Source organism: Sorghum bicolor, chromosome 9 (assembly GCF_000003195.3).
Source record: "Sorghum bicolor cultivar BTx623 chromosome 9, Sorghum_bicolor_NCBIv3, whole genome shotgun sequence".
Lineage (NCBI taxonomy): Eukaryota > Viridiplantae > Streptophyta > Magnoliopsida > Poales > Poaceae > Sorghum > Sorghum bicolor.
The window spans coordinates 35,988,279-36,060,367 of record NC_012878.2 but is presented as its reverse complement, the minus strand read 5'-3'; positions in this window follow the sequence as shown (position 1 = coordinate 36,060,367).

Here is a 72,089-nt window from a genome sequence, read left to right as displayed (position 1 = left end):
GTGCCAGTCGATTTGACCAATTAATTGACAAGGATAATAACTTGAATACTTTGGTCCTGACAACAGTGATGCGCTTAGATGTCATGACCAAGAGGTATTCACACGGAACTGGATGATCTTCGAGAATTACTCTAGATCAGTGCAACTCGCCGAATCGATGAGAACTCGTAAGAAAGAAAATATGCGAATTGACGAAGTCGTCGAAAAGTAGATGCAAAAATAGGAGTAAACTTGTGTTTGATATTGATTGATATCTCATTACATCGCCCTATGGTCTATATTTATACCCTGGTGTTGGCATTTCTTAGCGTCACTACTAAAGATAGACTATAAATCCATCATTAGCAATGGCACCAGAAATGTCGGGTGTTGGTATACCATAACTATCGTTATGTCAGAGAGATAACCCAAGGCCTTTAACGGCGCCGGCCTTAGCAGTGCAGTCTGGTAACAATAATTAGGAATGCCAGATTGGCCATCCTAACCATCTTTACTTACGATATGCAAAGCTGTACCATGGTTCCAGATAAATGCATAGAGTTTACAATCTTAAGTAACACGGTACTTAGGTACGCCAATCAAAGAATAAGACTGCAAGCGAATAGAACTATCATTGTAGCATTTCAACCCGTGAGTATTCAAGGGTTATCATATTTAATCCCGTAGGAGGGCGTAACAAATGCGTCTAGCTTGGTTTGTAGCATGATCACTTATTGAGATGCATAGGTAGACATAGTCTAATCAGGGGTCACGACAGGCTCTTAAAATATGGATAATGGACACACTCATCGGGGTAACCTCAAGGAATAAAGAGAAAATAAGGAAATAAAAGAAATAAAGAACAACTACTTGAGCCGGCATTGATCTTATACAACTATGCAAAGAATTGTTAGTAGAACATCTAATCAATATAACTAGAGTTAGAACTAAGTCTGAGGCTCTGGGGAGATCCCCGCAGCTGGACATCTAGCCGATAGGGACTTTACAGAACTCCTACCGAAATACATGATCGTGGGGGAATACCAGGGATGACAAGGCTATCACTACCCTGCCACCTACCCCTCTACCTAAAAGATAACCGTGCATCCGCTGATCTCCGCATACCCGAGCACCTCACCCATGTAATTGGAAACGCCTCCTAGCCTCCCGGGACCCCAACCCTTCGGATTAACAGGCTCGGCTAAGAGGGGCCATCACAGCCCAACGAACCGTTACCCCAATCTGAATCCTTTGTCTATTCATACTAATTCGATGAATGATGAAGAACAAGGATGAACACATCAATAACATAGCATAAGAACTAAGAACTAGTTCATATACTATGAACAAGATATGAACACAACTATACTCTAATTCAATTGCATAATCATATAAATAAGATAAGAACTTGTGTTGACGCCGTTTTTGGACACGTATCTTTAGACGCGTATCTAGGAGTTAATGAAATATAGATCGGCAGATGAAAGAGTGGTGACTGGTTATCAAAAGAGTTGCCGATGGGATTGATGCCGATGGAGAAACAACAGAATGTAGCTAAGTCCTAGGGTGGTGGTCGATCTATGCTGATGACTGATGCTGGTGATTGCCGATGCCGACAGAAGGTGGTTTGCGGACGATAAGCAAGGGAAAGCGTAGGATTGGTAACGACGATGATGACGATGTGCCGATCGGTTGTGGTGGATAAGTTAATGTTTTCCATATTTGTTAGAGTTTGTTTTGCATACGGATTCCGTTCAATTTGGAATTCGAGTCCTAGTCATGTCTGATAATAACTCTTTTGAACCGGGTATAAATGTAGACCCCATGGCAATGTAATGAATATACATAATCAATCAAACACAAGTTTTTACATCTATTCCAGCATCTACTTTTTCGATGACTTCGTCAAATCACATATTTTCTTTTTACCTACGAGTTCTTAGGGATTCATCGAATCAACCTCGGCGAGTTCTCAAGATCCACATGAAGACCTCTTGGCCATGACATGAGGGCGCATCGCTGTTGTCAGGACCAAAGTATTCGAGTTATCACCTTTGTCGATTGAAAGGTCAAATCGGCTGGCACGCCATAACGTTGAATTGGGTATTAGCCCTTTGTGTTCGCAGATCTACTTTTGCACCAACACATCTTTTGGCACGCCTGGTGGGACACATATTCATCATCAAGATCAACATGTCGAACACTGATTTCGACTTGGAGAACGTTATCCACGTGATGGAAGCCAATCTCAGAGATGAGCAAAAGCAAGCTATGGCAAAAGCTATGGAGGACTACAAGCAGCTATGCTTGAAATCCTTCAGTATCAACAGGAGCGGCGAGGTGATCCAAAAGGAAGCATTGCCGATGCCTCGGCAAATCACTTTTGAAGCTAATCCTGGTAAATTACAAGAGATGGTTGATAGTGCTATCAATCATGCTCTAATCAACCAATCTAGTGTGTTGTCCAATACAGTTTTCAATGCTGTCGCTAGAACTTTCAAAGAAGGACAAGTACCACCAGCTTATGTGGGCCTAGCCTATCATCTGCTAGGATCGTCATCGGTTACGGCTCCATCGGCTACTACAGTCGTTGCGGGTACATAAGTTACTTCTCCTCCAAGCACATTGGGGATGACTAATGCGCAATCTACACCGATGATGACTAATCCATCAATATCAGAGGGACAAGTCCAACTTGCTACAGATCTATTAGCATCGGCAATGTCTGGGTCTGTGTTTAAAAGCTCTCAAGTTCCTCCCAATAGGTGGGGATATGGTATGCCCCCAGAATTCATGGCAAATAGCTCTGGGACATCTCAAGTGGCTGACGCGACAGGCAAGGCTCCTATGGCATCAGCACCCTAGTATCGCCGATGACTCAGAATCCACAGTATTCTACAACTACCACTGCAAGACCTTTTACTGGGAATTCTCAAATACCAACGTTCTAGATGCCTAACGCATCGGCAGCTCCAATGCCGACGCATCAAAGGTTTATGACACAGCCAGGGTATGTTAGTTCAATGATGATGCCCAATTATCAACCATCGGCAGGGCCTACGCCGATGAATGTTAACAATGGATGGATGTTGGGTATTTTAAACGCAAACAGAAAAATCCGCAAGCGCATGGATACCGATGTAGCCTTCACATAGGAGTATTCCAGAGTATCGATTTTCCACAGGGAACGTGAGTGTACTAATTAAGATTCAAGATCACCCAAGGATAACTATATAATTATTTTTGGTGGGAAGAGAGGAAGTTTCCTGAGAGTTCTCTAGTTGATCTAAGAATCAAGAATTACTTCAAAGATTATTTATTTCGAGACATCAGAACACTAACCACAGAAAAAGATGAGAAGGGGGCTAGGAAATTCTGACTACGGTCCTACAAACTCTGATCCGGACGAGGTGGAATACGTCGACCGTTAGGGCTGTCACTACCCTAGGGCCACAACAATCCGCAGGATTGGGTGCAATTCCAGGTAATTGCAAGACTAAACACTACGTCTAATCTATTAATTACTACTCTAATGTTGCCAAGATTAGAGCACTTGATGCAAGCGGGAATCCAATAAATAACTAGAATGTAAATAAAAGTAATTAAAGAACTCAGGAATTATGAATTGAAGAACCTGGAGAACGATGAAGAACGAACCAGTTGCTGCAAAAGTACAATGTTGAGGAAGATCCGACAGATCCGGCTCCTCCTCCTCCGCTCTCCTCTTCTCTCTCCCTATTTTCTAGATTACAACTAGAACTAACTAGAACTAGAACTAGAGGAACTAGAACTAGAACTAGATGAACTAGAACTAGAACTAGATGAACTAGAGGTAGAACTAGATGAACTAGAGGGATCCTCTCTACTTGGATGAAGAATTGAAACCCTAGCTTAGATTCTGTAGAAGAGGTATGATCTCCAGGGGCTAGGGGACCTTGGTTATATAGTATTTTCAGATGAATCTGGGCCGTCGGATCAAACCGACATTAATCGCACGGTTTTCCCTGACCCCTTAGGTCGGTGGAGCATGATCCGCGAAAAGGACTCTGATTGGGCACTGTAGCAGGGTGGGCGCCCAGGAGAGTAGGGCGGGCGCCCTGACTCCGAGCCCGATTGCCTTCCCGTTCGTTCCTGTGGCTTCTGGAGTCTTCTAGATGGTAGAAAATTGCGCGGCATGTTTATATCTCTATGTAATCCCGACATGTGGGCCTTTCTTCTATATTCCCTAATAACCCCCTGCAGAAATAGACAAACACCAAAACTCGTGGAATTCTGTCAGATAAAATCCTAAGTCTAGGTGTTGGTTGCATATAAGTCCTTTTCCATGATTAGTTGATGGTTAAATGTGAGCATTAAGGACCGTCAACAAGCTCCCCCAAGCTTAACCTTTGCTCGTCCTGAGCAAAGCTAAAATCAGCAAGAAAACATGGGTTACTTTTATGCCTCTTACTACAGGGTTTTTAAATTATCACAAAGGTCTTAAGTGATTGAAAAACAGAACGATCAAGTCAAGCACTATGTCTCAAGTTCTTCTGTGTTACCTTTGTTCTGGAGTATTTTTGTAAGTTTCCAAAATAAAACTGAGGAATTTGCCTTCTTCTCGAAAGATATATAAGTAGAGCTTTAAAAGTTTTAGCATACTTTGCATTTTGCTATGTCAATGCTCCGAGCAAGGGAGAGGAATGTCATACTCCTAGATCAAGACCTTTGACCTTTTTGAAAAGTTTGTCATCTCTTACTGGCATATTGCTTATTAGAGGGACCATGGGCTATCAATTTTTTTTCTTTCTTTTCTTTAAGTGGGCACCAAGTACCCCTAATTCTACTATCGGACACGTGTCCATTTTTTTTCACTCAGGTGGGTATCTTTGTACCCCTAATTCTACTTTGGACACTTGTCCATTTTTACGTCTCGTCTCACTCTTTCTTTTGAATCAAATTTTTGCATAGTCCCATGCCTCTAACGCAATAATACTTCGGAAGAGTGAATCTTTTATATTTTTAAAACAAAAAGATCTTGATCTTTGGAGCATGATAATTCTCTCAACCAAAACTACAAGAATTAACAATGGCTTCTCTTATATATATATATATATGAACTTTTAGATTTTCAAAAGATAAAATCTCCAAAACTCTAGCAAAACTTGGAACAAGTTAAATAGTAGCTCAGACCTTCTCATATCATGTTTGTCAATTACCTAGACTTGGATCAAACTTTCTTTTTATTTTATTTAAAACTTAGGATTACACAAAACTATTGTATATTGCTCAAAATAAAAACTTTGTTTGGTTTAATGGTTATGCATTTTTTATTTATTTCCGAATACTAGTAAATAAAACTAAGAAAGAAAAATAATACTTATCTAGATACACGTGGAGGTGCCTCCCCCAAGCTGGATGTTGACATAGTCGTTCACTCTTGTGGCCTGCATGTTCGATCTCACTCTTCTTAAGCCTCAAAATCCTGCACAACCGAAATAGACAACAAAACTCGTGGAGTATGTCAAGGATTGGGTATTTGTCTAGAGCTTATGAGAGCTTAATGTGAGAATTCTATGAACTCAATCACATCAAGTTCCTCTACCAGGTTGTTTTGTGGCTTGAGATAGATTTTCAAGCATTGACCATTTACCTTAAAAGTGTTACCTATGTCGTCTTGAATGGTAATGGCTCCATGAGTTGAAGTGTCAATAACCTTGTATGGTCCATCCCATTTACTTTGTAGCTTACCATGACCAAAGAGCTTAACTCTTGAATTGAATAGTAGAACCTTATCTCCAGGCTTAAACTCCTTGTGCTTGATTCACTTATCATGCCATCGTTTTGTTCTCTCTTTATAGATATGTTGATATTTGGGAACGCAATAAGGAATTGATCCGCAAGCGCACGGATATCGGTGAGCACTTCACCAGGGAGGTTATCCAAAGTATCGTATTTATTTTTTACCACTAGGAGAAAGAGTGCATCTGACTAACCTGGTCTATTACTACTAACCCTTTAGGCAACAAAGAATGTTTCTCGATGTGAGTGATAAATAGAGAAGACTACAACCGTAATCTCCTTCTAACCTTGGTAAGGATGGTCCACTGCTCTATTGGGGAGGCTAACGGAATCCAGACACCACAAAGGATGTTCAACCTGCACCTATAAAACCTATCCTTCCTGCTAACGAGATATGGTCTGCAAAGGTAACTCGGAATTGTCACGTTCCTCACTACTACCACGGTCCAGCTAGTCAGGGCATATCTATGAGTACCCTAGCCTAAACACCACGTTTATGCTAGCAATGATTACTCTAAACTCTGCGTGAATAGATTAAAGTAAACTCATAAACCAAAAGAACAATAAAACAAAAACTTACTAGAATTTAGAAGTCGAAATACTGAAGAATCCTAGGAGCAAGCCTCGGGTTAGGAGAACTTGATCCCGCAGGTACAAGCTCGGAGTAGACACCGACAGGCCGAGCTTCCTCCGATCTACACCTCCACTCTATCTCTCTCAATCTAGTAGAAACTAGAAGATCTATTTCTACTTACATTGGTTGCTAAGCCTAAAAAGAAGTTTTGTTTAGAGAAGAGGTTTTCCTTCGAGGGCACCCCTCAACTCTATGATAAACTTCGTCTCCTCCAGGGGCCAGGGGGTCTGTTTATATAGTCCTCCACCTCTATGCATTTTTGGTCCAGCAGGCGATGTGGTACTACGTTATCCTTGATCCTTTAGGTCGGTGGAACGTCGTGTGCGAAGAGAGTCCTGATTGACATCCAGAGGGGGGCGGGCGCCCAGGTCCTTAGGGCGGGCGCCCTGGGCCTGGCCCATTTCGGCCTCCGCTTTCTTCCCGTGGCTTCTGGAGTCTTCTAGATGGTAGAAAATTGCGCGGTGCGTTGATATCTCTATGTAATCCTGACATGTGGGCCTTTCTTCCTTATTTCCTGATAACCCCCTGCAGAAATAGATAAACAACAAAACTCATGGAATTCTGTCAGATCAAACCCTAATTCTAGGTGTTGTTTGTATATTGGTCCTTTCTCTTGTTTATTTGATAATTAAAATTGATACTTAAGAACCGTCAACAAATACCCCCATACTTAGGCTTTTACTCGTCCTCGAGAAAAGGATGGTTAAGAACAATATCTGGGGTAAAACATTTTAAAACATTCTTGTCATAACTGCGGGGTGTTAAAATCCACTGTGTACTATAGTCAGGGAAGTATATGGTTAAGAGTAAAGATCCTTTGTTCTCAATCCTGTCACTTGGAGTTTTTTGTATATTTTTGAAAGAAAGTTAGCATACCTTTTATCCTCATAGGTTCTCTCAGATCACTCATTATCTTTTATATATCTCACTAAGGCTCATTTAATTTGCAAAAATTCTCAAGCATACTCACTTTGCATTTACTGCCTGATCAAAACGGGATCCGAGGAGGGGAATGTCATACTCTTAGATCAAAGACTTTGGAAATTAAAAACTTGTCAACTCTTACTGGCATATTGCTTATTAGAGGGACCATGGGCTATCATTTTCTTTTTCTTTCTCTCTTTTTTTAAGTGGATACCGAGGTACCCCTAATTCTACTGCCGGACACTTGTCCATTTTTTCTGCGAGGTTGTCGAGCACTTGCTCCTTTTTATTTCCTCAAAATATCTTTATTTTTGCATAGCTCATGCCTCTAATACAATAATACTTCGGAAGAGTGAATCTTTCTGAATAAATGTCTTGATCTTAGGAGCATGATAAATCTCTCAACAAGGGTTTAACTCATTTTGAACAAACTCAATATAGAGTAGATAGCTTTTATAATCATAATTAATAATTTCAGTTTTATTAGGCATATAAAACACTGAGGATGGTAGCTAGAATTTTAAAGATTTTGAAATAAATTCTCCAAGCAACAATGATATCAAGAATAAGAGACTCATACTTTACCATCTCATATTCCACAATGACTTAAGTAACACAGGGTTTTAAAATGATTTTTCAATAATTGCATGTTTCAGGAAATATCACAGAGTGAGATTAATCATGATTAGAAATAATTTAATCTTTTTAATTTATCATGTCGGAAACAATATTCTGCATAATCCAAGATATGTGTATGTGTAAAGTAAAGTGTGCAGAGTGTGTACCTGCCTCGTGGAGTGGTGTAGTCAAAGTTGTGTTTGGCGTGTTTAGGGATCTCCCCCATACTTGTTTTCTGCTTTCTTGCACAAAAATAAAATAGAGACACACGAGACATAATAATAATAATAATACTCTTTATTAATCTTGAAGCATTTATTACAAATAACTAGCAGCAAACTGACGATAGTAGCAAACTGATGATAAACTGACAATAATAGTAAACCTAAACCGAATTTAAAGATTGATAACTAAGATGCATTGCCTCAAGATCTAATCTAGATAACTTAGCGGCGCTCTAATTCCTTAATCTTCTTATTGGCACTAGCAAGATCATGCCTAAGGCCTAGTATAACGGTGTTGTGGTTAGAGAGCTGCCTAGTGAGGGAATTAATCGAGGACTGGAGGTCTATGATAACTCTGTCTAGCCTGCGAACATCCTCATCAATGTCTACTATAGTCTTGCGACGCTTGGGAGGTGTCTCAAAAGCATTGAGAGCGTGCTTCGGGGCTGCCTTTGGAGGGATGAAACAGACTTTGGCTGCTCTAATTCCTTCGAAGTAAGGCCTTTCCTCCACCGTAGTGTAGCGTATGCTGCTGATCTCGCCGCTCCGGTTGGTCTTGACTCCAACGACCCTCTCATCGGGTCTAGGTGGAAGGATCCTCATGCCGGTTGGCACCTTGATGGTGGTCTTCGTCTTGGATGATGATCCCTTGAGGAGTAGGGGTTGTGGTGGCGCGGTGAGAACTGGTTGAGCATGGTAGGATTGGGCAGAGCTGTGTTGGCGTAATGACATGGCTTCTAGCTGTCGCTCTGTGTTGGCCGGGACGAGAGCACGGGCGTCGGGGTCTTCCACAGGCTCCATGTTGAGGTTGAAGGGGACGACTTCCCAATCATCGTGGAACTTCTCGGCCATTGGAGCAGCAAGGAACTAATCAAGCTCTAATTGAAGAAGAACAGAAGGCTTGGTGGTTTGGTGTTTGAAAATTGATGTTAGGGGTCTGTTTATATAGGGGTCAAAAAGTGCCTCTAGGGGTTGTTCGGCTTGCTCCCGTCGATGTGCGTGCGAAACTTTCCATCTGAGGGATTATTCGGATTACCATAAGTGCATTTTCCATAACATAGAAAATCGGGACCGAGGGGGAACAGGAGCTGGGCGCCTGCCCTCTCTCTGGCCCCTCTGTGGGCCCATTTTCTTTAGCGCATTTTTAGATGCAAAACTATTTAGGAAAAAATATATATATGACCCAAAAACATCATATTAAAAAGGTCGGGCTCTAATTCTCCATGGGAAGGTAAAAATGGACTACGTCTATTTCTTCTAATTCTTTATTGGGCTCTAAAAATAATTTAAGACGTTGACCATTTACCTTGAATAACGTACGTTCATCATTTTGAAGTGTGATAGCTCCGTGGGATGATGAATTGATTACCTTGAATGGTCCTTCCCATTTGCTCCGGAGTTTTCCATGCCCGAAAAGCTTCACCCAGGAATTAAAAAGTAATACCTTATCTCCGGGTGTGAACTCCTTCTTCTTGATTCTCTTGTCATGCCACCTTTTGACTCTTTCTTTGTAGATCTTTGAATTGTGATATGCTTTCTCTCGCCATTCTTCCAATTCTGATAGTTGCATTCTTCTATAATCTCTAGCAACATCTAGGTCCATATTCCATCTCTTTATGGCCCAGTGTGCTTTGAACTCTAGTTCAACAGGTAGGTGGCAAGTCTTCCCTACACCAATTGGTATGGAGACATTCCAATTAGGGTCTTGTATGTTGTTCGGTATGCCCAGAGTGCATCGGGTAACTTGTCTTTCTATGCCGTTCCCATTTCATTTACTGTCTTCTGAAGAATATTCTCGATTTGTTTGTTGGAAGTCTCTGCTTGGCCACTTGTCTGGGGATGATAGGGGGTAGCGACGTTGTGACAGATTCCATGTTTTGATAGATATTGCTTGAAGCATTTATCGATGAAGTGTGCTCCTCCATCACTTATCACTACTCTGGGGACTCCGAATCTTGGAAATATAATTTCTTCAAACATCCTCTTTGAACTGATGTTGTCGGCATGCTTGCAAGGTAATGCCTCTACCCACTTGGAGACGTAGTCTACTGCCACCAAGATGTACTCACATTTCTTTGATGGAGGAAATGGACCCATATAGTCTATTCCCTAGACATCAAAGAGCTCAATCTGAAGGTTGTTGCTGAGTGGCATGGCATCCCTTGTATTTATGTTTCCGTGCCTTTGACATGGCCCACATCTTCTGATATATTGCTTCGTGTCTTCATACATTGTAGGCCAGTAGAATCCACACTGCCAGATCTTTGAATGTGTACGGAATGCTCCATAATGACCTCCATATGGTGATGAATGACATCTGTCGATGATCTTCCATCCTTCCTCAGTGGTCACACATCTCCTGAGTAAGCCATCAGAGCATACTCGGAAGAGGTATGGCTCATCCCATATATGTGAACGACTTTCTTGAATAAGCTTCTTCTTGTTTGCTCCTGGTGGTACATACCCTGAAACCATAAAATTAACAATATCTGCGTACCAGGGGTCAGACCTGTTAATCCCGTAGAGCATGTCGTCCCGGAGTGAATCATTGATGGGGGTTTCCTGTGGATTCTTAAAATACATTCTAGACAAGTGATCAGCAACAGAATTTTCTACTCCCTTTTTATCTTTTATTTCTAAGTCAAATTCTTGGAGTAATAAGATCCATCTAATTATGCGAGGTTTAGCATCTTTTTTAGTGAGCAAATATTTTAGTGCAGCATGATCAGTGTAAACCATTATTTTAGCTCCAACTAAATAAGATCTAAATTTATCAATGGCAAAGACAACAGCCAGAAGCTCTTTTTCAGTGGTTGCATAATTAAGTTGAGCTCCTGTCAAAGTTTTACTGGTATAAGCAATTGCATGTTGCTTCTTATTTTTAGTTTGTCCCAATACTGCCCCCACAGCATAATCACTAGCATCACACATAATTTCAAAAGGCAACGACCAATCAGGGGGTTGAATGATAGGTGCAGAGATGAGTGCTTTCCTTAATAAATTGAAAGATGTTAGACACGCATCATCAAATTCGAAAGGAGCATCCTTGGCTAGCAAAAGAGTAAGTGGTCTAGCAATAAATGAAAAATCTTTTATGAATCTACGATAAAAACCAGCATGACCAAGAAAGCTTCGAATTCCTTTTATATTCACAGGTGGAGGTAGTTGTTCAATTACTTCAATTTTAGCTTTGTCTACCTCAATAGCTCTTTCAGACACTAGGTGTCCCAGCACTATTCCTTCTCTAACCATAAAATGACATTTTTCCCAATTAAGGACTAAGTGCTTTTCTTCACATCTTTGCAAAACCTTGTCTAAGTTTTCAAGACAACTATCAAAAGTTTTTCCATAAACAGAGAAATCATCCATGAAAACTTCCGTAATCTCTTCAATCATATCAGAAAATATAGACATCATGCATCTTTGAAAAGAAGCTGGTGCATTACATAACCCAAAAGACATTCTTCGGTAAGCATAAGTTCCATACGGGCATGTAAAAGTGGTTTTGCTTTGATCATCAGGATGGATCGGGATTTGGTGATACCCTGAATGTCCATCTAAGAAACAGAAGAACGAATGGTTCGCTAATCGCTCTAGCATCTCATCTATGAAAGGTAAAGGAAAGTGATCCTTTCCCGTGGCTTTGTTTAGTTTTCTATAGTCTATGCACATCCGCCATCCTGTGACGGTGCGTTGCGGAATTAGCTCATTCTTTTCATTCATAATAACAGTCATGCCACCCTTTTTAGGCACAACTTGAACTGGGCTTACCCACTCACTATGCGGCACAGGATATATAATCCCTGCATGCAGCAACTTTATAACTTCCTTTTTAACTACCTCTCTCATAGTGTTATTAAGTCTACGTTGGGGTTCTCGAGAAGGTGAAACAGAAGGATCTGTTGGAATACGATGGGTACAAATCATAGGACTGATTCTTGTAAGATCTTGGAGTGAGTAGCCGAAAACTGAGTGATGTTTCTCAAGAATGGTCATTAATCGCAGAGTTTGCTCCTCAGTGATTTTATCGCTAATGATTACAGGAAACTCTGGATTATTGTTTAGGAAAGCATAGATAAGACCGGGTGGTAAAGTTTTAAGCTCTATGGGGGGTCTAGGCGTTTCTGCAAACTCATCTAAGGGTTCAGGTTCAGAAGGCTCAGCTTCTTCTTCTATGAAGAAAGGAGTTTCGTCTTCTAAGTCTGATTCTTCTAAAAGTTCAAGAGATGCAGCCTTTACCTCCTCCATAGGATCAGGCAAAAGATATGACTCGGCCTTATTGTTTAAGGAGTTTGAAATTGTTATTAGGAATAGCTTTCCAGAATGACATTCATAAAGGAGTCTTCTAAAAGGTTGTCCTATCAACAGGTCGAAGTCCCATGTATCAAAGATATAGAAGTTCAAATAAACCATGGAGCCTTCTACCGTAAGAGGTAGGACATTAATAATTCCAAGACTGGGGACTAATCGTCCTGAAGGTTCCTTTATGACCTTTGTTGTGGGGGTTAAAACAAGATTTTTAAATAGTTTAAGTGCAAAAGATTCAGACATGATGTTGATCCCCACAACAGGATTATAGAGAGCATTAAATCGATCAGAATTATAAGCACAGCGTATAGTTATAGAGGGTGTGTCCAAACGGATCACATCAGAGGAAAGCTCTGATTCCTCCAACCATTCGCTACTCATGATTGAGATAAGCTCTCTCAATTGATATTCACTTAGTAAATAAATGCTAAACTGGCCGTTTTGGGGTTTGTCAATAGAATGGTAGTTTGAAATGTTTCCAAAATCGGCAAAAAGATCATATTCTATATCCAACATGAAGTCCGGTGGTGGAATTTGTTCCTCTTGTGGCTCAGAACCTAGGATAGCTAAAGTAGATGAAGAATTTGGCAGAGTGTCTACTTCGACTTCGTAGGTTTCATCATGAAGGGTATTATCCATCTCAGCTTCTAGGATTCTATCTAGGATCACTCTAGCTTCATCAGTAGGGATGCGAAAGAAAGAACCTCTAGACATTGTGTGTAGCATTTGTTTGTGATTTTTCTGAAGACCTCGAAAAAAGTGAAACAAAAAAACAGGGTCTTCAAGATTAAGGTTTGGACCAGATTCAAAAAGATCAGAAAAATGTTTCCAGGATTTTCCCAAAGTTTCATTATCTTTTTGTTTAAAAGATAGGACGTCGAGTCTAAGGTCGGCTATACGGTCGAGGGAATAGAAATCTAGATAAAAAGTTGGCTCGTAAAACTCCCCATTCATCTTGTTATTGACTTACCTTCTGACTGTACCATTGTCTAGCTTCTCCCCTTAAGGAAAAAGGAAAAAGCTTCCAACGTAAAGTTTTATCAGAAATGCCTTCAATGCGAAGACAATCACATGTTTGCTCAAAATCTCTAATATGAAGGTAAGGGTTTTCGTCTTCCTTTCCCGAAAAAGATAGGTTTTGGATCATGGTAATCAACCTAGAACTTAACTTATACTGGGATGTTTGGATAGGCTGTGATGATTCCCATGGTAAAAGGCCAGTTACTGAAGGGATTGCAGATTCATGGATCGATTTAGAATTTTGGTTTTCCATAAGGTAAGAGTAAAGAAAATAAAGAAAGAATATAAAAGATAAGAAAAGATAAAAGTATAGATACAAGCTAGTAGTAAGACTCAAGGTTATCTCAGCAAACCGTCTTTCTCCCCGGCAACGGCGCCAGAAATGCTTGTTGATAGTTGGGAACGCAATAAGGAATTGATCCGCAAGTGCACGGATATCGGTGAGCACTTCACCCAGGAGGTTATCTAGAGTATCGTATTTATTTTTACCACTAGGAGAAAGAGTGCATCTGACTAACCTAGTCTATTACTACTAACCCTTTAGGCAACAGAGAATGTTTCTCGATGTGAGTGATAAATAGAGAAGACTACAACCGTAATCTCCTTCTAACCTTGGTAAGGATGATCTACTGCTCTATTGGGGAGGCTAACGGAATCTAGACACCACAAAGGATGTTCAACCCGCACCTATAAACCCTATCCTTCCTGCTAACGAGATATGGTCCGCAAAGGTAACTCAGAATTGTCACGTTCCTCACTACTACCACGGTCCAGCTAGTCAGGGAATATCTATGAGTACCCTAGCCTAAACACCACGTTTATGCTAGCAATGATTACTCCAAACTCTACGCGAAGAGATTAAAGTAAACTCATAAACCAAAAGAACAATAAAACAAGAACTTACTAGAATTTAGAAGTCGAAATACTGAAGAATCCTAGGAGCAAGCCTCGGGTTAGGAGAACTTGATCCCGCAGGTACAAGCTCGGAGTAGGCACCGACAGGACGGGCTTCCTCCGATCTACACCTCCACTCTATCTCTCTCAATCTAGTAGAAACTAGAAGATCTATTTCTACTTACATTGGTTGCTAAGCCTAAAAAGAAATTTTGTTTAGAGAATAGGTTTTCCTTCGAGGGCACCCCTCAACTCTATGATAAACTTCGTCTCCTCCAGGGGCTAGGGGGTCTGTTTATATAGTCCTCCTCCTCTATGCATTTTTGGTCCAGCAGGCGATGTGGTACTACGTTATCCTTGATCCTTTAGGTCGGTGGAACGTCGTGTGCGAAGAGAGTCCTGATTGACACCCAAATGGGGGCGGGCGCCCAGGTCCTCAGGGCGGGCGCCCTGGGCCTGGCCCCTTTCGGCCTTCGCTTTCTTCCCGTGGCTTCTGGAGTCTTCTAGATGGTAGAAAATTACGCGGTGCATTGATATCTCTATGTAATCCCGACATGTGGGCCTTTCTTCCTTATTTCCTGATAACCCCCTGCAGAAACAGATAAACAACAAAACTCGTGGAATTCTGTCAGATCAAACCCTAATTCTAGGTGTTGTTTGTATATTTGTCCTTTCTCTTGTTTATTTGATAATTAAAATTGATACTTAAGAACCGTCAACAAGATCCTTGAATTGTGGTAGGCTTTCTCTCTCCACTCTTCTAGCTCAGATAGTTGCATCAGACGATCCTCGCTAGCAAGGTGGAGATCCATGTTCCATTTCTTGAGTGCCCAATGAGCCTTAAACTCTACTTCCATAGGCAAGTGACAAGTTTTTCCATATACAAGTTGATAAGGTGACATTCCTATGGGTGTTTTGAATGCAGTTCTATATGCCCAAAGTGCATCAGGAAGTTTGTCCTTCCACCCTTTACCCATCTCATCTACGGTCTTTTGTAAAATATTTTTGATTTGTTTATTAGATCTTTCGGCTTGACCGCTAGTCTGAGGATGGTATGGTGTTGCGACATTGTGTCGAACTCCATGATCGGCTAGGTACTTCCGTAAGATTTTGTCGATGAAGTGGGAAACTCCATCGCTTATAACTATCCGGGGTATACCAAAGCGAGGAAAGATTACTTCATGGAACATTCTCTTGGCATGTTTTGAATCATCTCATCGACAAGGTAGGGCTTCTACCCATTTGGACACGTAGTCCACAGCTACTAAGATATACTCAAAATTCCCAGACATAGGGAACGGCCCCATGAAATCAATGCCCCATACATCGAAAAGTTCTACTTGAAGATTATTTGTGAGAGGCATTTCATTTCGTGAGTTGATATTCCCATGTTTTTGACATCGGTGGCATCTCCTGACAAAGTCCTTTGTATCTTCATACATCGTTGGCCAGAAAAAACCACTTTGCCAAATTTTAGTATGTGTCCGTAATGCTCCATAGTGTCGTCCATATGGCGAGGCATGGCATCTTTCCATAATTTGAGTAGCCTCAGCCATAGGAACACACATTCTCAAGAGTCCATCAGCGCAGACTCAGAAAAGATATGGTTCATCCCAAAGGTGGAAACGACTATCGTGAAGCAACTTCCTTTTGTTTGTACCAGGTGGGACATAGCCTTTTACTATAAAGTTTACGATGTCTGCGTACCATGGATCTGCATGTGTTATCTTAAGCAGGGTGTCATCCCTTAGGTAGTCATTTATGGGAAGCTCATCATGTGTTTCCTTATATTGAAGCCTAGACAAATGGTCGGCTATGGAATTCTCTACTCCCTTCCTATCTCGGATTTCTATGTCAAAGTCTTGGAGTAGAAGAATCCATCGAATTAGACGAGGCTTAGCATCTTCCTTAGTGAGGAGGTACTTGAGAGCAGCATGGTCTGAATAGATGATTATCTTTGCCCCCACTAAGTAAGATCTAAACTTGTCTATAGCAAAGACAACAGCTAAAAGCTCTTTTTCAGTTGTAGTGTAATTGAGTTGTGGTCCAGACAAGGTTTTGCTAGCGTAGGATATGGCATAATGATTATTATCCTTGGTTTGTCCTAAAACGGCACCAACCGCAAAATCGCTAGCATCACACATGATCTCAAAATGAAGATTCCAATCAGGTGGTTGGATGATTGGGGCTGAGATGAGTGCTTTCTTAAGAGTTTGAAAAGATTCATGACACTCATCACTAAAGATGAAAGGTGCATCCTTAGCTAGGAGACTAGTTAGGGGTCTAGCAATTTGAGAGAAGTTCTTGATAAAGCGTCTATAGAACCCTGCATGTCCCAAAAAGCTACAGATTCCTTTCACATTTGTGGGAGGTGGAAGTTTTTCAATAACTTCAATCTTTGCTTTGTCCACCTCTATACCACGTTTGGACACTTTATGTCCTAGCACTATTCCTTCCTGAACCATAAAATGGCATTTCTCCCAGTTCAGGATTAAGTGCTTTTCTTCACATCGCTGCAAGACTCTATCTAAATTCTCCAAAGATTGATCGAAGGTTTTGCCATAGACGGTAAAATCATCCATGAAAACCTCCATGATCTTCTCAATCATGTCCGAGAAAATAGACATCATGCACCGTTGGAAAGAAGCTGGAGCACTGCACAATCCGAACGACATTCGTCGATATGCATAAGTTCGATAGGGGCATGTAAAGGTAGTCTTTTCTTGGTCATCTGGGAGGATTGGGATTTGGTGATATCCAGAATAACCATCAAGGAAACAAAAGAAAGAGTGGTTTGCAAGCCATTCCAACATTTCATCAATGAAGGGTAACAAAAAGTGATCTTTCTATGTAGCCTTATTGAGTTTTCGATAGTCAACACACATACGCCACCCAGTGACAATTCGTTGAGGGATGACTTCATTCTTCTCATTCCTAACGACCGTCATTCCTCCTTTCTTTGGCACTACTTGGACAGGGCTAACCCACTCACTATGTGGCTGTTGGGTATTTTAAACGCAAACAGAAAAATCCGCAAGCGCACGGATATCGATGTAGCTTTCACCCGGGACTATTCCAGAGTATCGATTTTCCACAGGGAACGTGAGTGTACTAATTAAGACTCAAGATCGCCCAAGGATAACTATATAATTATTTTTGGTGGGAAGAGAGGAAGTTTCTTGAGAGTTCTCTAGTTGATCTAAGAATCAATAATTACTTCAAGATTATCTATTTCGGGACATCAGAACACTAACCATAGAAAGAGATGAGAAGGGGGCTAGGAAGGTCTGACTACGGTCCTACAAAAACCGATCCGAATGAGGTGGAATACATCGACCGTTAGGGCTGTCACTACCCTAGGGCTACCACAACAATCCGCATGATTGGGTGCAATTCCAGGTAATTGCAAGACTAAACACCACGTCTAATCTATTAATTACTACTCTAATGTTTCAAAGATTAGAGCACTTGATGTAAGCGGGAATCCAATAAATAACTTGAATGTAAATAAAAGTAATTAAAGAACTCAGGAATTATGAATTGAATAACCTGGAGAACGACGAAGAACGAACCAGTTACTGCAAAAGTACAATGTTAAGGAAGATCCGACAGACCCGGCTCCTCTTCCTCCACTCTCCTCTTCTCTCTCCCTATTTTCTAGATTATAACTAGAACTAACTAGAACTAGAACTAGAGGAACTAGAACTAGAACTAGATGAACTAGAACTAGAACTAGATGAACTAGAGGTAGAACTAGAAGAACTAGAGGGATCCTCTCTACTTGGATGAAGAATTGAAACCCTAACTTTGATTTTGTAGAAGAGGTATGATCTCCAGGGGCCAGGGGGCCTTGCTTATATAGTCTTTTCAAATGAATCTGGGCCGTCGGATCAAACCGACATTAATCGCATGGTTTTCCTTGATCCTTTAGGTCGGTGGAGCGTGATTCGTGAAACGGGTCCGAATTGGACACTGTAGCTGGGCGGGCGCCCTAAGGACATGGGCGAGCGCCCTGTCCCTGTGCCCTCTCGGCCTCTGCTTCGTTCTCGTGGCTTCTGGAGTCTTCTAGATGATAGAAAATTGCGCGGCATGTTAATATCTCTATGTAAACCCGACGTGTGGGCCTTTCTTCCATATTTCCTGATAACCCCCTGCAGAAATAGACAAACACCAAAACTTGTGGAATTCTGTTAGATAATACCCTAAGTCTGGGTGTTGGTTGCATTTGGATCCTTTTCTATGATTAGTTGATGGTTAAATGTGAGCATTAAGGACCGTCAACAAGCTCCCCCCAGCTTAACCTTTGCTCGTCCCTGAGCAAAGATAAACTCAAAAGTTTCTACAGTGGTTTCATGCCTTAAAGATATACATGCGTTCAAACAAGATCTCATCTCTGGGTTAGGGTAACTGCTAAGATTTAAACTTACTCATATTACCTTCCACCATGGGGCTTGCAACCGTCACTTGTGTCTTGAGTAGTTAAAAGATAGAACGGTTTAGTCAAGCGCCATGTCTCTTGTTCTTCGATTAACTATAGCTCTGGAGTTTTTGCAGATTTTCAAATAAAACTCAGAGATTCCTTGTATGACTCTCTCTAGTCTCTCTTTTGTGGTATTTCTGGATCCTTACCAAGGCAGTAAATGTGTATGCCTTCTCTCAAAGTATGTGGTATTTTTGGTATGAGGCATAGTGACATTGCCTTCTGTCTCATCCTACTCTAATAAGGCTTTTGATATCTGGAGCTCATAGGTGGGAGACAGATAATACATATTTACAAGACATTTATTGCATAGTCAAACCATGGATCTAGAAGAACAAGTCAATAAGTCAAATCAAGATGTGCATGTGTGGCGAATGGATGGTGCATGGTAATGATGGTGATAACAATGGTGAAAGTCTAATTCTACTTGTGATCTTTTGAGGGGATACATACCTTTCTTGCTCTTTTGAAACTTTTTGAGGAGAATGAGATGCTCTGTATTTTCTTTTTCTTTCCTCTCAGGTGGGTATCTTGTACCCCTAATTCTACTATCGGACACTTGTCCATTTTTACCTCTCATCTCACTTTTTCTTTTCTTTCGAGGTTTCAGGCACTTGCCCCTTTTTATTTCCTCGTATCTCTTTTCTTTAGAGCACTCATCTCTTGAAATAATGTAGCAAGTGGTAGTAACCAAGATAACTTGAGCATTTATTTCACAGGGAAAAATAGAAATGTTTTTGGCTATTCTCTCCCGGATTAGGAGTAGAATACTTTTGGGTGGTTGTGGAGATGGAAATGGGTGGATATATGTGGATGCGTACTTCCGGAGTAGAAGCAGCATGTATGAGTGAACGTGCAAGTGAATCTTGATTTAACCACATGACAAAATCCTAAGGGTCTACACAGCTTAACCACACTCAATGCTCATAAGCAGTAAGAAGTAAATGTGTGGCTCAAAGTCTAGCAAGCATGTATATATGGCTGTGGTAGGAATTTAAACTCTCATCATACAGGAACTCATCATGTGTTATTTTAAAGATTTTCAAAGATAAAATTCTCCAGAATTCAAGCATCTCTAGGAACAGATAAACAGCAGCTCAACTTTTCCATATCATATCCGTTAACGACTTAGACTTTAGATCAAGTACTCTTCCCACAAGTTCAGGTTTAGAGCAAATCTTAATTAATACCAGTCATGCCTAAACTTGAGAGAGATACCAATTTTGAGAACTAGTCATGGCAGAGCAACTATTCATCATTTCCATGTGAGAGCTTATCATGAGGGTTCATAGCAAACTTTATTTATTTATTTAGCAAACTAAGCAAAGATATATATAAGCACAAAATCTTTATTTGGGTTTTTATGATTATGCATCTTTTTATTATTTGAGTAAAATATAAACGTGAGTAGAACACTTAGATGGATAAATGGGGGTGCTCTCCCCCAAGCTGGATTTTGACGTAATTCCTTTTGATGTAGCAGGTGGCGGAGGTGTATTTGAATGTCGGCAGCACCCTGACAGTGATTAGGATGTCCTCTGTCTGCTAGTCTTCTTTGATCCTTGAATTCTGTGGAGCTCAAATAGACAACAAAGCTTTGTGGAACTAGTTAAGTGTTAGCATAAGTATGTAGCCTTTATCATGTTGAGCCTCCTCTAATAAATATTACTCTCTTTAGTAGGATCACAATCTTATTTTTTTATTTTTATTTTTATAGAACAGAAAAATATTTATTTTATTTTTATGCCACCATAGTGAATGTACTTATGGGTTTTATGCCACTTGTATACTCACATGGGGCTTACTGTTTTTAACATTTTTATTTTCTTTTCAAGATAGCATGAACTTGATTAACTAAGCAAACTATTTTCAATAATTGAAAGGAAAAAGATAACTACCAAGTTTATCTCTTGGTAAGGCATTCGGTGCTTTTAAGTCCTTCGAACGAGACTCTCTATTTTCTCAGTCGTCCTGGGATTCGCTGGATGGTGTAGTCGGTGGTTCCGGCGGCGCCTCCTCTTCATGTATAACTATCTTCTCTCTCCACACCTGACTCGGTGCTACGGTCTCCTCAGGACAGTTCTGTTCAAGTTGTATGTCTTCAGACCTTACCACTTCTCCTTCATAATCCGCCCATCCGTCCTTGATAATTTGCCTCCTCTAGTTGCGGTTGCGTCGTCTTCTTCTTATCCTGACCTGCTTAGAGTCTTCAACTATATGGTTAGGATCAGTAAAATAGCAGCGTACCTTCTCATAGGGGAAATGCATGTGGACTCCGCCGGTTCCATTGTAGATGATTGCTTTAACGGTGCTGAGGAACAGTCTCCCAATGGTGATGGGTGGATTCTACTCGTCTTCTCCCATGTCAATAACCTTAAAATCATCTGGAGCTGAATGTATGTTGGTTGTAGGGGCATGGTTCCATGCAGGAGCTGATAAGTGACTGCGGCCATTACGTTGACGTCAGATCCGGTGTCGTAGAGTGTCTTCTAAAAAGAATATCCGTTGATTGTGCACTCGATGCTTGGAACACCAGGGTCGTCCTTCTTGATAAAGAAAGGTGACTTGAGTTGATGATCTTGACCTCCTTGAACTGCAGTGACCATCTTAGCTCACTCGGTCCACATTTTCTTGTTCCTGTTCCTCCTGTTGGTCCTCTACCTTGGTTCATGTCGGGATTGCTCTGAGATTTGTGTAGTCTTGTTCTTCAAGGAAAACGTCTCCTCCCTCCCCTTGATGTAGAAACTGATCTTGGCAGCACTAGCGTAGATGACAGCTCCTAAGGTGTTTAGGAATGGCCTCCCTAGGATGATGGGTGCCCTCTCATCAGTACCAGTCTCTGTCACCATGAAGTCTGCTGGAGCATACAAGGTACCAACTAGGATGCAGAGGTTCTTCAATATTCCCTTTGGGAAACTTAGTGCCCGATCTGCAAGCTGCAAACACATGGTTGTTTCTAATAAAGGATGTGTAAAGAATTTTTCATAGAGTACCCTGGGCATAATGTTGACGCTGGAGCCAAAGTCGCAGAGTGCTTCTGGGAAGTTCACCATGCCGATAGAGATTGGGATAACGGGGCGTCCTGGATCGCCTCTCTTGACCGGCAGAAGGTCAGTAATTACTTCCACAACAGGGTTACTCTAGTAGTTACGTCCTTAAGCATTTCAGGGCAGTGATTGCCTGAGTGTCCAGTATCTCCAGTGTGTTTGTGCTCGTAGATCTAGGTTCTTCACTTGCTGGAGTCTAGGAGTTGTAAAACTCAGTGTACCTGCTCATAGAGATAAGGCAAAGATCAAATGCATGGGCCCTGTTGGTGGAAAACACCAACAAAACCAAAAGTGTGTTTGTTCTTCTCTAACCTTAAGCATAGTGAGCAAGACAAAGTTGATGGATAATAAGATCATGAGTGTAGCATTTAAAACATTTGTGAGATCAGATCACTCAACCTAATAGAAAGATAATCTATCTATACTTATGTTTATATATATATATATCTTCCAAAGATTGAGTGTGCAACATTTTAGCTCATAAGATTAGGAGTGTGAGATCACAAAGGTGGAAGGACTAAACATGTTGAATCGACTGTGTTGGTTAATCTAGAGTTGTAAATCATACATGTTTGTCTCTTTTATTCATGTGAACGCCAGAACCGAGAAGCTTATAAAAGTGATAGTCAAGTACCTTAATATGTTACTTTACTTGAAGAGTGATGGTGCAGTATCACCTTGTGGAAGCATTCCTTTCTTAGCGGTTGTGCATCGTGTTTGTGGCACCTTCCATGGATCATCTCTTGTGAGCTATGTATTCATTGTGTAAATTGTTAAACTTCATGTGCCTCTCTCTTTGTCTCCAATGTGAGTTTATCTCAGGACGTCCCAGGTCGATAGTGAAAGTTTTCTTGCAGGGTTTAGTCCAACAAAATATCCAATATCTACTATAGCATACTATCGTCTCAAAAAGCAACCTAGACACCATGTCTAATTTGATTTAGGAGGGTATTTTAACCTAAGCACCATGCTTAATTTAAAATCCCTTGGAAGTAAGATCATCATTCCTAAACTAAGCACCATGCTTAATTAAGAGATAAATGAAACTACTAGAAACCTAGACATATACTAAAGCAAATAAAGGTGGTATGAGAGCATTTATAGAGATCTACTCAAGTGGAGATGAAGTAGTGTGATTAGTATTTAACAAATTGAGCATGTCTCAAAGGTGGGACAACCAACATAGCAACATGGCAAAGGATGTTTTTATGTAAAGTACTCTCCCAAGCTTGAATTTTGCAAAATTCAAGTTTGGATGAATTTAATTCAATGTTGTATGATGATTGGTTGGACATACCTTGTGCTTGTCATTCATCCGATCTTCTTGCTCCAATCCTGGAAAGGTTAGTGACAAGAATACCCGAAGGAATTTTTTACAATTATCCTTATATGCTCAATACACAAGGTAATGTTGCAAATAATTAAAAGCTCATTTTACAATCTGATCAGTGCTTGTTTTAGGACACTAAGCTTGTCCTTGGGAAACCATCAATTTATGTCGGCGAAGTGGTTTCCCCTCCAACGATGACCCATATCAAGATCAACTCAACGAGATCTGCAATATTTAATATAGACATATGCATCGACAACCTCCCTTTTAAAGTTTTTATAAATAGAAAGGATGAGGGGGTTGGAGATCTCGAATGTGGTGATGTTGGAAAAACCAATGGATTGGAAAGATGTTGCATATGAGCATGGAGTAAATGAAGTGGCTTTGAAATAAATTCCATGCTCATTAATGCTTAGAGTGAAATCCATGTGGTAGGTGAAAATGATAAGGTGATTGTGGTAGAAAAAGGATACACGGACAACTTGGTTCGAAACTAGCACAGCTACCGTTCCCCGGCAACGGCGCCAGAAAGCTTGTTGAGTATTTTAAACGCAAACAGAAAAATCCGCAAGTGCACGGATACCGATGTAGCTTTCACCCGGGAGTATTCCAGAGTATCGATTTTCCACAAGGAACGTGAGTGTACTAATTAAGACTCAACATCGCCCAAGGATAACTATATAATTATTTTTGGTGGGAAGAGAGGAAGTTTCTTGAGAGTTCTCTAGTTGATCTAAGAATCAAGAATTACTTCAAGATTACCTATTTCGGGACATCAGAACACTAACCACAGAAAGAGATGAGAAGGGGGCTAGGAAGGTCTGACTACGGTCCTACAAACACCGATCCGAACGAGGTGGAATACGTCGACCGTTAGGGCTGTCACTACCCTAGGGCTACCACAACAATCCGCTGGATTGGGTGCAATTCCAGGTAATTGCAAGACTAAATACCACGTCTAATCTATTAATTACTACTCTAATGTTTCAAAGATTAGAGCACTTGATGCAAGCGGGAATCCAATAAGTAACTTGAATGTAAATAAAAGTAATTAAAGAACTCAGAAATTATGAATTGAAGAACCTAGAGAACGACGCAGAACGAACCAGTTGCTGCAAAAGTACAATGTTGAGGAAGATCCGACAGACCCAGCTCCTCTTCCTCCGCTCTCCTCTTCTCTCTCCCTATTTTCTATATTACAACTAGAACTAACTAGAACTATAACTAGAGGAACTAGAACTAGAACTAGATGAACTAGAACTAGAACTAGATGAACTAGAGGTAGAACTAGAAGAACTAGAGGGATCCTCTCTACTTGGATGAAGAATTGAAACCGTAACTTTGATTCTGTAGAAGAGGTATGATCTCCAGGGTCTAGGGGGCCTTGCTTATATAGTCTTTTCAGATGAATCTGGGCCGTCGGATCAAACCGACATTAATCGCATGGTTTTCCTTGATCCTTTAGGTCGGTGGAGCGTGATCCGCGAAACGGGTCCGAATTGGACACTGTAGCTGGGCGGGCGCCCTAAGGACTAGGGCGGGCGCCCTGTCCCTGAGCCCTCTCAGCCTCTGCTTCGTTCCCATGGCTTCTGGAGTCTTCTAGATTGCTCGGCACGTTAATATCTCTGTGTAAACCCGACGTGTGGGCCTTTCTTCTGTATTTCCTGATAACCCCCTGCAGAAATAGACAAACACCAAAACTTGTGGAATTCTGTCAGATAAAACCCTAAGTCTGGGTGTTGGTTGCATTTGGATCCTTTTCTATGATTAGTTGGTGGTTAAATGTGAGCATTAAGGACCGTCAATAGTGGCACAGGATAAATAATCCTAGCATTATAGAGTTTGAGGACCTCTTTGTTAACAACCTCTCGCATAGCATTGTTAAGTCTCCGTTGTGGTTCCCTTGAAGGTGTAAAATTGGGATCAATAGGGATACAATGAGTGCAGATAATGGGACTAATGCCCATGAGATCTTCGAGAGAGTAGCCAAATGCTCATCTATGCCTTTCAAGAACAGTGACAAGTTGTTGTGTTTCATAATCGGAATGCTTGTCACTGATAATTACTGGAGTTTTAGGTTGTTGTGCAAAAAGACATATCTAAGGCCAGAAGGAAGAGGTTTTAATTCTATCAAAGGAGGTGAAGGTTGTTCATTTTTGTCCAGCTCAGTGGGTTCTACCAACTCTTCTTCTTCTTGAACAAAGTGTTCATGATTAAAGAATGGTTGGGCCATCTCCTCTTGAGTCAGCATTAAGATCTCCTCAATAGGATCTGCCTCAAGTTTGGGTTCCACTATCGTGTTAATTGATCTAGCAAGAGGAACAATAATAGTGGAATTCCCAACCTTGAAGTCTAAATGACCTCATTGTGGTTGTTCTTCTAGAAGTTTTATGATTGGTCTACCAATCAAGAGAGGAATCTCTGGTTTGTCAAAAATGTGAAAATCTAGACATATTCCAGAGTCCTTGTTTCTAACAGGAACTGCCCTTAAAACCCCATGGCTTTCTAGAATTAATCTAGATGGACTTTGTAAAAGTTTTTGAGATGGGGTTATGGACTCGTTGGGATAAAGAGTGTCAGCTAACTCCTTGGAAATAACATTTATCCCAACATATGGATTGTAGTGGACCTTCCTAGCAGACCTTCTAATTTGGCACAGAAGAATGGTTGAAGGAGTGATGATCCAAGCTACCTCAGGAGACAGCTCTGCTTCTATTAGCCATTCATAACTCCGAATAGCCGAAAGGCTTTTGATATGTTCTATATCAACAGATTCTACTCTTAGAACGGATTGAGTGGTCCCTGCTAGAGGTCGTGTTTGGATAGGAAAATTTGAGGCGTTTCCATAATCTTCAAAAAGATCTTCCTCAAATTCAAAGGGATGCTCTAAAGGTGGTGGTTCATCATCCCTTAGTTGGTTTTGCATTCCCTTATCAAGAGGTTTCTCTACAACCAAATTAATGGATGGGTCAGGTGGAATTTCTAACTCGGTTGCAAGTTCCTCTTCTTTTGGTTTAGGTTCAGGCTCGACTTCTTTTTCTTCTTCAGGAGACTCATCATAAATGCCTGTGTAAGGGGTATTTTCAAGGATTCTCTCTAGGATAGCTCTCCCCTCATATGTGAGTTTGTGTGTGAATGAGCCACCTAAAGCAACGTCGAGGTGAAGAGTAGCTTCCTTGTTTAGACCACGATAAAAGTGGTAGTACAGTACATGGTTAGGCAGGGCAAGGTTTGGACCGAAATTGGTAAGGCTTGTGAACCTAGCCCAAGCTGCTCCTAAAGTTTCCTTCTCTCTTTGTTTGAATGTAAGAATTTCGATTCTAAGGTCAGCGATGTTGACACTAGCTAACACCACTTAGATACTAGGTTGTCATCCCCAGCATGGTGCCAGAGTGTACAAAGGTATTTATGAATGCAAAGGCTCTCTAGAAAATAATCTATTCTATCCACAAGTGCACAGATAAAACACCTCATTGTAGCATTTCACCAGGATAAGTATTCCAGGTATCGTTATTTATAATTTTGCTTAAGCGAACGGTGGAGATAAATAAAATCTATCAAGGCATAGACTAGAGATAAACTTGCAAGAACATGATTACTAATGAGAAACTCGTCACACAGTCACTTACTTTGGCAGGGGGTAAACCATAAAGATTATGATATTGAATTATAAGTGCATGGGTAAATAACACAGCGATTAGAAAATAGACTACTCCTCATATATGTAGGTGACGTCGGATTAGCTAGAGAATGGATTCTAAGTTATCTACTATCTACTAAGTCACAATCTACTCTAGTTATCTACAAGATCATATATAGCATAAAAGACTCTTCATTCATGTATACGGAACATTGTTAAAGTAAATCAAAGCATCGCAAGACTTACTCCGCAATAAAAGTTCTGCCTATCCTATCAACGGAGGGTGGACTATATAAGAATCAACGAAGCTGTCACTATCGCGAACTACCACACAATCCGGCCAATAGGATACATTTGCAGGTAAATAACATCTAAGCACCACACCCACATGTGATCTACCAGTTAACTCCCTCACGTCAAGAGCTAAGCGCTTTGCAAACTTATACATAAACTCATTATCAATCATAACTATATCAAATATAGAACTAGAGCAAACTAAGAACATAATAAATAAAGACATAATGCAATTAGAACAAAGTATTAGAGAAAGATATGAACAATACCAATCTTTATTACCGAAGATCCGAATCCAGAGCGTAGTGCTCTACTTCTCTAATTGCTATCTAATCAAACCTCTAAACTTGAAGGATTACGGAGTAGCTAATTCTAATTCTCTGTGGGAGAGAAGCTCTAAACCCTAACTTTGATGGCTACCTCTGATAATGATTTCTCCTCTTCTCTTCTCTCCCCCAAGGGTGGCGAGGCCTTGGTTATATAGTCATTTCAAGTGAATTTGGGCCGTCGGATCAAACCGACCTTGATTGCATGGTTTAGATTCATCCTCAAAGGCGGTGGAGCACGATCCAAGAGTTTGGTTTGGACTGGCTGTTGACGGTCCTTAAGTATCAAACTTAATTAACAAATAAACAAAGAAAAGGATCCAAATGAAATCAACATCTAGACTTAGGGTTTTATTTGACAGAATTCCACGAGTTTTGGTGTTTGTCTATTTCTGCAGGGGGTTATCAGGAAATATGGAAGAAAGGCTCACACGTCGGGATTACATAGAGATATTAACGTGCCGCGCAATTATCTTACATCTAGAAGACTCCGGAAGCCACGGGAAGGAAGCGGAGGCCGAACGGGGCCAGGCACTAGGCGCCCGCCTAGTTGCCCTGGGTGGCCACCACCTCTCTGAGTCCAATCTGGACTCTCTCTCGGGAAAGATCTCCACCGACCTAAAGGATCAAGGATAACCGTTCAATCAATGTCGGTTTGATCCAACGGCCCATATTCACTTGGAGCGACTATAAAACCAGACCCCCAGGCCCCTGGAGGAGAGAGCCTCTCAACCCTAATTCATTGTCCCTCAAGGGAGAATAAGCCTCTGATCAAGATTAGAGCCACCACATCAATTAGATATCTAGATTAGCATAGCTACATAGGATTAGAACTAGAAGGAGTCAATCTTCGATTGGTTTCCAGATCTGTCAAGAGGATTCTTGGTAATTCTCTAATTGTTCTTCTAATTATCTTTGTTCTTCAATATTATGAATATGACTTTGTTCTACTTCAATATATTGCTTATGACTTTCTAGAGTATCTAATTGAGGTGCTTATCATATTTATATGTGGCTAAGTTATGCTGATCAGATTAATTATCTTTGTCACTATTCATTACTTCATATATCCTTCATATATTCCTGTATGAAAGAGTTTGATAAATGTTCTCAATTATACATGCAATGATAGATACTCAATCTCATATTCTATTATGTAATCAATATTCATGATTGCTAATCCCTTCCCAGTGGTAAAAATATAAATAACGATACCTGGAATACTTCCCGGTTAAAATGTTGCATCGGTATTAATCTGTGCGCTTGCAGATCCCATTCATTATTTATTTAGAAGAGCAATTGCATATTTCAATACCGCGTCTCTCATATCATGCTGGGGATGACAATTTGGCTTAAGTGGTGTGAGGGATAGGTTTGGCATTTTTGGCACCGTTATCAGAATTAGAAAACTAAGTCTACTTTTGGTAATGATGTTAAGAATACCCAACAAGCATTTTTGGCGCCATTGCCGGGGAAGGTTGATTACTAATCAGGAATGGATATAGATTTTCGAGTCATCATTTGCATCACTAATATGATTGAGCTTATCTATTCTCTCATATAGTTTTACCCCGATATTTTTCTATTTTATCTTATGCAAGGTAATGTATGAATAGAAGACACCTTCCAGGAAATTTTGTTGACAATCCCGAAGCATTATTTAGAAAAACAAGAGCCAAGCTCAAGAAGAGATCATCAACACTACAGCAAGAAGCTTCATCCAATCAAGAAGATCACCGGAATTTGTCTTCAGAGTTCGAAGCCATGGCGAACAAATCAATCCGCGAGTTCTCAACTACCACTACGGACAACATCCGCACTGGACCTGCTGCAGAGATCGACGGCAACTTTGAGCTCAAGCCTGGACTTATCAACATGGTGCAATCCAACCAGTTCTGTGGGAAGGCACACGAAGATGCCAGTGCTCATCTCCAACACTTCCTGGAGATTTGCAACAGATTCACCATATCAGGAGTCCCTAGAGATGCTATACTACTTCGCCTCTTCCATTCTCACTGTTAGGAAGAACGAAGCAGTGGTTCTACGCTATAAAGGAGAAGAATACTACGTGGGCAATCTGCTCAATAAACTTCCTAGCTAAGTTCTTTCCCATGGGCAAGACCAATGCTCTTCGTGGGAAGATTACAAGTTTTCAGCAACAACATGATCAATCTGTTCCACAAGCATGGGAGCGCTTCCAAGACTACATCCTAGAATGTCCCCATCATGGAATGGAGAGCTGGCTACTGATGCAGTCGTTTTATCATGGGCTCGGCAACAGTGCCCAAGAAACCATGGATGCTGCAGCTGGAGGAGCATTCCTATCACTTACTATACCACAAGCCATAGCTCTTGTGGAGAAGATGGCGTCCAACCAAAGCTAGAATGAAGAGAGGACCCAGACACACAAGAAAGGTGGAGGTATGCATCAGCTCAAGGAGGTAGACATGCTGTCTGCAAAGCTAGACCTGCTCATGAAGAAGCTCGACGCTAGAGCTGGAGATAAGAAAGAAGTTATGCACATCTACGACACTCACATGACATGTGAGGAGTGTGGAGATACTGGACACTCTGGCAATCACTACCTTGAGATGCTTGAGGATGTAAACTACATCAACAACAACAATTACTACTACAACCGTCCTCAACAAAATCAAGGTTGGAATCAACAGAGGCCTAACTACTCAGGTAATTATCAAGGTAACAATTCTTACAACAATAATAATAATTTTCCACCTCTGAGAGAGTTAGTGTCTAATCAAGGAAAGCTAATGGATAACCTATCTAAGAAATTGGCATCTAAAGATAAAATGCTAGAAAATATAAATAATAGAATGGATAATTTCTCTAATGCAATCAAGAATCAAATTAGCTTTAGCTAGTAAAATGATTGAATCTCAGTTAAATCAAATAGCTGCTGCTGTTCCTGCTACTAACCCCGGTATACCATCACAACCAGAAGGATTAGAATCTGCAAATCTTGTAGACATGTTTGATGCAGGTAATTGGAGTAACCCCTTCACTGAATTCACTACTGACCTTCTGCCGGTCAAGAGAGGCGATCCAGGACGCCCCGTCATCCCGATCTCCATCGGCATGGTGGACTTCCTAGAAGCACTCTGCGACTTTGGCTCCAGTGTCAACATTATACCCGGGGTACTCTATGAAAAATTCTTTACATATCCTTTATTAGAAACAACCATGTGTTTGCAGTTTGTAGATCAGACGATAAGTTTTCCAAAAGGAATATTGAGGAACCTTTGTGTCCGAGTTGGTACCTTGTATGCCCTAGCAGACTTCGTGGTGATAGAGACCGGTAATGATGAGAGAGCACCCATCATGTTAGGGAGGCCATTCATAAACACCTCGGGAGCTGTCATCTACGCTAGTGCTGCCAAGATCAGTTTCTACATCAAAGGGAGGAAGGAGACATTTTCCTTCAAGAACAAGACTACACAAATCCCAGAGCAATCCAGACGTGAATCAAGGAAGAGGACCAACAGGAGGAACAGGAACAAGCAAGTGTGGACCGAGTCAGCTAAGATGGTCATTGGAGTTCATGGAGGTCAAGATCATCAACTTAAGTCACCATTTTTTGACCAAGAAGGATGACCCAGGAATGCCAAGCATCTATTGCTCCATAAATGGATACAACTTGTACAAGACGACTTGCGACACCGGATCGGGCGTCAACATAATGGCCGCAGTCACCTATCAGCTCTTGTTCAGAACCATGACCCTAAGACCAACATACATTTAGCTCCAGATGGTAGATCAGATGTTTCGAGAAGTTAAAGGAACAGTAACTGATGTCCCTGTCAAAATAGACGATCATTTTGTCTACACAGACTTTCAGGTTATTGACATGGGAGAAGACGAATACGATCCACCCATCATCCTTGGAAGACCGTTCCTCAGCACAGTTAAAGCAATCATCTACATTGGAACTGGAGAAGTCCACATGCACTTCCCCTCAGAGAAGGTACGCCGATATTTTACTCACCCTAACTACATCTTTGAAGACTCTAAGCAGGTCAGAAAACGACGCAACCGCAACTAGAGGAGGCAGATCATCAAGGACGGATGGGCAAACTATGAAGGAGAAGTGGTAAGGTCAGAAGACGTACAGTTTAAACAAAATTATCTAGAGGAGACCGTAGCACCGAGTCAGGTATGGAAAGAGAAGATAACTATACATGAAGAAGAGGCGCCGCCGGAAGTACCGACTACGCCACCCAACGAATCCCAGGACAATTGAGAAAACGGAGAGTCCCGTTCGGAGGACTTAAAAACACCGAACGCCTTGAGGTAAACTTGGTAGTTATCCTTTCCCTTTCAATTATTTAAATAGTTTACTTAATTAGTTATATTTATACTATCCTAAAAAGAAAATAAAAATGTTAAAAAATAGTAAGCCCCATGTGAGTATACGAGTGGCATAAAACCCATAAGTACATTCACTGTGGTGGCATAAAAATAAAATAAATATTTTTCTGCTCTATAAAAATGAAAATATAAAAATAGGGAGTAATATTTACTAAGGAGTCTCAACATGATAAAGGCTAGATATTTGTGCTAACACTTAATCAGTTCCACAAAGCTTTGTTGTCTACTTGAGCTCCACGGAATTTAAGAATCAAGAAGACTAGCAGATGGAGGACATTCTAATCGCCGTCAGGATACTACCGACTGTTGATGCAAAAGCTGATCTGCAAACACAAAGGGCTAATACCCGATTTAAACGTTAAGGCGTGCCAGCCGATTTGACCTTACTATCGGCAAAGGTGGTAACTCGAATACTTTGGTCCCAACAACAGCGATGCGCTCGGATGTCACGGCCAAGAGGTATTCACGCGGAACTTGAGAACACGCCGAGCTTAAGTCGACGAATTCCTAAGAACTCGTAGTAAAAAGGAAAAAGTATGACGGAGTCGTCGAAAAAGTAGATGCTTGGAATATGAGTAAAAACGTGTGTTTGATTGATTGATAGATAGATTACAACGCCCTGGGGTCCATATTTATACCCTGCCCAAAGAGGTACAACCAGACACGACTAAAACTCAAATTCCAAATTACACAAAATCCGTATACAAAACGATTTAAATAACTAAGGAAAACATAAAACTATCCCCCCATGACAAACTGGAACACCTCCACAAACCGATCGGCAACTTCCAGACTCTCCCTCCATATCATCGGCAGACTCCCTTGTCGTAGCCATCGGCGCAGACACATCATCACCTACAGACTTGGTCACGTTCAACCATCCCTCCAACGGCAACCATCCTCATCGGCAACTCATCCTGTAGATCAAGCACTGCCGTCTTATCTTACTTTACCAATATGGACATGTGCCCAAAAACGGTGTCAACACATGCCCCCCAATTTCGGAGTATGAAATCATTAATGCTCCGAAATTCTCTGCAGTAATGATGCCTTTCCACAATTAATGCTCCCAATCTGGTAACCGACAGCCTTAATCTGAACAACTCTGATTTGATTCTTCTACAGATTCCTCGAAATCCTCAACTTCCCAAACGGACATTTCCATTTTAGTCGCGCATCGGCAATATTACCGTTACAGAGACTTGCCGATGGACTGACCAGGACGTCCATATCTTATCCTCCCAAACGGCTATCTCCACTTTATTCGCTCATCGACAATATGACCGTTACAAGGCGCTGCCGATGGGCCGACCAGGAGATCCCCCAGAGTAAAATATCTTTGGATAATGACCGCTTCCTGTCAAATCACCTGCACAATCCCTTTGATTACCGTGCAAACAGTTACCATATCTACCTGAGTACCCTCGGATTTCACGGATACGGCGAAGAGATAAGTCAAATTTGCCCTTGCCCATTTTGTCCTATAAATAGTTCCTTCTCGGGTGCTCTTTCTCGATCACATCATTCCACAACTCCAACTTCACTTTCCCGGCGGCGGCGCTGTTCAAGAGCTCCAAGATCTCCGATGAAGTCCCTTCTTCACCAACTCCGAAGCCCTCGATCACCCTCCTCGTGACAAGATGGCCATCAACTTCATCGTTCCTGAGGTCAGATCTTAACTCCATCTCTTGTACTTTTTCTCGCACCCCTATTCATCCGCAATCCATTTTACTGAACATTTTTTTTCTTCTTTATTCTTTTTCTTTTACCTTCAAAACCATTAGGATTTGTCCAACAAAATTGTCATCCCCACCGATCAACCACACCTCCAATGCATTGGCCCGTTAGGGGATCCAGATCCAACCAACCTCATTAACGCAGAAACCAACAGGATCCCTTTTAGAGCCGAGAACTTTTCTTTGGATCTGTGGAAGGATACTTTCCATTCTTGGCCCAGTCCTACCGTGGGATGGACGGATTGGTTTTTGAGGGTCAGCAACTCAAATAAAGTCCAGTGGGGTGAGAGAAAGCTAGACCAATGCATTAGGTTGTCTATTGCCGATATGCATAGGAATGAATCACTGCTGATAGCTGCATCATATTTCTGGTCAGACACGCTCAATGCCTTTGTCTTTGGCCATGGCCCTGCTTCCCCTACACTTGCCGATGTAGTTATGCTCACTGGCCTAGATGTATCTTCTGCCGATAGCACACATTTCTTTGATACTAAACCCAAGGCCAAGGTAGAAACTCGTGCCATCGGTGGTTGGTTAGAGTATATCCAAAAATACAGCCGACCCTATCAACATAAAAGAGGAGACCTGCTTTCTGACCATGTGGCTAGATAAGTTCGTGTTTTGCGGCCGATCGGCAGGACCAACTTCCGTCTACCTAGCAGCAGCAGAAAATTTGGCTAACGGTGGCCGGTTTCCCCTCGGCCGATACCTACTCGGTGCAGCCTATCACCTCCTTCACCAAGTGACCAGAAAACTCCTACTCGGCCAGCCCATCGGCAACTTAGGAGGTCCCTAGTGGTTCATCAACATGTGGCTCAGCCTCCATATGCACAGGCGTCTTGAGTTTGACCTTTTTGCACAACATTTTCCAAGGGACATAGCCGAGGACTATGAACTGGATGAAGAAGAATCGGCAACACGCCCTCCCCTGAACTTCGGTGAGGCTATTATAGCTCTGCCTGGTACAGGAGGTAATCCAGATCAAGTCAGCCGATTCTTCCAAACCTTGTACGAAGGTTTGTCCAGAGAGGAGCGAGCATGGTTGCATAATGACGATCCAAACACCATGTTTCCTCTGGTCTTCAACCCGTTCAATGATGCCCTCAACAAGGATCATGAGGTGATGATGGCACAGATCACTCCCAGAGCTATACCAGTGAATTTCTTCGGTAGTGGGAAAACCTCCATCCAGACCTATGAGTTTTACAATCCATCGGCACTAGCTCGTCAATTAGCTTTCGGCCAGCTGCCGATTGCACTCTGTTATGCCGATGTGATAAAACCCAGGGAAACCATCACCAGCCTCCTTGAATGGATCCAAGTAGCCCAACTACCATCAAGTGCCGATACAGATGCAGATTTGTCAGAGTGGGTTCCAGCCGCCTTCATCACTCAGGCGTACAAGCAATGGTGGGCAGAATGGAAGGAGCATCTGTTCTGTAGATCGGCTCTTACGTATCGCGGCATGATCGATCCCGAGTACGAAGTCCCCGATAATACTGTAAGTATCTTCAAACCGATGTTTCAATTTTTTCAATTTTATTTCCATCGGTGATTCACCTCTGTATCATCTTGCAGGTTGACAACACCCCTCCATCGGTCAGCAGGAGTGGCAAGCCGATTGACCAGTTTCCATCAGGCCCAATCTCTTCAATCGGCCACAACTCTCCTACCCTGGCTGCCATCGTGCATCGAAGTATACGCCTCAAGAAAGTTACCACCAGAAGAACTCAGACATCTCCATCGGTGGCTGCCTCCGCCTTGGCACAGGCGTTCAAGGTATACTTTCAATTTTTATACCAATTTCATTCTTATATCTGTTGCACTTGCACTCACAAATCTTCCTTTCTGTATCAGCAAACCAGCGCATCGGCAAGGACCAAAAGCAAAGGTGCCGATGCCCCCCAGTCCAGCCAGCAGAAGAGAAAGGGCGCTAAAGGTACCAGAGCACAGGCAAAGCGCCAGAAAGTAGCAACTCCCCTCCTCTTCCGGTATCTCCAATTCCGGTGGAATCTTCTCCTTCTTCTCCAGAAGCCCAGACGCAACAAGTGTCATCTCCCCCTCCAATGCAAGAAGCACCACAAGTGGAAGAACCCCAACCAGAAGAGCCTCAACCAGAAATACCTCAACCAGAAGACACATCGGCTGATGTGCATGAACAAACTACCGATCCAGCAGGTCCCATTATAGCATCGGTGGTCTCTTCCATCCAGACAAGCACTGTTCTTCCTCAAGGTAACACACTTTTATAATATTACTGCCAATGAACTTTATTTTTTTGGCCTTATAACCCCTTCCATTAATGTTTCAGCTGACATAGTTCCATCGGCAACTCTGACTGATCAACCCGTGGCTCCATCGACATCTTCGAGTCAGAGACGGGAGATTGCCCTGAAGCAGGTAAGTTATCTAACCCCTGTTTGCACCATTTATCAATACCTGGCCATAGAATAACCCGTTTTATTTCCTTTTCAGGAGCAGGACTCTCCTGACAGCTTATTCTCTTTCGCCATCGACATCTCCGAATATGAGGGTGAAGAAGCAAGCTCTTCTCAGGCTGTTGTGATCACATCAGCAGAAGTCAGGGCAAAGCTGGAAGAATTATCAGCTCTCTTCCACCAAGACACAGCCCAGCTAGTCGATGATTCTGATCCGGCCAAGGCTTTATTCAAGACTCTGAGAGGCCACATCCCCGCCGATGCCGAAGAAGTTCTCTTTCAAGCAGCACACCTGGAGAGCCGTCAACTACAGTACCAGAGGGCGGCCCGGTGCCTTGCCGATAGAGCTGCTCGAACTCGTCTTTCCGAGGAGATGATGAAGGAAAAACTTCTTACCGATGAAAAGCATAAAACCATCGGCACCCTAAAGTCCTCGGGAGATGCTCCGAAGCACAAAATTTCTGATCTGTCGGCAAAATGGGAAGCTCTGTTGGCAGAACTTAAACAAGTAGAGGATGCCCTGTCCCAAGCCAGATAGGAAGAAAGCCAACTGCCGGAGACAATCAAGCTTCTTGAGCAAGAACAAAATGTCCGTGGTCACAAAGCACTGCAGTTGAAGAAGAAGTTGAAGCCAGTAGAAGGTTCTGCCGATGAAGACGCCAAAGAGATAGAAGCAGTCAATCAAATCCGCCTGCGTGCTATATCGGCCATCCAAGCGCTCCTAAACTTGTGAGCCCTTCATCGGCAACATACTCGCCTTTCCCTGCTTTCCAGCCTTCTTGATGTTTAGTCTTGCCGATAGGACTGTTATCGGCATCTTTTGAAACACTAAGTCTGGCCCCAAACACATTTCAATCCAGCCGATAGGAGTGTTATCGGCATTTAAACTTTTATGCATCGACCCATACGCTTGGGTAGTACTTCTTCAGATATTTGCCATTTAATGCTCTGGGAAATTCAACTCCTTCGAGAGTTTCTAAAATGTAGGCATTACCAGGAGCCGATCGACTTATCCGATAGGGACCCTCCCAATTGGGAGACCACTTCCCAAACTTTGGACATTTAGTCCCGATCGGTAAGATTAACTTCCATACTAAGTCCCCATCGGCAAACTCCTTAGCTTTTACCTTCTTATCATACCATCTGGCAACTCTTTTCCTATTCTCTTCTATACTCATCAAAGCCCTCAGCCGATGCCCTGCTAGATCATCCAACTCGTCTGTCATCAAAGTAGCATAATCATCGGCAGCCAATTGATCTTGAAAAGATAATCACCTAGACCCAGCCTTAATTTCCCAAGGTAATACTGCATCATGCCCATACACCAATTGATAGGGTGAAACCTTGGTCGACCCATGACAAGCCATTCGGTATGACCATAAAGCCTCGTTTAACAACGTGTGCCACCTTCTAGGATTTTCTTCAACCTTTCGTTTAATAAGCTTAATAATTCCTTTGTTAGACGCCTCGGCCTGCCCATTAGCTTGAGCATAGTAAGGAGAAGAATTTAACACCTTAATCCCCATGCCGATTGCGAATTCATCAAACTCCCCTGATGTAAACATAGTGCCCTGATCGGTAGTAATTGTTTGAGGAATCCCAAATCGGTAAATAATATGCTCTTTCACAAAATCAATCATATTGGCCGATGTGACTTCCTTCAAAGGAATAGCTTCAACCCATTTGGTGAAATAATCGGTGGCAACTAGAATAAACTTACGCCCTTTGCTAGATGGTGGATAAATCTGGCCGATCAAATCAATAGCCCATCCTCGGAACGGCCAAGGCTTTATAATAGGATTCATAGCCGATGCAGTCGCCCTTTGAACATTACCAAACTTTTGACACCCTTGACACCCTTTGAAATACTTAAAGCAATCCTCAAGTATAGTCGGCCAATAATATCCGTTCCTCCTAATCATCCACTTCATCTTAAAAGCCGACTGATGTGCTCCACATACCCCTTCATGGATTTCTCCCATCAAACTCTTAGCTTCATCATCACCTAAGCACCGGAGAAGAATCCCATCAATAGTTCGATAATACAATTCATCTTCGAGGAGCACATACTTGGTGGCTTGAAACCGAACTCGTCTTTCGACTTTCTTAGATGGATCTTTCAAATAATCAATGATTTCTTTTCTCCAATCATCGGCACCAATTGCCGATATTGCATTAATCATAGGCTGATATCCCGAGGCATGCTGAGCCAACCGATTGGCCTCTTCATTATGCAATCGAGGAACATGCTCTAATCGGAAATCTTTGAATTCCTTTAACAATCGCATACTCCTTTCGTAATAAGTTATGAGGACTTCACTTCGGCATTCATAGCTCCCAGCCAATTGATTTATAACCAGCATAGAATCCCCGAAGACTTCAACAACATCAGCATAAACTTCTCTCAATAACTCTAATCCCTTTATCAAAGCTTGATACTCAGCCTGATTATTCGTCGACGTGGCAACAATTGGCAAGGAAAACTCATACTTCCTTCCCCGAGGGGAAATCAATACTATGCCGATCCCTGCCCCACGGTCACATGTGGATCCATCAAAGAAGAGCGTCCAAGGTACAATTTCCAAAGCCTCCACTTCACCGCAATGTTGAGTTACAAAATCGGCCATAACCTGTCGCTTAACTGCCTTAGCCGATTCGTAACGCAGATCAAATTCCGACAGTGCGAAAATCCATTTACCGATCCTGCCACTCATAATCGGCATAGATAGCATGTACCAGACCACATCATCCTTGCAAATAACAGTGCATTCGGCCGATAGCAAGTAGTGTCTTAACTTGATACAAGAGAAATACAGGCACAAGCATAGTTTCTAAATAGCCGAATACCTAGTCTCAGCATCAATCAACCTCCTGCTTAAGTAATAAATTACATGCTCTTTCCCTTCAAATTCTTGAATTAAAGCCGAACCGATGACCATCCCATCGGTAGACAAGTACAATCTGAAGGGTTTCCCTTGGTGAGGTGGAATTAGAACTGGAGGATTTACTAAATAATTCTTGATTTCATCTAGAGCCAACTGTTGTTCTTTCCCCCAAACAAATTCTTGATCGGCCTTTAACTTAAGAAGAGGACTGAAAGCACGAATTTTACCACACAAATTAGATATAAATCTTCTGATAAAATTTACCTTGCCGATCAAAGATTGGAGCTCAGTCTTATTGGTAGGGGCAACTATTTTGTTGATGGCTTCAATAGATCTTTGACTAATTTCAATTCCCCTTTGATGCACCATAAAACCAAGAAACTGCCCTGCCGATACACCAAATGCACACTTATTGGGATTCATTTTCAAACCATGTTTCCTTGTGCATTCCAACACCTTCCGTAGATCGGCAAGATGCTTTATGAAGTCTCTAGACTTAACCACCACATCATCGATATAAATCTCTACCAGCTTGCCGATGAACTCATAAAAGATAAAATTCATGGCCCTCTGATAAGTGGCACCAGCATTCTTTAAGCCAAAGGTCATGACTATCCATTCAAACAACCCGACATGACCATGACATCTAAATGTGGTCTTTGGAATATCTTCTTCCACCATGAATATTTGATTGTATCCTGCATTGCCATCCATAAAGCTAATAATCCGATGCCCAGCCGCAGCATCAACTAGCAGATCGGCAACTGGCATTGGGTAGCCATCCATCGGTGTAGCTTTGTTGAGATTCCTGAAATCAATGCAGACTCGAAGCTTCCCGTTCTTCTTGTAGACCGGAACAACATTAGAAATCCATTCGGCATACCGACACTGCCGAATAAACTTGGCTTCAATAAGTTTGGTTATCTTGGCCTTAATATCAGGGAGAATATTAGGATTACATCGGCGAGCCGGCTACTGATGTGGCCGAAATCCAGACTTGATAGGTAACCAATGTTCAACAATTGATCGGTCCAAACCAGGCATCTCAGTATAATCCCAAGCAAAGCAATCTTTATATTCCTTTAACAAATCAGTCAACTGCTGCTTACACTCAGGACTTAACTTAGCACTAATAAAAGTAGGTCTAGGTTTATCACCACTACCTATATCTACTTCTATCAAATCATCGGCCGATGTGAACCCCTGGCCTAATTTTCCATCATCGGCGAACCTATCCATTAAAAACCATCTAAAGGTCCTTAGTTGGGCATAGAGGAATGACCACTGGCATACTTAGATTAAAAGTTTAGATTTGAACACACCTATATATAGCTATAAGTTGTCAAAACTGATTTTTATAAGGAAAAGCTTTGTTTCAAATACACATGTGACATGTTTACTGTTGAACCTTGCTCCGATGCCAGCTGTCACGGAACCGTCCAAATTATAAGAGCACAAGTACAAAAACAGTCACCGAAGCGATCAATTTATCATACTTGAGCCCATATAACTCCGGTAGTCCAATAAAATCACAAGGGATTTCAAACCAACTAACATACAAGCCAAGATCGTAGTGATTCAACATAACAAGTCACACGTTACATACATTTCGCAAGTAGTTCAAATACATCAGAGTTCGATAAGGTTATTACAACTCAAGTTTACAAATAGCGGAAGCAAAGTAATTTGAAACCAATATCACTATTATTTCAAATACATGCCAGTACCATGGTCCATTCCAACAAAAGCATCATAGATGAGGTAAGTAGGAAGGATCATGCCCACGATCTTACTCCTTCCCTATAGCAGGAGTCATCCAAATCTTGCCGTAGCTATGATACATCACAACCAGCAACAAGTGGGAATAAACCCTGAGTACGAGAATGTACTCAGCTAGACTTACCCGTCATAAACCAGAAATAAATGACACCAAGGAGTATGCAAGGCTGTTATATAAGTGGAGCTTGTTGGACAACATTTTGCATAAAAAGCTTAAGTATAAATAGTTAAACCTTTCTTATTTAGCATCCATTTAATTCTCATTAACCTATCAACTAGATTAGCACCTGTACTATAGCAATCACTTGATTAATATCAATCAATAATAACCATATCAGGTTTATCAAGGCTGTGATCATCATCATCATCATCATAGAACCATTAAGTTATTTAGTGAATGCTACATTTGCCGCTGCTCTGTCAAGTTCTCACTATCCGGGAGAGACGGCGATTCGAATCGATTCCTATCCAGCTGGAGGGGTATTCCTAGCACTCACCCAAGCATCCCCCGTCGGAGAGCCAACGGGTCACCTTTGGTACGACTCAGGAATCGCGGTTCCGATCAGCGCCGCACTCCCAGGGCAACCACTCTGCCAGGGAGGTCAGGAATTTTAACTCACCTGCCTTTGGACTTACGCCAATGGTCCCCCGCACACCGCACTTGCTCCGGTAGTGCGCACTTTATACTTGCCGGTCTTCCGGCCTGAGTCATACTACCAGGATTCGCGGTCGGAACGAGTTATCTGGCCAACTAAGTGTTAGGCATGCGTTCAACATGACAAGAGGACGTACAACGATCGGTCCTTAACCGACACAGACGGGGATAGATCCACACCCAAGACCTCCATGCCTTGTTGCGTCACTATCATCATCCCGCCCGGTCTCCTTTCATATTATTAACACATGGTTCTTTTCCATGATAGCAAATATAGCCAACCGTGATCCGGAATCCACCTATATCCTACAGGTGACAGGAAATCACTTGGCTTCTACCGAGCTAAGCATGGCTAAGCATAGACGTGATCCTGACTAATTAGGATTCAGGTTATATATATAGTGGACAAGGAAGGGTATATATATGCAGCAAGGGTTTCATCCAACTCCTATACTTAATGCAACAATACATATATAACATATATATAATCATTCACTTTCAAAAAGTAGGAGGCTGATAATGCTCCGGGGCTTGCCTGGAATGTGACAACGAGTCAGATTAGTTAGCTTGCTCCGTCTTGGTGACATCTAAGATCATAACACTTGCTTAATCATTCCATCTTCGGGACGATCCACCATCACGTCCTTCACGTGGTTCATCTAGCGTACCTAGATGACATGCAAGATGCAGTGCATGAACACATGGAAGTGCAATAGACAAAGCATTAAACACAAGAAGCATGTCAAGAGCATGGTTACACTAAACACACTTAAGCACATCTCATTGCTCAACTTAATGATCACACAACGAATATACTAAGCCAACAAGGAATGTAACACTAAACATATTAGACATGGCATGCATGTTTCACTAGGTCTCAGGTATATTAACTTGGCCACTACTAAAGACATGAGTCATACATAGCAATATACCAAGCAACAACAATACAAGGAATCTGCCATTTTTAGGACTGTTAATAGCAGCTGAGAAAATAAATCATAACTGGAGTTACACAACTCGAAAAGACATGAACTAAGACATTCTGGAAAGCTTAATAAATTATCTGCATTCATATTTATACATCAAAGCATGATTCTCAACTTAATCTGGTCGAAATTATAAAGTTCCAGAATCTGTCCCTGACAAACAGAGAGCAGCCATTTCTGGAATTCAACTTTGAACGGACATAACTCACAAACCACAAGGCCAAATACTACCAAATTTTAACAGCAGCTAGATAGGTGAATTATCTACAACTTTGCTATAAACAAGATTCCCAGAAAACATTATTTACATATTGTAATCCAAACAGTTCCACAAACTGTCCAGAAACAACAATTGCAAACAATTAATTATTAACTTATGTTTCAAACATGCATTTGAGCAAAACCATTGTTACCGACAGTTTGCACATATCTATAGAACACCAGAAAACATAGTGGTCATTACCAAATAAATTTATTTAATGCCTTTCTTAATTTATTTGGATAATAAGGTGAATTAAAGGACATAAACCAAACTTGCACAGTAAATTCCACCAAAATTACAGTAGCTTCTACATACTGTCCATAGTCTACTGTACAAATTTCATTGCATTTGGATAAACATAGCAATATCTATGAAAAAGACAAACTGCTATTGCAATTAACCATGTGAGAGCAAGATAAATCTAAAACTCACAATTCCTTCAAACACATGACCATAATATATATCAACATGATACAAAAATATCACAGAATTGTACTGGAACAACATTTTCCATTTTTAGATTTTATTTATAATTATAAAACATTTATCAAGCCCCATGAAGACATCTCTGTTCAAAACATGGACAGAATTTATCATGCCACATTAAACAGCCATAACTTGAGTTTTACATGTCCATAATTTATGGTTGTGTACTTTCTTGAAAGCTTACGAAATTGTGAACAACTTTGTTATAAACATCTAGAGCTAAATCTACCACTAACAAGGTCTTACATTACAAACAATGCAATCCAGTCTGGGTTTAGACAGAAACTGGAACAATACTTTAAACTACTATAACTAAATATATGCTCGACCAAAAATTGTGCTATTTATCTTTTTGGAAAGCTTATGAAAAGTACTACAACTCATATATTTTCATCCAGGCATGATTCACAACCTAACTGAGCCAAACAATATAAACATGCAGATCCACTCAGAATAGGAGCAAAGCAACACCGAGCATTTGTTATTTTTATACCTCCTAATCTGTCATGTCTAAATTCATGAAACATTTACCAGACATCAAATATCATATGAAACGCTTGTCACAATATTTTCACATTTATTTCAGCAATAATACAGTGGTTATGAAAAAGACAAATATAGCAAGCAATTAAAATCGAACTGCACAAATCTATTTTTACCGTTTAAACTTCAAACTAAAACATGCAATAATATAGATCTACTGCATATAGAATTTCATAAGGATTCCAAAACGTCCACATTTGCTATTTTACGACTTTTCTACGAATTTCTATGCATTTCCAAAGTTCATCCATGAAATCTGCAAAAACAAAAGAAAAGGAAAACAGATCTTGCACCGGGAACCCTAGCATTTCCAAGAATCACGCCACAGCCCAGTAACACTATTCATATGAGTCTTGGCTTCGCATCTGGAACCCTGAGTTGTTTCTTATTCTAACCAGAGGTCCTCTGTCTTCTGCTACACTGGAGGCAAGGATAGCACCGGCGCATATAGAGGAGGGAGTAGAGCTCGGCGACACTGCTGAAGGCTTCTGAGAGAGGTGAGTATAAGCAGGGCAGCAGCACCACCTCTGTGCTCGACCATCCATGGACATGGATGGCCATGGCGAGGAACTAGACAAGCAAGGGCGACGAGAGCGAGAGAGGACGACTGGGGGAGATAGAGGACGGTCTGCCATCCACATTTGGGGCGTGGGAGAGGCAGAGAGGAAGGTGAAGGTGGCAGCAATGGAGGAGATGCTCTGTGCATGGTTGCCACGTCCAGAGCAGGTGTCACTCATTGAAGCCTTTCGTCGAGCACGTGGCGGGTGAAGGTGTGGGAGCGGTGGAGCGCGATTTTGGGCCAGCTACGTGCTGAATTTTGACATGGGCCGAAAATGAAGTTTGCTCAACTCGTTATGTTCTCCAACTTTGATTAAGAGTGCAAAGCCATTAGAGTAACAGATTAAGAGATAACATGATGCCAATCCTTAAGTGTCAATGAATTGATAGTGATTAGCAAAACTCAAAATTGATGACCAAAACGAAGTCAAACTGGTGTCATCTTTTTGTATACTCTTGTCCACAATATATACTCCAACTTTTATTAAGGGATCAACTCAAGTTGTTTAACAAAATTTGGAGAACGCGGAATGCCAACGCGATGAACTGCAATCCCAGAATTAGAGATTCTAAGTGCTGGAAACTATAACAGATTCAAACTTGTGACCATTATTTGACATACTTAGAAGATGATTCAGACTTGGGCACTTTAACAAAGTTTGTAGTATACAAACTATAACACAACCTTTACTAAAGGACTTTGTATTGATTCGGCTTGTGCTGGAAGATAAAAAGCTCCCAACATGGATACCCAAAACTGAACACCTTGAGGACTTAGCCAAAATTCTGGAGTTCCAAAACAGCACTGCGTTGAATTTTGTGAGCTTAATTTGACTAGGATAGGTACCAAACTAGCTCTTGACCTTTAAATAAAGTTTGTTCTACAGAAGCAAAACTACAACTTTTATGTAAAGTCAAACCTCATAACTGGTACCAAAGTCAAACTTTCACTTTGGTCAAAGCAGCAACTTGATAAAGCTTGAGTTAAGGTTTTAGGCCAATTGAAGCATTTTCTAGGCACAAGCTCAACATGAACCCTTCATGACCTTTGTTGTAGAGTTCATCTAGAGTCACTTGGTCAAGATTGCAAGATTAGGTTAGTAACCCAAGGTTCCATTCACTTAATAAGGTCATTCCAACAAGCATGTAACTTATCCTTTCATTTGACCTTTTGAATCCAAACTTCATGAAACTTTTTGAGTGATCAACCTAGGTAGAGATGGAGGTGATACATGTGAAAGAAGCACCATCAACACCCACAAGCTCTATTATGCAGGATCATCAAGCATTCACTTGTCACAACATCAAAGTATGTTTCATACTATCATATATGAACAAATGATGCTTATGCTCATGAAATGTAAGTGCCAAAACGCAAGACAAACACCTGGGGTGTTACAACCCTCCCCCCTTAAAAAGAATCTCGTCCCGAGATTTGGTGCGAAAGACTTTCAAGGGAAGAGAAACAATGGCTTGCATTTCCCAACCTCAACGATAGCATTCGAACATTAGAGAAACTAAGTTGGACCAAAAGTTTTCTGATACTTACTTTTCCTAGTAAGCTTTGGTCCAAAGATGAAGTTTTGTTACTTTGGGAGGAATCCAAGAAAGCACTGTTTTGTGCACTTTGTTCTCAAAGTATGAAGGGTGGTTCAGAGCATAAGGAGCTACCTGTATCATCAATATCTTTAGTGAAACTAATACAAGCCATAAGAACCTTGCATGAAGTCACAAGCTTCTAAGGGTTGCTCATTATAGTGGTTCCACGCTCATTGACAACATTTAAAAGTAGTCTTCTACCAAAATGATTGGAGTACAACTTTCCAAGCATGCAGTTCTCTTTCTCTGATGATAAAATTGTACTTACTAACCTGGTTAAGAGAACGATGAATGTGATAGCTGACTTTGTTGGTTCAACACCTTCCATGATCATTTACTTCAAGGGAATCCTTGTATGCAAACAACAAAAGTTATCTAGGTTGAACTAGATGCAACTTCTTGGGTAACACATAGAAGGTATCCAAGGCATGTAGGAATTGGATAACCACTACTGATGAAGGATGATTGTGTGACCCAGAGGTCTCCAACAGTTACAAGTATTCAACCAATTACCACTCAATTCTGCATGAAACTTGATAAAAACTCAGATCCATGAGTCTTCTAACCTCTGACCAAGATTGAGCTCAAACAGGCAACATTTGCATAAGCAGAACATGTACATACTAAACTTGTTCGGTGCTACAATGGCAGTGTTCTAGACTAACAAGACATCTCTCAACTCCATGTTTAATTCACTATTTGATAAAACATATCCCTCGTGGCTGTCACTTCATCATTACTTTCCTTGAGATTAGCCTTGCTACTAGCAACCAATCAATTGCCTCTCAGCCCAAAATTTTCCAAAGCTTCACACTTAACCACGACAATTACGGTTGATGCTCAATAATTGGTAACCTCCAAAGCTAGGAGATAAGGATTCATGCCTCTTGGTTGACTATAGCTGTCACCATGATGCATATAAAGATAAAGACTTAGGAAAACTTGGTCATGAGCACAATGGTGATGATCGATGCTTGTTTAACAGATAACTTGTCCAACATTAAGTGTTGGGTGTCCTTTTTGGGTTCGATGAGGATGACTCATGGTGTTCACTAAATGATCATTATCATTGCAAGGATAGTGAAATACTGTCACTTGTCTACCATCTCTTGCAGTCTGTTAGTTTTTATGTCAGTGACTTGTTCTTCAAAGGTTAACCTCTAGTTGACTTCAAAAGAATGTCCTATGACATCTGGTTGGACATAGGGATCTTTTGATATGATATGGAGAGATTATCAAGGGAAAGGTCACAAGAAAACATTTCATTGGTATAATTCCATAATGGATCATGACTAGAAACCTCAATACCAGCGCGTGCCGAGCAGCACATCCTTGTGTCGGCCGCCTACAAGAGGCTCTCGGTTTCGTCGCGGCACCGTTAGCTACTGCTCATGACACCATTATCGATCATACACTCAATGATAAATTTCATGTGGCACAAAAGATGGTTGTATGAACAAGCATTGTGCTAAGAAGGGATAGCAAAGCAAAGGTAGTCACAAGGTTTGGAGTCAACATGGAGGTGACCTGAAGATCCAAAACACAACACAAGAGAACATATCTTACTTGTCGAAGACAACTGATCATGGATTCTTGCTTTAATTTCCACAAAATCTCTGTGTTAAACAAGATAGTTACCAGATAAATGATTAACATGAGATCATGACTAATAACATTTAAGATTAGGGAGAATTGGATGTTCAATAAATGAAATTTAAGAGACCAAGCTGATACTTAGATTAGGGCTTCATCAACACAACAACAACATGATCTGTTATGAAAAGATTATGAGGCTCATGCAACAACAGATAAGCATTGCACTAGATCAACTATAGGACAAGGAACCAAGTGGTTTGAGAGAATTCTTGTTGTAAGGTTTTCGCGCATAGAAGGAAGACACCCAAGACATAAGCAAGCATGTGAGAACATAGATGAAATTATCTCCAGCAACCATTACTATAAGCAAAGGTGGTAGATAGTAAATAGAACATGATGGGAATGTGTTTTTATCCTTTATTGAGTAGGTGCATACTCTTCTTTAGTCGAGAAGATAAATCTCACTTATGTCCAAAAAGGCCAGCCATCTCAAACATGTGCATCATGTTGACGGATGGCACAGATTGACCAAAACATAAGCAAGCCATTGAGATAGATCAAAGGGTAACCCAGTTAAATGGGTAGCAAGCACAAGAGCTGAAGAATGATCTTTAGAAAGATACTTACTAAGATGATTGCAGTTAGGTTAGAACATGAATATGGTGTACCCCACTAACTGTGAGCATACCTCCTTCTACATGCACGTGTGCATGTGGTTCAAGGATTTAGAGAATTATGACATTGATGCATAACCAATCCAGTAAGTTGCATGATTAAGAATGATTGGCATCATGATATGAGATTCATGATTTGACAGATAACCATTATGCAACCCAACATCTGGTTCTTAGGACAAGGATCATGATATGAGATTGTACCACAAAGTTGGTAGATATGATCATGTCTTTAGGAACAAGATGATTTTTTTAGATAGGTGGCAAAGGTTCCAAAAGAATTTGGGCAAAGCTCAAACAAGGACATATCATGGGAAAAAGTTGATATTCAAGAGAACCCAATGAGGTTTGGTTAGGTACACACGAATAAGCTCATGTGTTCTAAGCGAGAAGGTGTTCTTAAGGCAACTTATGAGATAAGCACAATGACAAGGCTTGATGACAATTCATGGACTCACCGAGGACAAGAGGTTAGACAACTTGTGCTGCAACCACACCTAGAAAGCAAGGCAACCACACATAAAAAGAACTATTGTGTAGGTAACTAAAAAGGAAGAACCTAACATCAAGCATAGCTACTCAAGCAACATAGAGCAAGGCATTTTATCTAACTTTACACAAGCAAAGTTACATCATATTAATTCACAAGTTACTTATTGTTAGAACAAGGGTGACAAGAGCAAAGTTATGCATATGGTTATCAATCATGATGATGCATGCTTCATCCTATTCGCCCTCACAAAATTACCAGCCTAAGGTGGTAATCACGTTCTATATCGGTGGCATAATACACACACTCTCGACATATAGCTAGTCGTTAGCTACAAACAATCTAAGCATTCGTGGTTAGCGTACCTGCAGAAAATTTCATTTCAGCCCAACCCAACAATGATTTAAGTGCATGAAATGAAATACTGGATTCTAGGATGAAAGCTAAATGCTCCCATATATATATATCCCAATATATATATTTCAGCATCAAACTACCCGAAATGAAATACGCCTATACATACATAGAGACATGTATATACGGCCGTACCACTAACCCACAATTAAGTACCTTCATATATACATGTGTGTATCATGTAAATATTCCAGTAACCAAAACTAGCTCTCCCCTAGACCGACGGTTGGACGATCATGCTCTCACAACTGACACTTACCTGAGTGTAGGTGCGATGTTGCAAAATTTGAATCTATCAACATATATGGCTAATTCATATATGAGGGCTCCCTCTACCATTTGACCACAGGGTAGCATAGTGCGGTCATCATACATACATACCTTGGCCTGGGTGTAGATGTAAATTGATCCATACATTACCATTCAAGTGAATGGCATCCATACAATAGCACACCGTATGGACGACGAAATAAAAATTGCAGTAAGTAAATCCCCCCATAGTTAGTACTTAACTAAGCCACCTAAAGGTCCTTAGTTGGGCATAGAGGAATGACCACTGGCATACTTAGATTAAAAGTTTAGATTTGAACACACCTATATATAGCTATAAGTTGTCAAAACTGATTTTTATAAGGAAAAGCTTTGTTTCAAATACACATGTGACATGTTTACTGTTGAACCTTGCTCCGATGCCAGCTGTCACGGAACCGTCCAAATTATAAGAGCACAAGTACAAAAACAGTCACCGAAGCGATCAATTTATCATACTTGAGCCCATATAACTCCGGTAGTCCAATAAAATCACAAGGGATTTCAAACCAACTAACATACAAGCCAAGATCGTAGTGATTCAACATAACAAGTCACACGTTACATACATTTCGCAAGTAGTTCAAATACATCAGAGTTCGATAAGGTTATTACAACTCAAGTTTACAAATAGCGGAAGCAAAGTAATTTGAAACCAATATCACTATTATTTCAAATACATGCCAGTACCATGGTCCATTCCAACAAAAGCATCATAGATGAGGTAAGTAGGAAGGATCATGCCCACGATCTTACTCCTTCCCTATAGCAGGAGTCATCCAAATCTTGCCGTAGCTATGATACATCACAACCAGCAACAAGTGGGAATAAACCCTGAGTACGAGAATGTACTCAGCTAGACTTACCCGTCATAAACCAGAAATAAATGACACCAAGGAGTATGCAAGGCTGTTATATAAGTGGAGCTTGTTGGACAACATTTTGCATAAAAAGCTTAAGTATAAATAGTTAAACCTTTCTTATTTAGCATCCATTTAATTCTCATTAACCTATCAACTAGATTAGCACCTGTACTATAGCAATCACTTGATTAATATCAATCAATAATAACCATATCAGGTTTATCAAGGCTGTGATCATCATCATCATCATCATAGAACCACTAAGTTATTTAGTGAATGCTACGTTTGCCGCTGCTCTGTCAAGTTCTCACTATCCGGGAGAGACGGCGATTCGAATCGATTCCTATCCAGCTGGAGGGGTATTCCTAGCACTCACCCAAGCATCCCCCGTCGGAGAGCCAACGGGTCACCTTTGGTACGACTCAGGAATCGCGGTTCCGATCAGCGCCACACTCCCAGGGCTACCACTCTGCCAGGGAGGTCAGGAATTTTAACTCACCTGCCTTTGGACTTACGCCAATGGTCCCCCGCACACCGCACTTGCTCCGGTAGTGCGCACTTTATACTTGCCGGTCTTCCGGCCTGAGTCATACTACCAGGATTCGCGGTCGGAACGAGTTATCCGGCCAACTAAGTGTTAGGCATGCATTCAACATGACAAGAGGACGTACAACGATCGGTCCTTAACCGACACAGACGGGGATAGATCCACACCCAAGACCTCCATGCCTTGTTGCATCAATATCATCATCCCGCCCTGTCTCCTTTCATATTATTAACACATGGTTCTTTTCCATGATAGCAAATATAGCCAACCGTGATCCGGAATCCACCTATATCCTACAGGTGACAGGAAATCACCTGGCTTCTACCGAGCTAAGCATGGCTAAGCATAGACGTGATCCTGACTAATTAGGATTCAGGTTATATATATAGTGGACAAGGAAGGGTATATATATGGAGCAAGGGTTTCATCCAACTCCTATACTTAATGCAACAATACATATATAACATATATATAATCATTCACTTTCAAAAAGTAGGAGGCTAATAATGCTCCGGGGCTTGCCTGGAATGTGACAACGAGTCAGATTAGTTAGCTTGCTCCGTCTTGGTGACATCTAAGATCAAAACACTTGCTTAATCATTCCATCTTCGGGACGATCCACCATCACGTCCTTCACGTGGTTCATCTAGCGTACCTAGATGACATGCAAGATGCAAGTGCATGAACACATGGAAGTGCAATAGACAAAGCATTACACACAAGAAGCATGTCAAGAGCATGGTTACACTAAACACACTTAAGCACATCTCATTGCTCAACTTAATGATCACACAACGAACATGCTAAGCCAACAAGGAATGTAACACTAAACATATTAGACATGGCATGCATGTTTCACTAGGTCTTAGGTATATTAACTTGGCCACTACTAAAGACATGAGTCATATATAGCAATATACCAAGCAACAGCAATACAAGGAATCTGCCATTTTTAGAACTGTTAATAGCAGCTGAGAAAATAAATCATAACTGGAGTTACACAACTCGAAAAGACATGAACTAAGATATTCTGGAAAGCTTAAGAAATTATCTGCATTCATATTTATACATCAAAGCATGATTCTCAACTTAATCTGGTCGAAATTATAAAGTTCCAGAATCTGTCCCTGACAAACAGAGAGCAGCCATTTCTGGAATTCAACTTCGAACGGACATAACTGTGGGGGTATAAACCCCTATACCCTTACGGCTAGACTTCAGCCAGGAAGCTTGGCCCACTACGAGACGAGTTCAAGGCTTGATCCGACAGCTCGGAGTTTCGCGCAAGGAAACAAGACGTGGAGATCAAGCAGGATTCTAGTCGGTTAGAATAGGAATTGATATCGAACTATCTATGGCAATTGTAACCGACTAGGATTAGTTTCCAGATCTGTAACCCTGCCCTCCAGACTATATAAGGAGGGGCAAGGGACCCCCCTAGGACATCATATTCTCTCAGCACAAATCAATACAACCAGACGCAGGACGTAGGTATTACGCCAACTCGGCGGCCGAACCTGGATAAAAAGCTTGTCCGTGTCTTGCGTCACCATCGAGTTCGTAGTTTGCGCACCGTCTACCGATAAACTACTACCGTGGGTATACCCCAAGGTAAACTGCCGACTAGCTTTCGTCGACAGTGGCGCGCCATGTAGGGGGTGTGCGTGCAACTTTTCCGGCGAACAAGATGGTCACGATCCCAGCTTCCGCGACCGTGCCCGAAGGCCTCACGTTCACCGTCGGCCAGATCACGTGGACGACGTGCAGCGGCGGCTTCGCGACCACGGTTCCGAAAGAGATCCAGATCCAATCTGAGATCACGCCGTCTCCGACCACACGCATGACGGCACCAAGCTCCCGACCACCGTTCCCACTCTACAAGGGAAAGGAGATCGACTGCTCGGACCTCCTCCAAGCGCTCGATCGCGCTGACTCCAACCTACTCGAAGTCTCCCAACTAATAGCTGGAGTTCTGCGCCGGCCCGACCAAGCTGCTCGAGCGGATTTTTCGAAATCCCGCCGGCCAACTCGTGTCGCCACACACGAACGGCTGGGAACGTCCCTGACGATAACCTCAACCCCCTCAGGACGATCCGTCGAGCTCAAAAAGGAAGACTATCCTTGCGGCCTGAACAACTCGACCTCTGTTTACTCACAGCATGTCCAATCCGTTTTCAGCAAGGCGGGTTGGTCGCCGACAAGGAACAATCGTCACCATGTCAACATGGTGACAATCCGAGAGCTACGGGACGGCCAGGTTTCCAGCACCAACTCAAGCACCGGCTCCGTCCCCACCGAGGTTATAAACACCGAAGACGAGGGCTACGACCTGGATTTTCCTTCATACCCTCCGGGCTTCGACCGATTCCCGATATTCCCCCCCCGGCAAGGGGATATTGTGTTCAATGTCAGCGCCGACGAACCGGCTGTTGACGGAGAAACAGATGACCAGAGGCAACTCCGCGAACAGCGTAACGCCGATCGCGCCCGACGGCGTGCGGACAAGCAACAACAGATGCCACCAAGTAACCTCAACGATGCCTTTGACATGGTCGGGGACCAGCCGGTCTACAAAACGCCAAGCGCCAACGTGGCTGTCGCCATGGCCAACCTGGATCGGCTTCCTGACACCCCCGAATGCCAGGGAGTCCGGACCAGCATCCGAGCACACCTGATCGCCGCAATGGGACAGACAGCCACTCTGCTCAAGAGAGTCCAGGACGTTTCTTATACGGAAGCCGCCTCCGACCAGACTAATCGTAGCCAGTTCTCACCCAGCAGGCGTCACCGCAGCCGCTCCCCCGACAACCGTCGAGGGGACTCGCGGCGCGACGATGGTGGTCGGGACGCCGATGGCCGCCGCAATCAAATTCATGGCGTACGCGGCCAAGAAGAAGAAGATCAACACAGGGATCTCCGCCACAACATCCCTCCCAAAGATGCCCGGGACCGCATCAACAGGCGCGCCGCAGAGAGAGCAGTCCACGAAAACCTGCGCCGCATCGAGTACGATGCGACCCACGGTCCTCCGGGCCTAAGGCAGTTCTCCTCACACCTCCGCCAGGTCGTGTGGCCCCGCAATTTCAAGCTCGAAAAACTTAAAAAATACGACGGCAAGGAAAATCCAGAGAACTGGATCACTCTCTATGAAATCGCCGTCCGATCAGCGGCAGGAGATGAGCACGTCATGGCTAACTACTTCCCCGTAGTCCTCGACCAGGCTGGTCATCAGTGGCTTCTCGGCTTGCCCGAGGACTCCTTCGACTCTTGGGAAGAGCTACGACAGGCTTTCATCGACAACTTCATCGCCACATGCGAGCAGCCCGGAAACAAGTATGACCTTGAAAGGATAAGAGACAGGAAGAATGAACCTCTGCGCGATTACATCCGACGATTCTCGGATATGCGCCTCAAAATCCCGAAGATTTCTCATGACGAGGCCATATCAGCCTTTATCAAGGGCTTGCGTTTCCATGAAGCGCTGAGGAACAAGCTGTTGCGTAAGCGCCCATCAACGGTAGCAGAGCTCCTCGCCACGGCTAAAAATTACGTCGATGCTGATGACGCAGAAAAACTAATCCGAGACGACGCGAGAGGCCCCGACCAGCCTTCTCGGCGAGATGACGGTCGTGGTTGCTACGACAACAGAAATCACCGCCGCTCCGACAACCGCGATCACCGAGAGGGTTGGGATCGGCGGCGCGACAGCCGCGACGACTTCAGAGGAAAGCGCCCTCGCGAATACGACCACGAAGTAAATATGGTCAAACGTCCCAATGGACGACGGGACTACCAAGACGACTACAACAAAACGTTGAAGGGACCGTGCCAGCTACACCCAAAGTCTAACCATACCATGGAAGAGTGCCGCGTCCTCAAAAGTATCTATACACGGCGGGCCGCCCAAGAGGACTCCGCCAAGAAAAATAACAAGCGCGACGGGCACGACCACGAAGATGAGGATGAGGACCAAGACGTCAGCCCCACCGACGTGGTCCACTCCATTTTCGGGGGCAAGGTCTCCACTGAGTCCAAGCGAGAAAGAAAGCTGTTAAAGAGAGCCTGCCTCAACATAGACAGCACGGACGGGCTGATCGCAGATCCGAAATTTCCCGCGTGGTCCCACAGGGAGATCTCGTTCAGCAGGAAGGACCAGTGGGCCGCTATCCCAGAGCCGGGTCGTTTCCCACTGATTCTTGATCCCTGCATCAATAGCATCAGATTCGAGCGCGTGCTCGTGGACGGGGGAAGCTCCATCGACATCCTCTTCCGCAACAGCCTGCCCGCCCTCAAGATATCACCGGCACAACTAAAACCTTACGACGCCCAATTCTAGGGGGTTTTGCCAGGTCAAAGTTCGGTGCCCCTCGGACAGATAACATTGCCTGTCCAATTCGGCACACCCGATCACTTCCGGACGGAGTTCATCAACTTCGTAGTCGCGGATTTCGACTGGGCCGCCCATCGCTGACAAAGTTCATGGCAGTCCCGCACTACTCATACCTAGTCCTTAAGATGCCCACGGAGAAGGGTGTCCTAACCGTCAGAGGCAACGTCTACACTGCGTACACCTGCGAAGAAGAAAGCTTCAAGATCACCGAGGCAATTGACCTCTCAATCCGCATGGCGGAAACAGCAAACCAAGCCGCACAGCTGCCTCCCGACCAGCTCCGATTACCTGAGCAGGAGACAGCCAGAAAGAATTCGAAATCCAAGGAGTACAAAGAAGTGCAGCTGGTCGAAGGCAACCCCGAGAAGACAGCCCTCATCGGGGCTAACCTGGATCCAAAATAGGAAGACGCGCTCGTCAGGTTTCTAAGGGACAACGTGAGCGTTTTCGCATGGAAACCCGCAGACATGCCCGGTGTCCCACGAAACCTGATCGAGCACTCCTTAAATGTCTCGAAGACCGCAAGACCAATCAAGCAAAAACTGCGACGGTTCGCTCGTGACAAAAAGGAGGCTATTAGGACAGAAATAACACGGCTTCTAGCAGCCGGATTCATAAAAGAAGTGTATCATCCCGATTGGCTCGCCAATCCGGTTCTTGTACGCAAAAAGAATAATGAATGGAGAATGTGCGTTGATTACACCGATCTCAACAAACACTGTCCTAAAGATCCTTTTGGTCTTCCTCGCATCAACGAGGTGGTCGACTCAACGGCCGGATGCGAACTCCTCTCCTTTCTAGATTGCTACTCTGGTTATCACCAGATCTCGTTAAAGGAAGAAGATCAGATCAAAACATCCTTCATCACACCCTTCGGCGCATACTGTTACACTACCATGTCTTTCGGACTTAAAAACGCCGGGGCCACTTATCAAAGGGCCATCCAGCAATGCCTCCACGACGAGATTCGTGATGACCTCGTCGAGGCCTATGTGGACGACGTGGTCGTAAAAACAAGGGACGCGAGCACCCTAATCGACAACTTAGACCGAACCTTCAAGGCACTCAATAGGTACAAGTGGAAGCTCAACCCCAAGAAATGCATTTTCAGCATTCCTTCCGGTCTACTGCTCGGCAACGTCGTCAGTCGCGACGGCATACGACCAAACCCTTCAAAAGTCAAAGTCGTACTCGACATGCGACCACCGAAGAACGTCAAGGATATTCAGAAGCTAACCGGATGCATGGCCGCCCTCAGTCGTTTCATCTCAAGGCTGGGAGAAAAAGGCCTCCCTTTCTTCAAACTACTGAAAGCGTCAGAAAAATTCTCTTGGACAGAGGAAGCCGACGCTGCGTTCACTCAGCTTAAGACCTTCCTCACTTCACCGCCTGTCCTCACAGCGCCTCAGCCCAATGAAGACCTACTCCTTTACATTGCTGCAACCGACAGGGTTGTTTCCACGGCAATAGTGGTCGAGCGAGATGAACCAGGTCACGTCTTCAAGGTCCAGAGACCCGTTTACTTCATAAGCGAAGTTTTAAACGAATCCAAGGCCAGGTACCCACAAATACAGAAGCTTATATACGCCATCCTGATAACGTCAAGAAAGCTGAAGCACTACTTCGACGGCCATCGAGTCCTGGTGACAACCAGCTTTCCTCTCGGGGACATCCTGCGCAATAAAGACGCCAATGGCAGAATCGTGAAATGGGCAATGGAATTATGTCCATTTTCCCTAGAGTTCCAGAGTCGCACCACTGTCAAGTCTCAAGCCCTGGTCGATTTCATTGCTGAATGGACGGATCTCAACGAGCCTTCCGTTCCAGATCTCTCAGACCACTGGTCAATGTTCTTTGATGGGTCCTTGAACATCAACGGTGCAGGCGCTGGGATATTGTTCGTATCACCCAACAAGGACAAACTCCGTTACGTCCTTCGGATCCTTTTTCCGGCGTCAAACAACGTCGCCGAATACAAAGCATGCTTACATGGCATACGACTAGCCGTTGAACTGGGGGTCAAGCGCCTCTATGTCTACGGCGACTCCGCTTTGGTCATCAACCAGCTCAACAAGGAGTGGGACGCAACCCACGAGAAGATGGATCTCTACTGCAAAGAAATTCGCAAATGGGAAACTAACTTCTATGGCATAGAGTACATCCACGTGGTCCGGGATAAGAACCAAGCAGCAGATGCGTTGTCAAAGTTAGGCTCATCTCGGGCCCAAATCCCACGGGGTATTTTCGTCCAGGACATCCATGAGCCAAGCGTAAGCTCCCCCCTGGTCGACAAGCAACCCACCGAGGCAATGCTCATAGATGACGCCACTCCGACAACCGGTGGGCGTGACTGGCGTACCCCGTTCATTAAATACATATCAGACGGGACAGGCTTTCAGGACAAAACAGAGAACGAGCGCCTCATCCGACGATCAAAGAACTACATCCTGGTCGACGGAAAACTCATGCGGAAAAACGCAAGCTCCGAAGTACTGCTCAAGTGCATACCCCAAGATGATGGTATCAAGCTCTTGGAGGACATACACGCTGGATCCTGCGGCAATCACGCCGCATCTAGAACTCTGGTCGGAAAGGCTTTCCGAGCAGGTTTTTATTGGCCAACCGCGGTCGGCGACGCAGAAAAACTGGTTCGGCATTGCGAAGGATGTCAGTTTTTCGCTAAGAGGACCCACGTACCTGCCCATGAAATTCAAACCATCCCGTCGTCTCGGCCCTTTGCTTGCTGGGGGCTTGACATGATAGGACCATTTAAACCAGCCCCGGGCAATTTCAAGTTTGTCTTCGTGTTAATCGACAAGTTCTCCAAGTGGATTGAATACATGCCCCTGGTCAAGGCAACCTCCGAGAAGGCTGTGGAGTTTCTCAATCAAGTCATACACAGATTCGGCATCCCGAACAGCATAATCACCGACCTGGGCACTCAGTTTACTGGCACCACTTTTTGGGATTTCTGCGATGACAGAGGCATAGTCATAAAATATGTGTCAGTGGCACATCCACGTGCCAACGGTCAAGTCGAACGTGCTAACGGAATGATCGTTGACGCCCTAAAGAAAAGGCTGTACACCGAGAACGACAGAGCGCCCGGTCGATGGATGAAAGAATTGCCGGCAGTGGTCTGGGGCCTCCGAACCTAGACCAGTCGAAACACAGGGGTGTCTCCCTACTTCATGGTATACGGTGCAGAGGCGGTCCTGCCGTCTGACATACACTTCGGATCTCCTAGAATCGAGCACTTCGACCAGGCGACCGCCGACAACGCCAGAGAACTCGAAATCAATTGCATGGAGGAAAAGCGTTTAGTTTCATGTCTCCGAACAGCAAAATATCTCGCGGCAGTCAGGCGATACTACAACAGGAACGTCAAGGGCCGTTCCTTCGTGGTCGGCGATCTGGTGCTTCGATGGAAAATAAGCCAGGAGGGAATGCACAAGCTATCCACTCCCTGGGAAGGACCTTTCGTGGTGACCGAGGTCACACGACCTACGTCCTATAGATTGGCATACCCAGACGGAACACGAGTGCCTAACTCTTGGCACATCGACAAACTGCGACGTTTCTATCCATAAAGTTTCAATGACTTTCTTTTGTAAGTATCTTATAATTTTTGATAATGAAATTCTCTATTTTTTGCCTATACCTTGTCACACACAGCACTCGGCAAAACTCCTGCAATGGATGCTCTTAGCGACAACCAAGACAAATACGGTGACACGTCACTCAGATATTTTTACAGCGCTCAAAACAACAGTCATGACAAAAAGTAAACTTTATTACAAACTTTACATACAAAGTTTACAATAAACACCCTGATGGGCAGACACTAGTCTATCCCTACAGACTACTTTATTGGCCTAGCTGCTCGGGCTGATCACCCGCCTGGCCCTGCTGCCCGGACGAAGGGGTCGGGGCCACCGGCGCCTGGCTGGTCGAGACCGCAGGCGTCGACCGCCCATCTCCCGCAACGGACGCGCCCGACAACTCCCTGGCCGACCTATCTGAACTCGGCTGGTCTGGAGGAGTGGCCGTTCCGCACCGATTGATGTCGCCGATCACTGTCGATGACAAGTCCAGCAGACTACCCCGAAGCTCGTCCGCGTCCTGCGGGCCGACTTCCTTCGGGTACCCCTTCTCCAGCCTGCTCAAGTCGACCAAGGGGTAGTGGGCGCGCACCATGCTGAGGACGTGCGCGCCGGCAAACTCCCCGGCGTCCTTCACAAACTGCTGGAGCCAGCCCCACGCCCGTTGCGCCTTCTCGACCGGGGTCAACTGCGGCGCGCGGGGCTGGCTCTCCGGGAGCTCGGGACTGATCAGGTCTAGGACCGGGGACACTCCTTTCCAGATCCTGCAACAGTTGACCTTCCAAGAGTCCCGGTCCTTGGTCAGATCATCCAGGTGCTTCTTGGCGTTCACCTTGAGCACTGCAAACGAAACCAAGCGTTATTTTAGGCATAAAAAAGGGGCAGGCAGCAACCAACAAGGCGGCACCCATTACCAGATAGCTCCCGGTCTTTTCGACCCAATTCCTCTCCTGCTCGCCGCCCGGACTCCAGCGCACCGGCGAGCTGTTGGCTGAGCTGCTCCTTCTCTTGTCGGAGGCTCGCCACCTCCTCCTCCAAGTCTGCGTGAATCCTAAACTGGTCAGCAAAGCAAACTATACAAGTACGCGAAGCTGCTCGGAGCGTGTGACTAACCTTCTTGCAGCCGGTACTGGTCGGCCAAACGACGAGCGAGATCGAGACGACGCTCCTTTTCGGCACTCATCTCGACCACCTTCTCCCCGACCTCCGCCCGCAACCGGTCTACCTCTGCGGCAAGGGCCTTGTTCTCGGCCATGACGCCTTCTATCTGGTCAAAGCACCATTTCCGGTACTTCGCCGTTTTCATTGCGTCCTACAAAGCAAGCATATAACGACCATGCAAGACAAGGCAAAAGAATGTGCAGCAGCACAAAAAGCCGCTTACCTTGACTTCGTCGACGAGGCGCTTGGCCGCGCGCTCCACCCTGGCGGCCTCTTCGGTCTCGGCGAGCTCCTCATGCCCGATAAAGTGATCCCCGCGTTGGCGCCACACATACACGTGTTGGCGGCCATCACGGGGACGACCCTCGATCTCTTCCACCTCATCATCGGAGGCCGCCCGGGTTTCCTCCTCCTGTGCTGCGTCACCCCCGGTGGTGGTCCCAGGTATTACTGGCCCTTGGACCAGACCTGGGGAGCCCGCAGCCGAAGAGGCTCCTGCTCGGGGCGGCGTGGGGACTTCACTCCCCCCGGCAGGAGGAGGGGTCGGAGATCTTCCCTTTTCTGAGGAGTCAGTTGGGGGAGCCTCTCCAGCCCTGGTCGGGCTGCTTGTCGTAGTCGGTGCCGCGCTCGGGAGCCCCTCGGTGCTCCCAGGCGCGACTGCAGCTGTTGGCTGCTCTGTGGTCTGGGGAGCCGCATCCCCAGAACCGCGGGCAGGCTCGCCCGTTCCCTGGCTGGCAGTTTGGCCGGGGTCGACATCCGATGCCGCACTACAGGAACAAAAGTCAAATTTCAAAAAAAAAAGAGGAGTCCAAAATACGTAAGTCGAACACTTACAGGTCTGACCGACGGTGGGTCGCGGTGAACCTCCTCCTCGCCCGGCCGGTCGGCACCTGTGCCCCCATCTCGACAGCTTGCGGGGCAGCGGCGCCGCTGGCCACTCGATCAGTGGCGACCGGCGCAGTGTCTGGGCGGCTCCGAGGCCGTCGGACCAACGACGGCGCAGCCTCCTCGTCGTCGTCGTCGTCGACGATCCGCACGAGCCGACGACGCTTCGGTGCTTGGCTGCTCTCCGCCGGTAGATCTGCCGGCAGCTCCGGTGTCGGCAAGGGATCTGCCGGCAATGGCCTTTTCCCCGCTACCCTCTCCTCGGAGGTCGGGACGGGGCGGGCTTGGTCTTCCTCACTGCTGGTGTAATGAGTACACCGAGCAGCGTCCTCCTCTGGCGGGACCTCTCCCGCAGGATTTTCCATCCCCGGTGCCAGTGATACATACACTGTGCACCGGTCGACATCGCCGACCTGCAAAAGCAATAGAGATGAGTCAACTGCAGACGATATACGAATGCTCAAACAGAATCTGCTACATACCTTTGGTGCTGGTCGTCCTAACTTGAAGGCTTGCACCCGATCACTGCCACGGATGAAGCCCCCATCCGCGAAGTTAAACAGCTCGTTCAACAGCTGTTGTACCTCCGCTTTCTCCAAGATCTCCGACCGCATCCTGGTCGGGTCTGCGCTTCCGGCATACTCGTACGCCGAGTGCACCCTCTTCTGGCAGGGCATCACCCGGCGGCAAATGAAGTTGCCGACCACGCCAAGCCCGTCTAGGCGCGACCAGTCGATCAGCTTCATGAGATCCGCCACTGGACCGTCGAACTCCGGGCGGTCGGTCCAGCTCGTCCTCTTCTCAGGAATGTATCCCACGTCGCAGAACGTGGAGCTGCCCGGTTCCTCCCTGATGTAGAACCACTTCCTGTACCATTCGGTCAAGGAAGTGTTCCATGGGCAGTGCAGGTAGCGATTCTTCATTCCATCATGAAGGTTGAGGTATACTCCACCTGCAACCTTGGAGCCTCCAACTGCTCCCTTCTTCCTCAAGCAGAAAAGATACCGAAAAAGATCGAAGTGCGGCTCTATGCCAACATAGGCCTCGCACAGGTGGATGAAGGTGGAAATGAGGAGAATTGAGTTCGGGTGCAGATTGCAAATCCCGATCTCATAGTACAAAAGAAGACCTTGAAGAAAAGGATGAACAGGAACACCAAAGCCTCTCTTAACGAAATCTTCAAAAACGACGATCTCACCGGCGCGAGGGTCGGGGTAGCTCTCCCCCTCCGGTGCCCTCCAGCCGCCGAGCTCTGCGCCGTGCAGAAGCCCCATATCGACGAGGTCACCAAGAGATTTTGTGGTGCTGCGAGACTTCTTCCACTCCTTGGCCATCAGTTCGGCCCTCTTCCTGGAGTCGCTCTTCGCCATTAGAGGTGCGAATGTGGGCTTGAGTTAGGAAGATGCAGGAGATTGGAGAAGATGAGAGCGGAAGGTTTGAAGGCAATGGCAGACGAAGCGGTAATAGGCGGACCTATTAGGCTCTTATAAACCCGCGACTCCACCTCTCCCACTTCCTGTATTCTCGGGAAGTGGGCAGGCCATGCGGCGGACGTGGCGTTTCGGTTTACAATGATTATAGACAATTAATGCGGCGGAGTTTTCGTACCAATTGATGGTTTCCTTTTCTCAAACCATGCAAAGGGCGGTTGTACAGTTGTCAGGTGCAACTTTTCATGCATCCGTCTGACATCCCGTCAGGAGACCTCGTCACGTCAACTTTAACTGAAAAGATCTTTTCAAAAGTAAGAAGACACATACGCCAGTGAGTCAACAATCCGGGGACTGCACCGACCACCGAGCACTCGACGCTCCGGGACTGGTCGCCCAGTCTATCAGCTCGGAACTTCAAGGACTGCACCGACCACCGAGCACTCGACGCTCGGGGACTGGTCGCCCAGTCTATCAGTTCGGAACTTCAAGGACTGCACCGACCACCGAGCACTCGACGCTCGGGGACTGGTTGCCCAGTCTATCAGCTCGGAACTTCAAGGACTGCACCGACCATCGAGCACTCGACGCTCGGGGACTGGTCGCTCAGTCTATCAGCTCAAAGCTTTAAAGCATGCACCGACCACTGAGCACTCGACGCTCGGGGACTGGTCGTACAGTATAGCAACATATAATTCCAAGAAGCACACTAAGTGCTTGGGGACTGGTCGATTGGTCTTTTCAATTGCAGACGAGCATGACATGCTCAGGGACTGGTAAATTCACTTTAGACCTTGCTACAAGGCTCATAATTCGCCTTCCAGCAAGCTCGGGGACTACATCGGTACGATGCATCTAGCGATGCATCTCAGTCTCAAAACTACTTTGGGGAATTTTCTTTTGACCCTGGCACCACGTGCCTACGTCACCTACTACCAGGCTCGGGGACTAAGTGGGCACACTTCACCTAGCGGTGAATTTGCTTGCTTTTTTGATGCTTCCACCTTTCAAAAAGGTAAAGTGGGCACACTTCACCAGGAAAGAATTTTTTTTTAAGAGCACCATGCATTCTTCGAACAACCTGCTTCTTCGATGTCAATGTTGATCAACTGTCTTTCGAGTTGGTCAAGGAACCGTTGCAACTGTTTGGGCGATTTTCCCACTTATTGAAGACGCCAAGCCTCGCTGATCGAAGAAGCTCAAGACGGCGTGTTGCATCACAATACATGGTTCTCGGGGACTAGCTGTGGGGGTATAAACCCCTATTCCCTTACGGCTAGACTTCAGCCAGGAAGCTTGGCCCACTACGAGACGAGTTCAAGGCTTGATCCGACAGCTCGGAGTTTCGTGCAAGGAAACAAGACGTGGAGATCAAGCAGGATTCTAGTCGGTTAGAATAGGAATTGATATCGAACTATCTATGGCAATTGTAACCGACTAGGATTAGTTTCCAGATCTGTAACCCTGCCCTCCAGACTATATAAGGAGGGGCAAGGGACCCCCCTAGGACATCATATTCTCTCAGCACAAATCAATACAACCAGACGCAGGACGTAGGTATTACGCCAACTCGGCGGCCGAACCTGGATAAAAAGCTTGTCCGTGTCTTGCGTCACCATCGAGTTCGTAGTTTGCGCACCGTCTACCGATAAACTACTACCGTGGGTATACCCCAAGGTAAACTGCCGACTAGCTTTCGTCGACAATAACTCACAAAACACAAGGCCAAATACTACCAAATTTTAACAGCAGCTAGATAGGTGAATTATCTACAACTTTGCTATAAACAAGATTTCCAGAAAACATTATTTACATATTGTAATCCAAACAGTTCCACAAACTGTCCAGAAACAACAATTGCAAACAATTAATTATTAACTTATGTTTCAAACATGCATTTGAGCAAAACCATTGTTACCGACAGTTTGCACATATCTAAAGAACACCAGAAAACATAGTGGTCATTACCAAATAAATTTATTTAATGCCTTTCTTAATTTATTTGGATAATAAGGTGAATTAAAGGACATAAACCAAACTTGCACAGTAAATTCCACCAAAATTACAGTAGCTTCTACATACTGTCCATAGTCTACTGTACAAATTTCATTGCATTTGGATAAACATAGCAATATCTATGAAAAAGACAAACTGCTATTGCAATTAACCATGTGAGAGCAAGATAAATCTAAAACTCACAATTCCTTCAAACACATGACCATAATATATATCAACATGATACAACAATATCATAGAATTGTACTGGAACAACATTTTCCATTTTTAGATTTTATTTATAATTATAAAACATTTATCAAGCCCCATGAAGACATCTCTGTTCAAAACATGGACAGAATCTATCATGCCACATTAAACAGCCATAACTTGAGTTTCACATGTCCATAATTTATGGTTATGTACTTTCTAGAAAGCTTACGAAATTGTGAACAACTTTGTTATAAATATCTAGAGCTAAATCTACCACTAACAAGGTCTTACATTACAAACAATGCAATCCAGTCTGGGTTTAGACAGAAACTGGAACAATACTTTAAACTACTATAACTAAATATATGCTCGACCAAAAATTGTGCTATTTATCTTTTTGGAAAGGCTATGAAAAGTACTACAACTCATATATTTTCATCCAGGCATGATTCACAACCTAACTGAGCCAAACAATATAAACATGCAGATCCACTCAGAATAGGAGCAAAGCAACACCGAGCATTTGTTATTTTTATAACTCCTAATCTGTCATGTCTAAATTCATGAAACATTTACCAGACATCAAATATCATATGAAACGCTTGTCACAATATTTTCACATTTATTTCAGCAATAATACAGTGGTTATGAAAAAGACAAATATAGCAAGCAATTAAAATCGAACTGCACAAATCTATTTTTACCGTTTAAACTTCAAACTAAAACATGCAATAATATAGATCTACTGCATATAGAATTTCATAAGGATTCCAAAAAGTCCAAATTTGCTATTTTACGACTTTTCTACGAATTTCTATGCATTTCCAAAGTTCATCCATGAAATCTGCAAAAACAAAAGAAAAGGAAACCAGATCTTGCACCGGGAACCCTAGCATTTCCAAGAATCACGCCACAGCCCAGTAACACTATTCATATGAGTCTTGGCTTCGCATCTGGAACCCTGAGTTGTTTCTTATTCTATCCAGAGGTCCTCTGTCTTCTGCTATACTGGAGGCAAGGAGAGCACCGGCGCATATAGAGGAGGGAGTAGAGCTCGGCGACACTGCTGAAGGCTTCTGAGAGAGGCGAGTATAAGCAGGGCAGCAGCACAGCCGCAGCAGCAGCACCACCTCTGTGCTCGACCATCCATGGACATGGATGGCCATGGCGAGGAACTAGACAAGCAAGGGCGACGAGAGCGCGAGAGGACGACTGGGGGAGATAGAGGACGGTCTGCCATCCACATTTGGGGCGTGGGAGAGGCAGAGAGGAAGGTGAAGGTGGCAGCAATGGAGGAGATGCTCTGTGCATGGTTGCCACGTCCAGAGCAGGTGTCACTCATTGAAGCCTTTCGTCGAGCACGTGGCGGGTGACGGTGTGGGAGCGGTGGAGCGCGATTTTGGGCCAGCTACGTGCTGAATTTGGACATGGGCCGAAAATGAAGTTTGCTCAACTCGTTATGTTCTCCAACTTTGATTAAGAGTGCAAAGCCATTAGAGTAACAGATTAAGAGATAACATGATGTCAATCCTTAAGTGTCAATGAATTGATAGTGATTAGCAAAACTCAAAATTGATGACCAAAACGAAGTCAAACTGGTGTCATCTTTTTGTATACTCTTGTCCACAATATATACTCCAAATTTTATTAAGGGATCAACTCAAGTTGTTTAACAAAATTTGGAGAACGCGGAATGCCAACGCGATGAACTGCAATCCCAGAATTAGAAATTCTAAGTGCTGCAAACTATAACAGATTCAAACTTGTGACCATTATTTGACATGCTTAGATGATGATTCAGACTTGGGCACTTTAACAAAGTTTGTAGTATACAAACTATACTACAACCTTTACTAAAGGACCTTGTATTGATTCGGCTGGGGCTGGAAGATACAAAGCTCCCAACATGGATACCCAAAACTGAACACCTTGAGGACTTAGCCAAAATTCTGGAGTTCCAAAACAGCACTGCGTTGAATTTTGTGAGCTTAATTTGACTAGGATAGGTACCAAACTAGCTCTTGAACTTTAAATAAAGTTTGTTCTATAGAAGCAAGACTACAACTTTTATTTAAGGTCAAACCTCATAACTGGTACCAAAGTCAAACTTTCACTTTGGTCAAAGCAGCAACTTGATAAAGCTTGAATTAAGGTTTTAGGCCAATTGAAGCATTTTCTAGGCACAAGCTCAACATGAACCCTTCATGACCTTTGTTGTAGAGTTTATCTAGAGTCACTTGGTCAAGATTGCAAGATTAGGTTAGTAACCCAAGGTTCCATTCACTTAATAAGGTCATTCCAACAAGCATGTAACTTATCCTTTCATTTGACCTTTTGAATCCAAACTTCATGAAACTTTTTGAGTGATCAACCTAGGTAGAGATGGAGGTGATACATGTGAAAGAAGCACCATCAACACCAACAAGCTCTATTATGCAGGATCATCAAGCATTCACTTGTCACAACATCAAAGTATGTTTCATACTATCATATATGAACAAATGATGCTTATGCTCATGAAATGTAAGTGCCAAAACGCAAGACAAACACCTGGGGTGTTTCAGTAATCAAGGGATTGTGCAGGTGATTTGACAGCAAGCGGTCATGATTTTGAAGATATTTTACTGTGCGAGATCTCCTGGTCTATTCATCGGCAGTTTTTTTCTAACGGAAATATTACCGATGAACGTATATTTAGGAGATTTGGTTCGGAAAGTCCAGAGATTCGTGGTATATGCTAGAGAACCGGGCTGAGGTTGTTTGGATTTGGCAATTAATGACCGTTAGGAGGAAATAATTGCGAAAAGGCCGATTTATTGGAGAGAATTTCGGAGCATTAATGATTTTATACTCCAAAATTGGGGGGCATGTGTTGACGCCGTTTTTGGACACGTATCTTTGGACGTGTATCTGGGAGTTAATGAAATATAGATCAGCAGATGAAAGAGTGGTGACTGGTTATCAAAAGAGTTGCTGATGGGATTGATGCCGATGGAGAAACAGCAGAATGTAGCTAAGTCCTAGGGTTGAGGTCGATCTATGCTGATGACTGATGCTGGCGATTGCCGATGCCGACAGAAGGTGGTTTGCCCATGATAAGCAAGGGAAAGCGTAGGATTGGTAACGACGATGGTGACGATGTGCCGATCGGTTGTTGTGGATAAGTTAATGTTTTCCATAGTTGTTAGAGTTTGTTTTGCATACGGATTCCGTTCAATTTGGAATTCGAGTCCTAGTCGTGTTTGATTGTAACTCTTTTGAACTGGGTATAAATGTTGACCCCGTGGCAATGTAATGAATATACACAATCAATCAAACACAAGTTTTTACATCTATTCTAGCATCTACTTTTTCGACGACTTCGTCAACTCGCATATTTTCTTTTTACCCACGAGTTCTTAGGGATTCATCGAATCAACCTCGGTGAGTTCTCAAGTTGCGTGAATACCTCTTGGCCGTGACATCTGGGCGCATCGCTGTTGTCAGGACCAAAGTATTCGAGTTATCACCTTTGTCGATTATAAGGTCAAATCGGCTGGCACGCCTTAACGTTGAATCGGGTATTAGCCCTTTGTGTTTGCAGATCTACTTTTGCAACAACAACTTGCTCATGGAGGAGAGCTGAATTGTATTCATACCAAGATGCTCTAAGATCCTCCAAGAAGACAACCTCTCCTTGCTATCTTTGCCTTGCTCTACTACTGAATCTAAACTAAAGAATAAGTGTAGAAATGTGACGTGTATTACTCCAAATGATGGTGTGTGTGTTGGATGGTGTGGAGCCATCTATTTATAGCCCAACAAGGACAGTTCATGGCGATCTAAATTTGGTAGGAGGTGAAACCGTCATATGCATGCCACCATGCAACCGCCTGAAAAAGGTGGGACCGAGTTGCCACCACGGGGGGTGCGCCCGCACCAGGGTGCGGCCGCACCACTGGTGGGCCCCCCTGGCCACCGCCTTCGTGTGGTCGATTCGTCTCCAGGCCCTAATCCTTCCCGTGGTTACGGATGGATCCAGTTCGGTGTTTTGGTGGGCTTTTCCATTTATCTTTGATTTACGCCTTTTCTGAATACGCTTTCTTGAAGTGCACTTTCTCGTGTCTTTTGCGCCTTTCAACGTGTCATACGTGAAATTGATATTTGCATCAAAACTTGTGGAAAGGTTAGTTCAAAGCCCTACCATCTATTTATTTTATTTATTAAGATGATGTTTGTAATTATAAGATAAGGGGTACCAACAACTCCCCCACACTTGGACCTTTGCTCGTCCTCGAGTGAAGGCATTAAAGATCAAATTGGTTCATCTTCCTTGTCAAAAGAATCTGCATACAGGTTATTCCTAGCTTCACCTGGATTTATGAACATCAAAGTGTCTACCAAGCTATCTTGGGTAATTGAAACATGGAACAACCTGGATTCAAATCCTCTTACATGGTCCCTACGCAGAAACTTGGGGTTTTGCAAGATTTTGAAAAATAAAGATAGCATATGTTTCTTGAATGATGCTCTCAAGTCCCTCCTAATATGTGAGTGGTTCCTTACCAAGGCATAAAGAGTTGATGCCTTCTTTTTGATCATCCTACTTCTAAAAGGCTTATCTGGAGTTTTGGGTAGGTATGATGGTGGAACTTACGTACCCTACATATGTTGTCAAGTCAAACCCAGGACCATACCGGAGGGAGTGCGCCATACCCTTAGATCAGAATGTGCAAGTGTGTGGAATTTTTGGTGGAAACCTATCACTACTTTTATTGCAACATTCCTTGCATCAAGACTCTCTTTTGAAATGGGATGAAAAACTTGAGAGGATATGGGCTATAACACAAATTTTATTTATTTATTTTATTTTTTTTGGACAGGTATGAATCTTTCCCCATTTTGCCCCTTTGGCTTTTTCTCGTAATAATTTTTTTTAATATATATATAGCCCATTCCTATGATTCTGATGAAAACGAAAGAGAGCTTTATGATAACAAATGCAAGGAATGTACATGAATGCACAATTCTCAGGGTGAGATATTGGCATTTTTATTTGGTGGATATATGTGCGCAACCCTCAGTGTAAGAGTTGGCGAAATTTTGGGTGGATGGAGAAAGCATGTTGTGCGTGACTTCTCAGTGTGAGAGTCGGCTTTGATACGGTGGGTGCAAGTGAATTCTGATCTTAGAGGCATGAAACATCTCTCGACAGCGGTCCAATAATTTTACCAAACTCAACACAAAGCAAGCAGCATATGTAGAAGGTTTAACCATGAACAAATATTTGGCCATGGTAGGAATAAAGCTTGATCATTCAAGAAACTTGCTATTGAATTTTGCTTTTTATAAAAGAAAACCCAAGTACTTTGCAAGAACCAACAACCATCATGTCATCCTACTATATCACATACGTCAATTACTTAGATAAAATGGGGTACCTATAACAAGTGTTCATAAATCTCTAGGGATATTAGCTCAGAATAAAAAGTATGCAAAAACATATTTGAACATAGGAGACATGTTCGATGGAGTATGAAGGTAACATCATTTTAAACATTACATTTGAAAAAAAATTTTGGGGGAAGAGGGTTTGCACAAATCGAGATTTTTGATTGAATATTCCTTCCCCCACACTTGTTTTCTTTCCTGTCATGGTTAGTCACAATATATATAGAAAACAAGTGCACAAGATAAACAAACTTTTTTATTATTGATAACTTTGAACAGGCACATTACATTGGAAGGGGAAAAAATATTTGAAATATAAATATTGTGAAAAGGAAAATTGTGCCTAAACAAAGATTCGTGTAGGAGGTGTGGTCTAAATTTCTTCAACAAGGCGACCAACACCCAGGGCTTCAGCGACCTTTCTAAGTTTATTATTAAATTTGAAGCGAAACCTATTAACATCATCACTGAGGTTCCTAATCTCAGTGTTCTTTCCTCTAGGTCGTCTTCTAAAACCCGTGACTCAGCACGTAGGCTAGCCTGCTTAGCTAAAAGCTTGGCTATGATATTGGGATCATCTTCTTCATCACTGCTCTCGTACTGTACTGCACGACGCTTGATTGACGGCTGTGGCAAGTGCCTTCTGATCCTAGGGAGAGTACTGGACGATTCCGTCTTCTTGGCCTTGCCACCCATCTTGCTACCAGTATGATTGCCTTGCCTATCACCACTAGGGGCTTTTCTCTTAAGTCCTATGTTGCTAGTGGACGAATGGGCAATAGCAGGTATGTTGGCGGTGCTATTGGTGGGCGCTTTGTGGTTTGCTGGTAACAACGCTAATGACTTTCTCTTCTCAACATGGACCTCCTTGCTAGAACTCTCTTGGTAAGGTGCTATGTCTAGATTGGCTATGGTCTTGGGAGCATTGATCAGCGAGAGGGCATAGCTAGACATGGTCACTACTGAAGAATGGGAGAGCTTAGCAATCTTCACAAGAGGGAGATGAGAAATGGTTGGTGTGAGAAGAGAAGAGGCCTATGGAGGATTTTATAGGTGCTAACACAGTCTCTGATCTAGAAACAACTTGATCGTCACCATGGACGTGATGCTAAACAGTGCAGAAGAGGAAGGGAAAAGATTGGGGCCGATTGGCGGACCTGGGGGCGCGCCCGCACCAGGGTGCGGCCACACCATTGGGTCCACTAGTCGGCCTTAGTCTTTTGGGTATTTCTTTCCCTCTCTGAGTACTTCGCGATCCTAGTTACGATCAATCGTGATGCGCAGTGGAATCAGAGTGATAGTGTGTGGGATAGAGTTTTGAATTTTGAAAACTTTCTAAAAGCTATCACACTATCATGAATTTATGAGTGATTGATACCCATGATCACAAAGATTCAAAAGTGAAGAAAAGATCATAGAGGCAATATGGACTACTCATAAATACAACAAATGCACCATTTATTATAAACATAAATAGAAAGAATTTATTCAAAATAAATAAATAAGTCAAAAGAAAATATATATTTATATTTTTTATATAGGTAAAAACTTACCTAGGGATAACTTACCGATTTACCTTTGCAAGGGCTCATCTTTATAGTTCGTTGAGTGGGACTCTTCTCCCATTACTTCTTGCTTGATGATGGCACATCCGTCTTGGGAGGAGTAGATGGTTGCACCTGCATGGGCCTCCACTTTAGCAGTATCACCTTTCAAGGTGTGGAAGTTTGTTCTACCTTCAGCTTTGGTTGCCACACCTGCTTCGGTTGTGAAGGCTTGGGGACTTCGTCCCTCTTTTCATTCTTTTTAGGAACTATTTTCTTTTTCTGCTCCTTATTATTTTTCTTAGGAGCCGCCTTTTCTTTTGGCTCCGGCTTTTTCTTAGATATTTTTGTATTTTTAATAAGTTGAAGCTGGATCTCAACCTGCCTGATGCCTTGGGGGTTTGGCCCATAGAGGATGCGTATCATGTTGCAGTCTTGTTGACGGCGTGGCCTAAACTCGAACTTCTCTTCTTGGCCATTAATGTTGAAGCGGATTTCTCCAGCCCCAACATCAATCTGTGCTCCAGCTGTACTCAAGAATGGTCTTCCTAGGATTAGTAGTGTTTCTTTAGTGAGCTCCATGTTGAGCACCACAAAATCCACTGGAACATAGTATCCTCTGATCTTGACAGGGATGTCTTGAGCAATCCCTGCCGGGTACCGGACTGATGAGTCTACCAACTAGAGTGTCTTGGTGGTTGGCTCCAAGTTGGTGAAGTTCAGCCTATCAAAGA